The sequence below is a fragment of the Tenrec ecaudatus genome, chromosome 1, assembly GCF_050624435.1.
Source record: "Tenrec ecaudatus isolate mTenEca1 chromosome 1, mTenEca1.hap1, whole genome shotgun sequence".
NCBI classification, from domain to species: domain Eukaryota; kingdom Metazoa; phylum Chordata; class Mammalia; order Afrosoricida; family Tenrecidae; genus Tenrec; species Tenrec ecaudatus.
The window spans coordinates 289,537,069-289,609,157 of record NC_134530.1 but is presented as its reverse complement, the minus strand read 5'-3'; the positions used below and the strand labels follow the sequence as shown (position 1 = coordinate 289,609,157).

Below are 72,089 nucleotides of genomic sequence, written 5' to 3'. Positions count from 1 at the left end.
TGGGCGTCTAACAATATACTGAACTACATCTTAAAGAAACACCTCTTAGTTAAGAGCAGCGGTTCTCAACCTGTGGATCGGGACCTCTTTGGGGGTTGAGCTACCCATTCACAGGGGTCGGTATCTTCTTCATAGTAGCAAAATTACAGTTATGAAGTAGCAACGAAAATAATTTTATGAATGGATGTTCACCACAACATCAGGAACTTCATTATAGTGCCAAGGAATTAGGAAGGTTGAGAACCACTGGTTTAGAGCATAGGAAATCTGATGAAATACTGCATATTTTAACACACATGACGTTGGAAAGTAATGGAAATTGGGAGAGGACAGTAGTATCAAATTCCTATGAGTCAGAATTGCTCTATATCATAGAGTAGCTAAGACAATGAGAAGAAATGACAAAGTCAAAGAGCTGAAGAGAAAATTCCATAGGACATGTGGCAACAGCTTTATGCTCTTGTTAGACCCTTGGGGCCTCCCTACCTTTTGTTGGCTTTCTTAAGCCCATCCCCACCACTGTGAATAGTCTTCATTAAACTCTCTTTAATTAAACCTTCTGCATGGTTTGTTTTCTGCTGGACCCCTAACAGATATCATTTAATTTTCTTGATTGCAATTCATCTCTAGCATACAGAAATCTTTCAAGAGTTTGTTTTATGTTTTGTTTTCATCCACAATAGCATTTCCTTCCAGATTTGTTTGTCCTTGAAACATGATCAATAGTTCTTTCCTCTCCAATGAAACCCAAGTGATATGCTGCCTGACTGCCTATGAAGTTCATGTGTAGCCTACATGGAGATCCCAACCATTCCCTAGACAAGTGTTTCCCAACCTCCCGAATGCCATGGATGAGACACTGGATGAGCCACACTTCTTTGTGGCCCATGAAAGAACTTTCCAAAACCTCATGTCACAAGCAGGTCCACTTGCTTTTAGAGAAGAGGCATAGGCAAAATTGTATGTGTCCACCTTGAGAGGGGCAAGCACCACCATGTACAATTAGTAGGTGACTACCAGTGTGTCACTTTTGTGGTCACTACACATCTCCTTTGGGGACCCATTTGCCCCTCTCCTAGCACCCTGATCCCTCCGCCTCTTCATTCCCTGTTCCCTTCAAACCATCTGCTGCAAAAAATCACAAAACAGCCCGATGGAGGGCAGGTCGGTGCTTCTTTTTCAGACTTCCCTCTCATTCTTTCTCTGGTCGCATCAACATTCCAGGTACAGCAAACCCATTACTGTCCAGTCAATTCCAACTCATGGAGACCCTATGTAAGTTTTCCAACATTGTCCAACATTACTGGAACAGGCAGCCTCATCGTTTTCCTTGAAGCAGCTGATGGTTTGAACTGTCAACTTTGAGCTAGCAGTTCAACATTTACATGACATCCCTTCAGAGTGGTGAGTCATAGTCTGCAGACACCTTGGGCAAGAATCATTGTTGTGACTTATTTTCATAAGGTGGGATTCTAGGTAGGCAGGTGTGATGCAGGTGTAACTGGAAATCGACTTGATGGCAACAAACAACAACACTGATGTCATTGTTTCGGGACATGGGAACTGAGACCTATGAGGCATGGAGCTAAGTAACAGCTACTTCAGGTTTGTTAGGTACTTCATTGCTGAGCTCTGTTCTAGATACTGGGAATACAGCTAGAAGGAAGGTGGCATCTCTGTTCCTGGGGTTGAGAGATGAGAGGGGTTGGGAAACTTCCTGTCCTGTTAGTAGTGGGTGTAGACATTGTTTCTGCTGTTAGATGTCATTGAGTCAGTTCCAACCCCTAGCCACCCTATGGATAATAGAACGAAACACCACCCTGTCCTGCACCATCCTCTCAATTGTTGTTATGTTTGAGCCCCTTGTTGCAGCCACTGTGTCAATCCATTGGCCGAAGTTCTTCCTCATTTTCACTGCCTTTCTGCTTCACCAAGCAGGACGTCCTTCCTCCTCCAGGGACTGGTCTCTCCCTAACAGTATGTCCAAGGTATGTGAGGGGAAGCCTCACCATCCTGGCTTCTAAGGAGTATTCTGGCTGTACTTCTAACCCACATTTGTTTGTTCTTTGGCAGTTCATAGTACTTCCAATATTCTTCACCATCCTCCCAATTCAAATGCATTGATTCTTCTCTGGTCTTCCTTTTCAATGTCCAACTTTCACGTGCATAGAAGGCCATCGAAAATATGACTAAGATGGCTTTAGTCAGGTGCACCTTAATGTAACATTCTTGCTCTTAAACACTTTGAAGAACACTTTTGAAAGAGGTCTCTGGCGGCAGCACCCGGCCCCTTTAAGGGTGAGGAGGATGGGCGCACAGGTGGAAGCCCATGGCCCCTTTAAGGCTTGGCCTACTTGGCAGCAGCTGGAGCCTATTGAGAACATGACAGGAGGCCAGCCAGCAGTTCCTATAGAGGTCAAGGGCTCAGGAGCTGAGCGAGCCAAGCTCTGAAGGCTGTGAGCCTGCTTCGGAGCCGCACTGCCTCCATGGGCCATAATGACCTGATGCGCAAGGCCTAGGACTTCAAAGACCAGCTGTGGTCTGTACAGCCTTCCTGCCCCTTCCCAGACTCCTGCCCACCAGGGAGGGCCTTGCCACCATGACCCCTGATGTGGGTCTGCAGCCAACCAGGCACCTGGCCAGCCAGCAGGATCCCTGCCCTTCCCAGCTGACCCACCCAGGACCACACTCCAGACCCCCTGCCCCCACCCTGAGCCTGCTCACCACCAAGACTCTGCCCTGGGCCCGCTGCCCACCCAGGAACCTGCATCAGGGACCTTGCCAACCCTGGGTCCAGTCCAGGCCAGGCACACACCTGGGATCCCTGTTCCAGGTCCCTGCCCACCTGGGTCTGGGCCTGCCTCAAAGACCCTGCCCGAGGCCCTCTGCCTACCCAGGAAACACCCCCTGCCCAGCTAGCCCCTGGGTCATCTGGGCACTGCCCCAGGCCCCCTGCCTGCCCAAGACCTTGTGTTAGCCTGACTGGCCATGGAGGATGGAGAGGAAGAGGGACCCTGCCCAGGCCTCTGCACCCCATCCCACTTGGGATGCCCTGGGTTGGCCCAGCCCCAAAGGTGGCTCCCTTCCCCCAGGCCCACATACCCAGAACTCCATGGGCCCACTGCTTACCTGAGGCCTCCCCATCAAGGGCTTGGGATATGTAACCCCAGCCTGGGATGGGCTCCTAGCTTGCTAGAGCCCCATGCCAATCTCCTTAAGCCCCAACTACTTAAGATCCCTAGAAAGTGCCTGTGGGGGCCCTTGTTGAGTCACACTCTGGCTGTAAGGGGCTAGGCTGTAGCCCTTGAAACTTGTCTTCTCCATTCTGAACCTTTAGGACATTGGTCCTTCCACAGGGCAGTTGTACAGAAGTGGCAGGGAACTCTATTCCCGAGTGGAGTTGGCCAGGTTTGAGTGGGGGGTGCCCTGGCAGGGACCCAACTTGGGAGAACAGCCCATCTCCCCTTTCTCTTTCCCAACTGCAAAAAAAGAAAGAGATCTCAAAGAGCAGATTTACCCAATACAATACATCCCTTCAGTTCTTGACCGGGGCTCACATGATCATTTATTGTGGACTCCAGAAAGAAGATAGCCCTGATCACTTCAGACTTTTCTCCATTTATCATGATCATGTTGTAGATGACAGGGTCATAATTACATATAAATATGTCCCTGGGACCCAGCTCCTGGGGAGTCCCAAACTTCTTGATGTAAAGAAAATAAGAGAGAGAAAACAAGCACTCTGAGCTCTTGGTTGGAAGGACAGTCCTTTGTGAATAGAGAGCTGCAAGGATATTGGAGTTCCTGAAGGGGGGCAAACAGTTCCACACACTACTATTTAACAAATCATTTGCCGTTGGAACCCACCCAGGGACACCATGGAGGAAAGGCCTGGCAACCTGCTTAAAGCTTATAGTCTTGAAAGTCCTATGCAATGTACACATGGGGGCACCATGAGTCAGAATCAACTCTCTCATGCCTGTTTTTGTTTGGGGCGAGGAGCTATTAGAAGCAGTGGGGTATATTGTTGAATCCCAAAAAAGGAAGGATTTGGTCACCATTAAAGTGACTTCTGACCAAATTACTAACAATCATAGGGACTTTTGTGGGAGAAAGATGAGGATTTCTACTGCTGTAAATATTTCATGTCAAAACCCACAGACAGTTCTCCCCTGTCCTATACAGTCGCTGACTTGCTGTCAACTGGATGGCACTAAGATAGCACCTATCGGCTGAAAGGTTGCCATGCGGCAGGACTTGTGCCAAGTCCATTATGGTAATGCCTATGATCTTTGTGGGAGACAAAGCCTTGCTTATGTTTAATGTCTCTGTTGTCAGATCGCTCCATTGTCCAGTCCTGGCTCTATGTCCTTCTAGCTCCATGACCTGGGACAAATCATTGAACCCCCTTTGCGCTGCTGTGTGTAGAAGGGAAGTGAAAAATAGTGCTTAGGTTGTGTGTTCGAGGTTGAGATTGAATGCATCAATAGATAGAAAGACCTTGTTGTTGTTGTTAGTCTCCAGTAAGTCAAATTTGACTCCTTTTGACCGTAGGTCTGATAAGACAAATCACTGCCAGAACCTATGCCATCTTCCTGGCCATCGGCAGGTTTGAAGTCATTGTTGCGGTTATGGTGCCAGTTCATGTCATGAAGAGTTTCCCCAGATCCACATGATGTCCTCTTCTCACAACTGGTCTTTCCTAACGACATGACCAAAATCAGCATGACAAAAAATTGCCATTCTCTCTTCTAGGAACATTCTGTGAAGAGTGTCCTGGCTCAATTTCCTCCAGGACTGATTTGCTCATTCTCCTGGCCACACACAGTATAATCCACACACAATGCCACACACACATCAATGTCATTCAAATGCCTCAATCCTTCTGAGAATCCTGGTCCTCACTGTTTTCCCCATTAGAAACTCCATTTCTCGCAGCTTGCTTCAGATCTGCTGACGTGGAATCTGAGTTTCTGTTAGGCCCCAAGGGCATTTTATTTGTTTGCCTGCTAGAAGCACGGCTGGGGAACAACGTCTGGCCCATAGTAAGTGCTTTATAATTATTGGTTGTGATCAGTGTCATTATTTATTACTCCATCTAATCTTTCCAGCACACTCACAGGTCAGGAAACCAAGATTCTGAGCCTGTCAGTGCCTTTGCTGAGGCTACCCCTCAGGAGAGGGCAGGGGCTCCATGCAAACCGAATATAGGTTCAGGCCAACATTTGGATCACTCTGAATGGAGACACAGTCAATGCTCATTAACCAGTCACTCCCCATTGCCTTCGTCACCCAACCCTTATTAACCGTGACTCTGCTTGCTGTGTATGGATTTCCCTATGGATTCTGCATATTTTATATCAATCTCATTATGGTCTGACATGTTTCACTCAGCAGAAGGTGTTCAAGGTCCCTGCATAGTGTAGCATGTTCCAAAACATCATTCCTTTTTAAAGGGTGAATAATATTCCATTGTATGACTTAGATATTGTTTGGTTTATCCATTCTTCGGGCCCCGGGCACTTTGGTAATAGTCACCTTTCAGCTATTGTGGGTAGTGCTGCAGTGAACTTGTATACCACTATCTCTTTGAGTCTCTGTTTGTTATTCTTTGAGGTATATGCTTAGATGTAGAATTGTGAGGTGGTCAAGGATTTCCTCTTCCTTGGATCCATGTTCAACGCTCATGCAAGCAGCAGTCAAGAGCTTAAAAAATGCATTGCATTGTATTGGCTAAATATTCACAAGACCTCTTTAGAGTATTGAAAAGCAGGGATGTTATTTTGAGAACTAAGGTGCATCTGACACAAGCCATAGTGTGTTCAAACACTTCCTATGCATGCAAAATTTGGAGATTAAATAAGGCAGGCCAAAGAAGAATCGATGCATTTGAATTATGGTGCTAGGAAAAAAGAACCATAGAAAGTACTATGGACTACCAGAAGCACCAATAAACTTGTCTTGGAAGAAGCACAGGCCAAATGCTCCTTAGAAGTAAGGATGACCAGATTTTGTCACCCTTTGGACATGTACTTTCAACATGTTGTCAGGAGAGACCAGGCCCAGGAATAGGACATCATGCTTGGTAAAGTGGAAGGGCAATGGAAAAGAGGGAGGCTCTCATGAGATGGATGGACATGGGGGCTGCAGTAATGGGCTCAAACATAAGAACAATTGTGATGAGGGTACCGGGTGGCGTTGTGTTCTGTTTGACATAGGGTTGTTATGAGTGGGAAGCAACAGGACCGACCCTAACAACAATAGTAAATCTCTGACTTGTTAAGAAGAAACAAGCATTTTTCATTTCCTCTATGAGCCAGGCACTGCGAAGACCCTGAAGGTCCAGATAGAAACAGCACTTGGCCCCTACCCATGATGGGTTCCCAGGCTAGGGGTGAGGCAGCAGATCTCCACTTTTGGATGAGACCTATGCAGCCCCCTTGGGGTTCCAGTGTGTGCTGGAGAGACTCCAGTTAACTTTGCCTTTCTCTATACCCGCCTTTAGGGAAGTGGAAGAACTTTAGAATAAAGCATCCTCCGAGATTTCTGTTGCACAATTAGACAAAAGGAAACCAATGGTGGCTAAAGAGAGCGAACAGAGAATCCAGAGCTGTGTCTGGGTCCTTGGCCATGCAGCTATCAATCAGCACAGTTGAGTTCAGGAATCAGGAAGCGAAGATCCTCAATATCTGGATCCAGTAGGTATAGAAGGCATAGCTTCAAAGATAAAGAAGGATAAGCCCTCTTTCGCTTTCAGGAGGAACTCACCCAGGGAGAACTCATTCAGGTGGGACTGCACTAAAGCCTTAGAACTGGGAGGGTCCATAGGAGCATGTTTACTGCCAGAATGGTGCCTTCCCATTCAAGAGCTTCTATCATATTCCAGCTCATGAATGGTCTTTGCCAAGTGCCTTGGTTCTTTTGCTGTGACTTCTGTGGCATCACGTGAACTCTCCATCCCCTCCAGCCAGGAGCAGTGGCAGGAAAAATCTATTAGGGAGAAGTGAGAGAGTGAGCTAGGAGATATTCCGTACACAGCTTGCCGTCTCCTTCAGCAAAGGCCCTGTGGGGTGGGGACTTAACTTTTCTGATTCTCTCCTATTAGAAGTCAACACGGAGCTAAAGAAGCATGAATGGAAGAAAGCAGGATAATGAGCTGACAGCTTTTCCATAAGGAAATAATAGCCAGAAGGGCTCCAAGTTGGGATGAGGCATGGTGGGGAGGGGAACACACGTGCTGCTACCAAGAGGAGAGTGAGGAGCAAGAGACCAGCAGAGGCTAGTCTCAAAGCCATCTCCAATAACATTTCCCCAACAGGCTGTTTTCCTCTCTCCACTCTAAACACGTCAGCCTTCACCTCCACCAAGCACCGAAACCCCCCATGCCTCCCACCAATTGGTCCAGGTTGCTATGGGAACTATGGGAGTAGTAAGTGGTTCCCGCTATTACTACCTACCTCCCTGATTTCAGCAGCAAAAGTTTTATGACTGGGGGTCCACCACTACATTGGGAACTGTATGAAAGGGTCATGAAATTAGGAAGGTTGAGAACCACTGTCTGAGAGGAAGACACAAATGTTGGTATAGTAGAGGAGCAGCAAAGGAGAGGCAGCCCCCACAAGTTGGAATAGCACAGTGGCTGCAACACAAAGCACAAGCAAGGAAGCACGGTGAGGATGGCACAGGGCAGTGTTTCATTATATTTGCATAGAGTTACTGTGAGCTGAATCCCACTCTATGGCACCTAAATACAATAACAAAAGACTTGTGCTTCTAACAATGTGTTTAAATATATCTAAAGAAAAATTCTTCATAGTTTAGAGCAGCGGTTCTCAACCTGTGGGCCAGGACCCCATTTAGGTGATGAATGACCCTTTCACAGGGGTGTCCCAGTACATAATGGTAGCAAAATTACAGTTATGAAGTAGTAATGAAAATAAATTTATGATTGGGGCGTATGCACTACATCAGGAATGGTATGAAAGGGTTGTGGAATTAGGGAGGTTGAGAACCACTGGCCTAAAGGAAGACAGAAATCTTGGTAGAGTAGAAAGCCAGCAAATGAGAGGCAGACCCCCAAATGATGGATTAGCAGAGTGGCTATAACAATGAGCGCAAGCAAAGAGCCACTGTGAGGATTGCATAAGTGGCGGCAGCATTTCATTATATTGTGCGTAGAGTTGTTGTGAGCCGAAACTACTGGACAGCACCTAACAACAATAACTACAGGACTTGTGCTTCTCACAATTTGGTGACGTAGATCCTAAGAGAAACTACTGTTAGTTTAGAGCAGCGATTCTCAACCTGTGGGTCGCGACCCCTTTGTGGGGGCGGGGGGGTAAATGACCCTTTCACAGTGGAGGCCCAATTCATAACTACAGCAAAATTAAAGTTGCGAAGTAGCAATGAAAATAATTTTACGATTGGGGGTTCATCACTACATGAGGAAATGTATGCAATGGTCATGGCATTAGCATATTTGAGAACCACTGCCCTAGAGGAAGACACAAATCTTGGTACATTAGAGGGGCAGCAAAAGAGAGGCAGCACTCCAAAAGTTGGATTAGTACAATGGCTGAAACAATGAGCACAAGCAAAATAACCACTGTGAGGATCGCACAAGATGGGGCCGGGTTTCATTATATTGTGCATACAGTTGCTATGAGCCAACACACACTAAAAGGCACCTAACAATAAAAAACAGGACTTGTGGTTCGAAGAATATTCTGAAGTAGACCTTAAGAGAAACTCCTATTAATTTAGAACATTGGTTCTCAAACTGAGTGTCGTGACACCTTTGAGGAGACGAATGAACCTTTCACATGGGTGGCCTGATTCATAACAGTAGTAAAATTATAGTTATGAAATAACAAGGAAAATAATTTGATGATTGGGGGGTGTCACCAGTACAAGAGAAATGGTGTGAAAGAGTCGTGGCATTAGGAAGGTAGAGAACCACTGCCCTAGAGAAAGACATAAATCTGGGTACAGTAGAAGGGCAGCAAAAAAGAGGCAACCCACAGCAAGATGGAACACGACAGTGGCTGTAACAATCCGAGCAAGCAAAAGAACCACTGTGAGGATGGCACAGGACAGGACACCTTTCCACCATATTGTTCTTAGAGTAGCTGTACGTCGAAAGCTATGCGACAGAATCTAACAACAATAACTACGGGATTTGTGCTTCTAACAATAGGGTGAAATAGATATTAAGAGAAACTCCTCTTAGTTTAGACCAGCAGTTTTCAATCTGTGGGTCGCGACCGCTTTTGGCGGTCAAATGACCCTTTCACAAGTATGACCCGATTCATAACTGTAGGACAATTACAGTTACAAAGTAACAATGAAATTAATTTTATGATGTGAGTCACCACTACATGAGGAACTGTATGAAAGAGTCATGGCATTAGGAAATTTGACAACCACTGCCCTAGAGGAAGACACAATTCTTGGTACAGTAGAAAGGCCACAAAAAAGAGGCAGCTACCCAAAAGTTGGTCTAGCTCAGTGGCTGCAACAATGAGCGCAAGTGTAAGAACTACTGTGGCATAGGATGGGAAAGTGTTTCTTTGCATTGTGCATAGAGTTGTTATGAGCCAAAACCCAGTCAATGGTACCTAACACAGAACTTCTGCATCTACAAATATGCTGAATTCTATCTTAAGAGAATCTCCTCTTAGTTTAGAGCAGAGGATTTTCACCTGCGTGTCACAACCCCTTTGTAGTGTGGAATGAAAATTACACAAGGGTGTCATGATTCATAACAGTAACAAAATTACAGTTGTGAATGTGCAATGAAAATAATTTTATGGTTGGGGGTCACCACTAAATGAGAATCAGTATGAAAAGAAAATGGCATTAGGAAAGTTGAGAGCCACTGCTCTTTTGGAAGACCCAAATCTTGGTACAGAAGGGCAGGAAAAGAGAGGCAGTCCCCAACAAGATACATTAGCACAGTGGCTGAACATAATCAAAGAACCACTATGAGGAGGGCACAGGACAGGGAGGCGTTCCTTTATAATGTGCATAGAGTTGCTATGAGACACACCCACTCTACGGCACCTAACAACAACAACAAATGGACTTGAGCTTCTAACAGTATGGTGAAGCAGACCTTAAGAGAAACTCCTCTGAATTTAGAGCAGCAGTTCTCAACATGTGGGTCGTGACCAATTTGGGGCTTAGACGAACCTTTTACAGGGTGGCACTATTCATAACAGTAGCAAAACTAGAGTTATGAAGTAGCAAAGAATATAATTTTATGATTGAAGGTCTACCACTACATTGGAAAGTGTCGTGGAATTAGGAAGGTTGAGATCACTGTCCTAGAGGATGACACAAATATTTGTACAGTAGAAGGGCAGCAAACGAGAGGCAGCCCCTACAATTTGGAATAGCTAAGTGGCTGCAACATAGAGCCCAAGCAAAGAACCACTGTGAGGAATGCACAGGATGGGTCAGCATTTCAGTACATTGTACATAGAGTTGCTGTGAGCCAAAACCCACTCGATTGCACCTAACAACAGCAACAACAGGACTTGGGCGTCTAACAATATACTGAACTACATCTTAAAGAAACACTTCTTAGTTTACAGCAGCGGTTCACAACCTGTGGATCAGGACCTCTTTGGGGCTTGAGCTACCCATTCACAGGGGTTGGCCTCTTCTTATTAGTAGCAAAATTACAGGTATAATGTAGCAACAAAAATAATTTTATGAATGGATGTTCACCACAACATCAGGGACTTCACTATAGTGCCAAGGAATTACGAAGTTTGAGAACCACTGGTTTAGAGCATAGTAAATCTGATTAAATACTACCTATTTTAACACGAATGAAGTTGGAAAGTAATGGAAATTGGGAGAGGACAGTAGTATAAAATTCCTATGAGGTAGAATTGCTCTACATCATAGAGTAGCTAAGACAATGAGAAGATATGAAGTCAAAGAGCTGTAGAGGAAATTCCATAGGACAGGTGGCAACAGCTTTATGCTCTTGTTAACCCCTTGGGGCCTCCCTTTCTTTTGTTGGTTCCCTTAACCCCATCCGCACCACTGTGAACAGTCTTCATTAAACTCTCTTTAATTAAAACTTCTGAATGGTTTGTTTTCTGCTGGACCCCTAACAGATATCATTTAATTTTCTTGATTGCAATTCATCTCTAGCATACAGAAATCTTTCAAGAGTTTGTTTTATGTTTTGTTTTCATCCACAAAAGCATTTACTTCCAGATTAGTTTGTCCTTGAAACAAGATCAATAGTTCTTTCCTCTCCAATGAAACCCAAGTGCTACACTGCCTGAATGCCTATGAAGTTCATGTTTTCCTACATTGAGATCCCAACCATTCCCTACACCAGTGTTTCTCAGCCTTCCTAATGCCGTGACTTTTTCATATATTTCCTCAGTTTGTGGTGACACCTGACCACAAAATTATTTCATTTCTAATTCATCACTGTAATTTTGTTACTGTGATGAATCAGGCCACCCCCGTGAAAGTCTCATTCGACCCCCAAAGAAGTCGTGACCCACCAGTTGAGATCCACTACCCTAGACCGTTTGGCCCGAGGGCTGTATATGGCCCCCCAAATCATCAATACCTGCCAGCATCACACATCTCACCAAAGAGAAGCAAAGAGAAGCATTTGAACTCACCTTAGGGGTGAATTCATTAAATATTTGACCTGTATGGCCCCATGAATGACATTATAAATCACATGATCCTTGGCAGAAAAACAAGGTTCCAGCTCCTGCTCTAGACCAAAAGTTCTGAAACTTATTCTGCCTACTGCCCTCTTTTCAGAAAAAGAAATTACTCAGGGACCCCTGGTAATGAAAGAATTTTGTACTATAGCTCACCATCCAGGATAAAATGTAGATATCTGCTTTGTAGATCCCTGGATTTTTCCATGCCAAGCAGATGGTGGTGTTGCGCACTGTGGGAAACGAGACTCTAGGTAAATCAGGTTTGCTTTCACTCTCTGTGCAAGAATTTCAGTTGAGGAGCAAGATCTGTCTTCAAAGAAGTGTATCCAGAATGCTCCTTAGAGGCAAGAATGGCTAGAATTCGTCTCACATACTTGAACATCAGGAGCTATGAGGAGCAACATCATAGAGAAGGCCATCATGCTTGTTAAAGGGGCACCAAAATGAGGAAGGCCCTCACCAAGATGGATGGACACAGTTTCTGCAGCAATAGTCTAAAACATAACAATTTTTGAGAATGGCACAGGAACAGGAAGTGTTTCTTTCGGTTGTACAAAGAGTCGCTGCGAGTTGAAACCAACTTGACAGCATCCAACACAACTAGATGTGGAGAAAGCATGGCCTGGTCTGTGTACAGTGACCCCAGCGAGGTTCCTCGTCCATTTTTGTATTTAAATGGGCCAGGTGCTCTCACAAACCACGTCTTCAATAGACAACTTAGATTTTTTTCTTTCATCCCAGGAACCATTCTGAAATTTAAAATGACCATTTGACACTGAGTGGATTGTGATTCATGGCAATTCATAGGATTTCCAATGGGCATATCCTTTCAGAAACAGATGGCAGACGTTCTTCCAAGGTATTCTGGGTGCGCTTGAGCCTCCTACGTTTCTGTTAATGGCCAAGTGTTTTCACCATTTGTACTATCCAGGATTGACTTCCAGCTCTATATATCCTTAAAATTGACATCTCTCCTCTCTTGGTAAAGTCATGACCATTGCTGTGTTTCAGTCGATTTACCATATTCAAATATAGAAATGACAAATAATTCTACCACCTCACAGAAAATGTCAGAAACTCGTTGCTCTCATTTAATAGTGGCGTGGGTGATTACATATTGGACTGCTAATCCCAAAGTCAACAGTTCAAAACGACCAGCCACACTCAGGGAAAAAGATGAGGCTTTCCACTCCTACCAAGTTACACTCTCAAATAACCACAGGAGCAGTTGGACCCTGTCCTATAAGGTAGAACTCAGGTCATGGTGAGTCAGAGTGGACTGGATGGCAGTGAGTTGGTTTGGTTTTTGGCATCCCCTCCTACCATAATATCTCACAATTGCTAAGTGCATGTTATGTACTAGTGTTCTAAGCATTGCATGTACATTCACTAATTTCATCCCACAGGTGTGGTGTGGGTGAAGCATTAGAAATGCTAACCAGAATGTCGGTGGTTCAAATCCACCAGCTATTCTTCGGGATCAAGATTGGGCTGTCAGCTCTCATAAAGATGTTCAGGGTTGGACATCTGCCGGGACAGTTATTACTTTATCCTGCCGAGTTGCTATGGGTCTGAATGAACTCAAGAGCAGTGGGGTTTTGGTGGCTTTTGCAACCCTTTTAAGAGGAGCGCTGGTGGGGCAATGGAGAAGCCCTTGACTATTTACCACAAGCTCAGAAAAACCCTCAGCAGCTTCCCCTGAGAATGATGCATCAATTTTCTCCAGGACAAGTCACAGCTTATAGGAACACCTCTAGAATGGTTCCACTCTGTCCTGCAGGCTCACTATGAATTGGAATTGACTGACCCATTGGTAGTGAGTGCATCAGCTCCCGTCTATTGGTGAGAACATGAATTCACAGAAAAGTGAAACAATCTAGCCCAGAGGTGACCAGGTTATCAAAGGGGGAGCTAGAATTCATATCCCAGCAGACCAACCTCAGAGACTACAGGCTTAGCTCCACCCTCTGCTGATGTCTTGACTACAAGTGGTTGGATTTTGCATCCGTTCCCCTACACATCATCTCCACTGTCCAATATCGATCAATGTTAGCATGAGAACTGAAGAGTCACACTCTAGCCCTGCCCAATCCCACACGTACAGGTGAGAAAAAAATGGTGAGACCACTGGGCAGTTTTAGCTGCCACCTCTACTTCCACCGCCTCAATGCACACAAAAAGAAGTCAGAGAAAGCATTTTTGGCCTTGCCACCACTCCTTAGCCCTGACACCTTGGGGCCTGTCCACTCTCTTGGACACCCACAAGATGGCTACCTGGGAACTTCCCCTGGGGCACTTGGGGACAAAGGAAAGGGCACACGCCTGCAATGTAATTCACACTGTAACAACTTGTTTCCCCCTTGGAGAATGACACCATTAGCTGCTTCAATTGTGCATGAAATATAAATTACATGACTCAGAGGTATCATGTCGGAGCAGCCATGATGCTAAGTGATGAGGCTCTCCATCGAGCAGCCCCTCTCCAACCGGCAGGTCCAAAAAAACCCAAGACCCGAGGCTGACAGCTGAGAACGAGGTTCTGTGGTCTTTGAGTGTGCCTGCTTCATAGAGCCCACAAGGGAGAATCATTCCGGGTGACCCAGGATGCCAGGCTGGAATGTGCCAGCCATCTGCTGTCATCACCCTGGACCTCCCATTTTCTTTAAAGGGAGTCGAATGCTGAACAGTACTCTTTCCTTCCCTAACCCCCAGAAAAGTAGGAAAAAGGTGGTGTTGATTGTGGTAATATCCTTCTTGCTAAGGAGATTTGGTGATGCTGTGGGTTAAGCATCTCACTACTAATCACAAGGCCAGCAGTTCAAACCCACTAGCTGTTCTGAGAGGGAGAAAGATGAGGCCGTCTGACATGGACAAATTTATGGTGTCAGAAACCCACACAGGAAGTTCTACTATTTCCTCTGGGATTGCTATGCATCTGAATTGGCTGGATTCACCAGAAGTAGGTTTTGCTTCTTCGGAGTGTATTTGTACATGTGTGTGTACATGTGTGTGTGCGTGCCTGTGAGTGCGTGTGTCTGCATTGTCGCTTGTGTGGTTTGGAAGCCCAGAGCAGGCAGATCGAGGCTGCATTGGAAGCAGTTGAGAAGAGAGAAGGGTGAGATCCTTCAAGAGGTAGATAGATCCAAACTCATTTCCCAGATCCCTTCTATATTCATTCTGCCTCCCATTCATAACTCTTTCTGGCTCAAATTACTCCGTATTCTCTCCCTGGCTAGCGCCCCACAGCTTTCTACCCCATTTCACCACTAGATCTCTGGACACTACTCTAAATCAGCTTGAGATACTCAATGATTGATGAGCTGCTGAAGGGTTGGATCAGCCACCCTTCTTTGTGCCCATGAAAGAACATTCCAAAACCTCATGTCACAAGCAGGTACCCTTGCTTTTAGAGAAGAGCCATAAGCTAATTTGTATGTTTCCACCTTGAGAGGGCCAAGCACCACCATGTACAATTATTAGATAACCATAAGTGTGTCACTTTTGTGGTCACTACACATCTCCTTTGGAGGACCCATTTGCCCCTCTCCTAGCACCGTGATCCCTGGTGCCATAGCTAGACTGGGATGGGACATCCATGTGCTCAACCAGGAACTGCCAGGTGGAATCAGAGCCACTGCCCCCTCTGCAGAGCCTCTGTGAGGACCGGGAGTTTGGAAACACAGCCTAAAGCTGCGGGAGGAGAAATTTAGGAAATTATCACGCATTTATGCTAATGACCACTGTACAAAGCCCACAACCACCCTTCAACTGCCCTGCTACTGAGCAGAGCCAAAAGAAGGAAAAGCCAAAATCCACATATGGGTACAGGAAGACCTCTGGAAGTTGTCCCTGTGGGGGGCCCGGGAAGCGGGAGCGTGTCCTTGAGGAGCCTCAAGGGCTCAGGCTGGGAAAGAGCCAGGATACCTGTCGACAAAACCCTTCAGACCAGACACAACCTGAGGAAGTTCAACTCTCTCTCTTTGTCTCTCTGCCTAACCACCAACCTCTTACCCAGTGCAGGAGATTCTTTGAACAGGGTCCACAGGGCCAGATGTGAGAGCTAGCAGCTCCTGTTACTACCCTGGCTTGGGAAACCTCCCACTTTCTGGAAATGCAAATATTTTCTTGGACTTTGATCAAGACCAAGATCAACCCTACCCTCCCCCTTTTCTCACAGAGGCACTTGGTCAGAATGGCAAATAGCGCTCAACTGCCATGCACTCCGCCTCTTTATTCCTTGTTCCATTCGAACCAACTGCTTCAAAAAATCACAAAACTGCCAGATGGAGGGCAGGGCAGTGCTTTCTGTTTAGGCTTCCCTCTCATTCTTTCTCTGGTCGCATCATCATTCCAGGTACAGCAAACTCATTGCAGTCCAGTCAATTCCTTATATAAGTTTTCCAAGGTTGTACAACATTACTGGAACAGACAGCCCCATCATTTTACCTTGAAGCAGCTGGTGGGTTTCAACTGTCAACCTTTCAGCTAGCCATTCAACATTTACATGACAGTGCCTTCAGAGTGGTGAGTCATAGTCTGCAGACACCGTGGGAAAGAATCATTCTTCTGCCTTATTTTCATAAGGTGGGTTACTAGGTAGGCAGGTGTGAGTCAGGTGTAAGTAGAAATCAACTTGTTGGCAACAAACAACAACACCGATGTTATTGATTTGGGGCTGGGGAACTGAGACCTATGAGGCATGGAGCTAAGTAACAGCTACTTCAGGTTTGTTAGGCACTTCGTCGTTGAGCTCTGTTCTAGATACTGGTTATACAGGTAGAAGGAAGGTGGCATCTCTGTTCCTGGGGTTGAGAGATGCGAGGGGTTGGAAAACTTCCTGTCCTGTTAGTAGTAGGTGTAGATTTTGTTTCTGTTGTTAGATGCCATTGAGTCAATTCCAACTCCTAGCCACCCTATGGACATTAGAACGAAACACCACCCAGTCCTGCACCATCCTCTCAATAGTTGTTATGGTTCAGCCCCTTATTGCAGCCACTGTGTCAATCCATTTATTGAAGGTCTTCCTCATTTTCGCTTATCTCTCTTCACCTAGCAGGATGTCCTTACTCCTCCAGGGACTGATCTCTCACTAACAGTATGTCTAAGGTACGTGAGGGGAAGTCTCACCATTCTTGCTTCTAAGGAGTATTCTAGCTGTACTTCTAACCCACATTTGTTTGTTCTTTTGGCAGTTCATAGTACTTCCAATATTATTCACCAGCATCCCAATATAAATGCATTGATTCTTCTTTGATCTTCCTTTTCAATGTCCAACTTTCACGTGCATACAAGGCCATTGAATATATGACTCAGATGGCTTTAGTCAGCTACACCTTAAGCTTCAAGGTAACATCCTTGCTCTTAAACACTTTGGAGAACACTTTTGAAAGAGGTCTCTGGCTGCAACGCGTGGCCCCTTTAAGGATGAAGAGGCGGGGCGCACAGGTGGAAGCCCATGGCCCCTTTAAGCCTTGGCCTATTTGGCAGCAGCTGGAGCCACTATTGAGGACAAGGCAAGAGGCCAGCCAGCACTTCCTGTGGAGGCCAAGGGCTCAGGACCTGAGCAGGCCAAGCTCTGAGTGCTGAGTGAGCCAGCCTCAGAGCCGCACCACCTCCATGGGCCAAAATGACCTGATGGGCAAGGCCTAGGGCTTCACAGACCAGGTGTGGTTCCTGCGGCCTCCCCGCCCTCTCCCAGACTCCTGCCCATCCGGGCCTTGCCACCATGACCCCTGATGTGGGTCTGCAGCCCACCTGGTGCCTGCCCAGGCCCCAGAACTCCTACCCTGCCTGGCCCACCCACCTGAGACCTCACTCGAGGACCCCTGTCCCAACCCTGGTCCTGCTCCAGGCCCCCTCCCTGCCCAAGATTTTGTTAGTCTGGTTGGTCATGAGGGATGGAAAGGAGGAGGGATCCTTCCCAGGCCCTGCACCCCATCCAACTTGGGATGATCTGGGTTGGTCCAGCCACCAAGGTGGCTTCCCTCCCACAGGCCCATATACCCAGAACTCCATTGGACCCACTGGGTACGTGAGGCCTCCCCATCAAGGGCTCGGGATATGTGCCCACAGCCTGGAATGGGATCCTAGCTTGCTAGAGCCTCACTCCCCTCCCCTTAAGCCCCAACAACTTAAGATCCCTAGAAAGTGTCTGTTTGTGGGGGCCCTTGTGGGGTCACACTCTGGCTGTGAAGGGCTAGGCTATGGCTTTTGCTACTTGTCTTCTCCATTCTGAATCTTTAGACCATTGGTCCTTCCACGGGGCAGTTCTACAGGAGTAGCAGGGAACTCTATTCGGGAGTGAAGTTGGCCAGATTTGAGTAGGGGTGCCCTGGCAGGGATGCCAACTTGGGAGAAGAGCCCATCTCCCCTTTCTCTTTCCCAGCTGCAAAAAAATTTTAAAAAGGAAGAGGTCTCATAGAGCAGATTTACCCAATGCAATACGTCCTTTGGGTTCTTGACTGGGGCTCGCGTGATCATTTATTGTGGATCGCAGCAAGAAGATAGCACTGATCACTTCAGTATTTTCTCCATTTATCATGATCATGTTTAGATGACAGGGACATAATTACATATAAATATGTCCCTGGGACCCAACTCCTGGGGAGTCCCAAACAACTTGATGAAAAGGAAAACGAGAGAGAGAAGACAAGCACTCTGAGCCTAGGTTGGAAGGACAGTCCTTTGTGAATAGAGAGCTTCAAGGGTATTGGAGTTCCTGGAGGAGGGCAAAGAGTTCCACACTCAACTATTCAACAAATCATCGGCAGTTGGAACCCACACAGGGGCACCATGGAGGAAAGGCCTGGAAACCTGCTTAAAGCCTATAGTCTTGAAAGTCCTATGGAATCCACACATAAGGCACCATGAGTCAGAATCAACTCTCTCATGCCTGTTTTGGTTTGGGTAGAGGAGCTATTAGAAGCAGTGGGGTATAATGTTGAATCCAAGAAGAGGAAGGATTTGGTCACCATTAAAGTGACTTCTGACCCAATTAATAACGATCATACAGACTTTTGTGGGAGAAAGATGAGGATTTCTACGGTTGTAAATATTTAGTGTCAGAAACCCACATAGACAGTTCTACCCTGCCCTATACAGTCGCTGATTTGGTGTCAACTGGATGGCACTAAGATAGCAACTATCTGCTGAAAGGTTGCCATGTGGAAGAGCTTGTGCCAAGTCCGTTATGGATATGCCTATGATCTTTGTGGGAGACAAAGGTCCTGCTTAAGATTAATGTCTCTGGTGTCAAATCGCTCCATTGTCCAGTCTTGGCTCTATGTCCTTCTAGCTCTATAACCTCGGAAAAATCATTGAACCCCCTTTGTTCTGCTGTGTGTACAAGGGAAGTGAAAAATAGTTCTTAGGTTGTGTGTTCGAGGTTGAGATTGAATGATAGAAAGACCTTGTTGTTGTTAGTCGCCAGCAAAGCAAATTTGATTCCTTGTGACCTTATGCCGGATAGGACAAATTACTGCTAGATCCTATGCAATCTTCCTGCCCATTGGCAGGTGTGAGGTCATTGTTGCGGTTATTGTGCCAGTCCGTGTCATGAAGAGTTTCCCCAGATCCACTATTTTACCAAACATGATGTTCTCGTCTCGCAATTGGTCTTTCCTAACGACATGTCCAAAATCAGCATGACAAAATTTTGCCATTCTATCTTCTAGGAACATTCTTCGAAGAATGTCCTGGTTCGATTTCCTCCAGGACTGATTTGCTCATTCTTTTGGCCACCCACAGTATACTCAATACATGGTCTTTGCCATCACGGTCATTTGAATGCCTCAATCCTTCTTAGAATCCTGGTCCTCACTGTTGTAGAAACTCCATTTCTCACAGCTTGCTTCAGATCTGCTGAAGTGGAATCTGAGTTCTTGTAGGCCCCAAGGACATGGCATTTGTGTGCCTGCTAGAAGCACTGAGGAACAACGTCTGGCCCATAGTAAGTGCTTATAATTGTTCATTGCGATCCGTGTTATTATTTATCATCCCATGTAAACTTTCCAGCACACGCACAGGTCAGGAAACCAAGATTCTGAGTCTGTCAGTGCCTTCACTGAGGCTACCCCTCAGGAGAGGGGAGGGGCTGCATGCAAATCGAATACATGATTAAACCAGTTGGCCTGGGTGGAGGGACTTTCAATGCTAAAATAGGGGAACGGGTTGTTGGGTATGTGGGAGGAAAGGCATCTAAAGAAAATCAGCAGAGTGCTCCGAGGCTCTGGAGTTCTGACTACAAAGACACATAACCCAGGCCTATATATCTTTGGGGGATGTGCAAGACCAGTAATTACAGGTAAAGACATACATCACAGGAAGGGGTTGCACTATAGGGTATACAGCAATGAGAGGGGGACAATATAGGGATATACACAATAGGAAGAGGAGGGATTGGGGGCACACATGTGACAAGGGCAGATCCTAGATTCAGGATGGCAGCCTAACTTTGAATGTCACTGAGCTGGTTTGACCTGTTTTCTGGGTCTCCATAGAAACCATTATCAGTAGGGTGTAAACTCTTCCTATGGGAACCAAGCTAATGGTCACAAGCATTTAGGGAGAACTAGCCCATTGTCCTTAACAGCAGGGAGGGGGGGACCTCTACCTGCCCTGGGAGCAGACAGTTGTCTGGCCAATGACTGCCTTCAGGGAGGATGTCTCCAAGCATCTGGCCTCCCATGATATGCTGGCAAATAGGCTCTAGTGTTTGACATGTCTTTGGGGAGACAAATCTGGGGAGAAGTCTCTTTATAATTCCACATACATGATGTAAGGTATCGGTCCATTTGCCTTCATTCCTTTGCATGTGGCGACTCAGTGGTCATAGCACTGTGTATTGAATAAGTGGGTCTTCCACCATTCACATAATTGTCAAATCACAAGTTACCATAGGTGTACGGGTGTATTTCTTGATTCTCATTTCTACTCCTTGGACTGCCCTCTTAGGAATACCACACTCTTTTGATGATTGTGGCTTTGTTAGATCTCTCGGGAGATCGAGTTGTACCTCGTTAGAAAGAATTCACGCCGGAGCCTGGTTCGTGATCCAAGTGAGTTTGATGAGAGGTAGAAGAAGTTTCAGGTTTTACACAGCACCCATAGGACTCCTCCCGACCATGCAGCCTGGCTGAAGCTGCTCAGCGTCACGCAAAGATCTCTCCTTCCCTGCGACTCTCTGCTCTCTGTTAGATCTCTCTCTCTCTCTCTCTCTCTCTCTCTCTCTCTCTCTCTCTCTCTCTCTCTCTCTCTCTCTCTCCCTCCCTTCTCCCTCTCCCCCTCCCCCACCCCTCCCTTTTCATGGATTCCAGGGGGAGGCATGGTGGACGACCCCAGATGGACCCCATTGGCTGAACTGAATTCACCTGGCTCAGGTGGGCCGATCCAGGTTTAGCACCCACCCAATCCCACTGGTGGGAAACCTGAGCCTCTGAGCATGTGCAGTGTGCCGCTCTTTGTTCCCTTGCCTGGCTCTCTGGGCATGGCTTAAGGGACATCCCATCCCTGCGCTAGTCTGCCTAACAACGTTACAGTACATTTTTAAATTGGAAAGGATGAAACTTCCTATTTTTAAAAATTTATTTTTTATTTTATTTTGAAACCTCCTATTTTGTTCTTCTTTTTTTCAAGATAATTTTTACTATTTGAGGCCCTTTGCAATCATGTGAATTTGAGAATTGACTTTCCATTCCCCTAAAAGGAACATAAAAGCTGTTGGAATTTTTATAGGGATTGCAGATCACTTTGGTCATATTGTCATCTTAACAATATTAAGCCTTCTAATTTATTTATGTCTTCTTTAAATTCCCTCAGAAGTATTTTTAGTATTTGTCTCCCTCATTAAATTATTCCTCAGTCCCATCTACATGTAACCTCCTTTCTGGGAAATGGGCAATGCGACGGTGGGTGAGGGGAGATGCGGGGCAGTGTAAGATAAGATAAAATAATAATTTATAAACTATTAAGGGTTCATGGGGGAGGGAGAGGGGGAGCGGAGAGGGAGGGGAGGGGAAAAAAAGGAAAAAGCTGATTCCAGGAACCCAAGTGGAAGACGAATTTTGAGAATGATGAGGACAACGAATGTATAAGGGTGCTTTACTCAATTGATGTATGTATGGATTCTGATAAGAGTTGTATGAGCCCCAATAAAACGATTTATTAAAAAATATATTCCTCAGTCCTTTAGTTGTTTAGATGGTATTAGAAATGGAATTGTTCTCTTTCTTTCCTTTTCCGATTGTTTGCTGCTGGTGTATGGAAGCACAACATATTTTTAAAGAATCTTTTTATTAGGGACTCATACAACTCCCATCACAATCCATATACACATCAATTATGTAAAGCCCATCCGTACATTCATTGCCCTCATCGTTTTCAAAACATTTGCTCTCCACCTAAGCCCCTAGCATCAGGTCCTCATTTTTTCCCTCCCTCCCTGTTTCCCCCTCCCTCATGAACCCTTGATAATTTATAAATTATTATCTTGCCATATCTTTCCCTGTCCGATATCTCCCTTCACCCACCCCTCTGTTGTCCGTCCCCCAGAGAGGAGGTCACATGTAGATCCTTGTAATTGGTTCCCCATTTCCAACCCATCCTCCCTCTACCCTCCCAGCATCACCACTCACACCACTGGTCCTGAAGGGATCATCTGCCCTTGATTCCCTGTGTTTCCAGTTCCCATCTGTACCAGTGTACATCCTCTGGTCTAGGCAGACTTGCAAGGTAGAATTGGGATCATGAGAGTGGGGGAGGAGGAAGCATTTAGGAACTTAAGGAAAGTTGTATTTTTCATCATTGCTACATCGCACCCTGACTGGCTTGTCTCCTCCCCGAGACCCTTCTGTAAGGGGGTGTTGTCCAGTGGCCCACAAATGGACTTTGGGTCTCCACTCTGCACTCCACCCCTCATTCACTATGATATAATTTTTTGTTCTGATGATGCCTGATACCTGATCCCTTCAACACCTCGTGATCGTACAGGCTCGTGTGCTTTGTCCATGTGGGCTTTTTTTTGCTTCTGAGCTAGATGGCTGCTTGTTTACCTTCAAACCTTTAAGACCCCGACTCTATAGCCGGGCACCATCAGCTTTCTTCACCACATTTGCTTATGCACCCATTTGTCTTCAGCGATCAAATCAGGGAGGTGAGCACACAATGATATGAATTTTTGTTCTTTGATGCCTGATAAGTGATGGCTTCGGCACCTCTTGATCACACAGGCTGGTGTGCTTCTTCCATGTGGGCTTTGTTGCTTCTGAGTTAGATGGCCGCTCATTTACCTTCAAGCCTTTAAGACCTCAGATGCTATTATCTTTTGATAGCCGGGCACCATCAGCTTTCTTCACCACATTTGCTTATTCACCCGCTTTGTCTTCAGCAGTTGTATCAGGAAGGTGAACCTCATAGAGTGTCAATTTAAAAGAAGAAAGTATTCTTGCATTGAGGGAGTACTTGAGTGGAGGCCCAAAGTCCTTCTGCTACCTTAATACTAAACCTATAAATATATGCACATAGATCTGTAAGGTCTCTCTCTCCGGGACTAGATTTCAGCCTTGGTCCTTGGCTCCGCGCGAGAAAGATTTTATGCTGAAGCCGGGCTCATGATCCAAGTGAATTTAATGAAAGTTCAAAGAAGCATCAGGTTTTACGCGGCACCCATAGGATTCCTTTGACCATGCGGCCTGGCAGAGAATTCTCCGGGACATGCAAGGATCTCTCAACTCCCACGGAGATGACCAGACCCTCTCCCTCTCGGTTCCTGCCTTCTTAAGGGTTCCTGGGGGAGGCGTGGTGAACGACCCCAGGTCGATCCCATTGGCTGAATTGTAGTAACCTGGCCCAGGTGGGCTGCTCCAGGTGTAACGCCCATCTCCACTCACTGGCGGGAAAATCCAGCTTTGTCCTTTGCTGGTTCTCCTGGGCATGCGTAAATGGACTTCCCAATTACCTAGGCTAAGCTACCTAACAGATCTATTTCCCCATCCTCATATATAAACATATTTGCCTATGTACATGTCTTTGTCTAGAACTCTATAAATGCCCTTTGCCTCCCAGCTCTTTCCTCTATTTCCTTTTTTGACTTTCCTCCTTTCCCACTATCATGCTCAGTCCCCACCAGAGTTTCAGCAATTCCTCTTGGTTACATTACCCTTGATCATGCCCTACCAAGCCTCCCACACCCTCCTCACCACCGATTTGGGTCACTTGTTCCTTTGTCCCTGGGTTTGTTAACACCACTACCTTTCCCCCCACTTCCCCCTCTCCCATGTCCCCTTGGAACTGTTGGTTCCATTGTTTTCTCCTCCAGATTGTTCATCCAGCCTATCTTATTTAGACAGACCTGAGGAGGTAATAACATGCACAAAAACAAGACAGACAAAACCAAGAAACAATATACAGCAAAACAACAACAAACCAATGACAAAAACCAAAACAAAACACAATAAGAAAAAAAAGCTTGTAGTTAGTTCAAGGATTGTTTGTTGGCCTTTAGGAGTGTTTTCCAGTCCATTCTGTTGGGGCACCATGCTGGCTCCAAAGTCCACCTTCAGCATTCCCTGGGGACCTCGCCACTCCAATCCCTTGCTGTTGCACCCCTTTAGTGTTTTGCCTCAGTGTGGCAGGATCATATTGGGTGCAATTCCCACACTGTGTCTCCATTGTTGTCCCCTGTAGGGCTATGAGTCAGTGAGGGGCGCCATGTCTCCTAGTTTGGCTGGCCATGTGGTCCTCTCTGTGAACTGGCTGTTCTAATTGGAAATATCGTCCCATTGGCCTGGTGGTCCAGGATGTGCTCCACTCTCCTCGTTCCCCTTCCTCTGCTCCCGTGTGCTCTGATCAGATATGTCCCTCTCCCGGAGCTTCAGATTCAATGCCGCCCTTTGAAATAAATTCTTCTGGGGGGAGGGGCAGGTGTCCATTTAGTAGTTGGGATTGGGACCGGCCCCTCAAACCTCTCCACTGGTTCCCTACTGCATGCTGGCATGCTGCATTCACATCTTGGAGCATTGGGTTGAAGTCTGGTCCCTCTTTCCCTGTGGAGATAAAAACAATACCCGCTCCCCTTGGGTGGGTTAGTGAGGCTGAAATTCTTTAAGTGAGCAGACAGCGTCTATTTTCTCCTGAGGAGTGGCCGATGGGTTTGAACCACTGACCTTGCTGTTAGCAGCTACCGGGGTTCCTTACAGTTAGCCGTAGGCACACTAAATGAAGAGACAGTAGGTTAGAAGATAAATGTGGGGAAATCAGTTAAGTGGAATGAGGGGCTCCAGGATGGAGGTTCAATAGGTTGAGTAGAGCGGGCCTCAATGAGGAGGTGGCTCTTGGGCACAGACTCAAGGGTGGGGATGGAGGGAGTGTGCAGACACATGCGGGGGCAGTTCACGGAAGGCAAACACCCTGAGTCGGAGAGAGGTTGGTGCGCTCGGGAGAGGGAAGCGTTTTTCCCATGTGTATTTTGGTTGGTTAAATTCCTAGCAGTGGAATTATGGGGTCAAAGGAATTGTCTAGATCTCCTTTGAAATTCTCTCGTTTCAAAGCCCTGGGATAGAAGAGTGACCGTACCCCAAAAGAAATCTATTCAAATGCAAGAAAATCAAAATGGAAGAAGAGTAGAAAACATAAAGGGGCTAAAAATAGCAGTTGGCACCTCTGTTAAGAATTTCTGTGAGAATCTCAGGGGTTTACTGAGTCATCTTCCGTGGTGCCTGTTACAGTGGGCTGGCACAGCTTGGCCACGTGTCACCCCTCCGCGTTCCTGTATCTACTAGGCAGGATCCTTCTTGCCTCTTTGCCAATGACTTTCAAGTACCAATCAGCTCTTCCCTTTCCACCTTCCCAGGTCCCCTGGGACCTTCCTATTCAGCTCCAATTTCTGATCTAGCTAAAGACATCCCCACTTTCCCACTGACCGTGAGACTAATCGGATGACTTCACCGGAGGCGCGCGACCTTGTGGTTCAGGGGGAGGGCAGTGGCCTTGAAGCACAGGGGGGACCTTCTGCTCTACCCAAGGGAAAGAATGGAGGGAGCTGCAGGGCCAGGGAGCAGGGAGGGTGTGTGGTAAGGGGCCGGCTCCAGGCAGAGGCTCATCAGAGGAGAAGAATGGGTTGGGCCCCGTTACCAAGGCCAGGCAGACTTTATTCTCCAAGTGGTAAGTCATCAAAGGAGGTTTGCTCAGAGTGACAACATGAGATTGCCTTTCAAGAAGATGTCTGGAGCTGGGGTGATAAATGCTTTTGGAAGGAGGGGAGTTAAGCCAGGGGAACCAGTTAGTTCACTGTGGCAGGAGATATTGTAAGCCTTTCATCCAGTCATTAAGCCAGTGTGTACTGGGGATCATGGGCGTGCTGGGCACTGTGCTCCATCCTGGGAAGGTGTAACCCACACCCCCACCCTCATGGAGATCACATTCTAGCCGGGGACAGAGACAGCTATCCAGTGGAAATCAATTGAGTAGATAGTATATTAACCTGTTTGCAAACCTGTCACTGGAGTCGTAGGACTGCCCCGTATTGTGTCTGAGGAAACAGATTGGCCACCATGTCTCTCCCCAGAGGGGCACCTGGTGGACTGAGATCAACCCCCTCCTGGTTAGCAGCCACGTGCTTAAGCACCGACCACCACCAGGGCCCGTAGATAGTGTGCTTGACGGTGCAGGTGGTCAAGTGGACATGCACGCAGGAAGGGAACGAGGAGTTTTTCAGAGCCCCGGGGTGGTGTCCATGGTTAAGCATTTGTCTTACTAATGGGAAGGTCGGTGCACTTTGCCTACTCCTAAAGGACCCCCAACGAAATGCAATCCTTTTCAGAAAAGTCAGGGTCACAAACTGTGGAGCAAAGGTCCACTCTGACATCCCGGGTCACCAGGAACCAGAATCGACTCGAGGGCAACTGTTGTTTGTTTACTAGAAATGGTTGTGGGCTGGGGCCGGGAGGGGGTGGGCGGTGGGTGGTGTGGTTCACAAGTTCCTAAGGAAGAAGGATAGCCAGCTGGGGGAAGGAAGGCTTTTGGGGTGACTTGTGAGTGGAGGGGCCCCAAAGGAGGTGGCATGGGAGAGGGAGAAGGTGAGGGCGAGGGAGGTTGGGAGTGTTTGTAGGTAGACTCGGTGAGATGAGGAGCCAGCCAGGAGCACAACAGGGAGTCAGTGATGTTTATGAAGGGCAGCAAGAGAAAGCCACCCAGGCAGCACACAGCACGGTACCATCATGGAAGACCCAGGGCATTCAGGTTATAGGCATGTCTCCCCAATGAGGCTGTCAGCATCTTGAAAGGACCCATTCACACTGGCCAAGCCAAGTGCTGAGCACATTCCAAAATATTCGGTGAATATTCGCAGTTGGAAGGCATTCTTCCTTCATCTTGCTGCCCCCAGCCACGGGGAGCTCCCTGCGTGGTGCCTGAGGCTGCTTTTCTATACTTCGCTAGAGGTCCGCCACCGCAGCTAGGGAAGCTAACCAAGGGTCTGGCCCCAGGGAGGACTGGGGTTTGGGCCAAGCAGGAGTCCCGCTGTGTTAGCCCCAGTTGACCAGAGAAACAAATTCATAGACACTTATATGTGTTTTAAAAGAGAACTTTATATCAAAGAAAAATTGTACATTATGAAAACATCCCAGCCCAGTCCAGATCAAGTCCTTAAGTCTGATATTAGCCCATATGTCCGATACCAGTCTATAAATCCCTCTTCCTACTCATGAAACACAAGCAATGATGCTGATGCAGGAAGATCACAGGCCAGTGGGTGGAAAGCCTTGTGGACCCAGTGGTGGTGGAGGCATCCCAGCGCTAGCAGGGGTCTCCAAGTGAGCCCTGCGGCTCCAGGGCTCTAGTGTAGCTCTGTGTGTCTTGTCAGCAGGAATGTCTCACAGGAAGGGAGCTATTGATTTTTGTGGGCACCTCCAAATGAGGTCATCAAGCTGCAACCTGAATGACAGCTTAGACTCCACCCCTCCACAAGTTGACACCAGAGTATGTTGCTCACGTGCTCTTGGGCTGTGTGGCCCCTCCTGGAGTAGGCGTGCGGCAGCCTCCTCCTTGAAAATCCCCTTCTATTTCTGGTGGTCCAGAGTCTCTTGGTCCCTCCCCAGTGAGCACTGCCCAGTGATACCCTGTGGCCTGCCCAGAGAGGGCATCTCATCCGTAAGTGGCTGGGTGCTGTTTATGTCAACATCTACCTCCCACCCCACTTAAGAGCTTGGCGTGCCTCCAACCGTGCCCTACCTGGATGAGGCCCCGATGCCACTGCACTTCTACCTGGACTGGGTCTGCCCCAGCAGGCCTTGCATTGTGCGCAATGCCCTGCAGAAGTGGTCACTCCCCTATCTGAGGTGGGTGCAGCCCTGGGCTGGGCTAGGGTGATGGGCGAGCTGTCTTGTGGCATGTGGGCATGCTCTTAGAGTCCCTTCCCCTAGGGCCACGGTGGGCGCCACGGAGGTGAGCGTAGCAGTGACCCCAGATGGCTATGCTGATTCCATGCGCGGAGACCACTTCGTGATGCCAGCCGAGTGCCTGCTGCCCCTGTGAGGTGTGTTGGACGTCCTGGAGGGCAGGGCCCGGCACCCTGGCGTGCTCTACGTGCAGAAGCAGTGTTCTAACCTGCTTACCGAGCTGCCCCAGCTGCTGCTCGACTTGGAGCCCCACGTGCCCTGGGCCTCCGAGGCTCTGGGTGAGAGGGGGCGACTGGGGCAGAGGGCAGTCGTTGAGAATACACAGCAGAAGCACACACCAAGCTTCTACACTGACAGCTCAGTGACATTGATTGTCTTGGCCCACACCCACCACCCCATGGCCAGGGTCAGGCCCTGCCGCCCTGGAAGCCTTGACTGTTGACCGACTGCAAAGGATTAGTGCTCTAACTTTTGCCTGTGGGGGGTTGGGCCCACTCCCCAAGCCCTCCAAACCATGCCCTCTTCGCCACTTTTCCCTGGGATGGCCCTCGCTGGCACGCAGCACCCCTGCCCATATCCTGTTGGGTGTTATCCCAGACCCAACCTGCAGGGGACAACCGCTCCTAACTCTCCTCCTCTGTCCTGCAGGGAAGATGCCAGAGGCGGTGAACTTCTGGCTGGGGGAGGCGGCCGCAGTGATGTCCTGTAGGTGTCTCTGGGATGCAGGGACAGGGAGGAGCCAGGATGGGGCCAAGGATGGGAGGCTGGCCTGGAGGGTCGGTCTACAATTCTGCGAACAGAGGAGGAGCGGCGTTGCAGCGTGGTGGGTGGGATGACTTTGGTGTGGGGGCGCACTAGACATCTCTCAGAGGGCACGTTGGCCCCGGAGGTGAACTTGGGAGAACCCTATGCGTGGATATTTACCTCTTTGGAGAGATGACCCGCATGGGGCGTGTGGTGAGTGCCAAGTCCCTGGTGGCTGGGATCTGGAATGCCCTCCACCCCAGACCCCCCCTGGGCATCTCCTGGAGTCTGGTTTGACTATGTCGTTGAGAATACACAGAGCAAAAGCACACACCAAGCTTCTACGCTGACAGCTCAGTGACATTGATTCAGTCCCTCTAGTTGGTTCAAACGTTCTCACCCTCCCTTCCCGAGTTCTTCTCCCTGAGGGAAATGAGGGGGCTTCAGAAACTGTGTAGAAAATAATGGGATTCCCCCTCCCCCTTATAAATTCATTGTCCTCCAGGATCCTGGCTGTTCTTTGAAGAGGCTGTTTTCAGTCTGAGCCCGGATGGAGTTTAAAAGAACACCATGCTCATGGCAGAGGGATGGAGATCCTTTACTGGCTAAGTTGAACTAGTACTGGGCGTAAAGGAGACATCAGGGGACACTTTGGATGGAAGGTTGAAATCTTTATTCGCAGGACTTTCTCGTTTTTACACCCCTGGCTGTCTTGAGGCGCAAGGCTCTGGGTGGGCAGGTTCTGCCTCTCATGTGCCCTGCTCCGCCCAATCTGCCCAGGACCTTCTTTGTGTTGGCAGTGCACAAGGACCACTACGAAAACCTCTACTGTGTCCTCTCTGGAGAGAAACATTTCCTGTTACACCCGCCCAGCGACCGACCCTTCATCCCCTATGGTAGGGCTGGGACCTGCCTTACGCATGGGCCACAAACCAGAGGAAGGGTAGCGAGGATTCCCTGCCTGTGTCCCTGGGGCCAGGCAGCCAACAGGAGAGGCTGGGAGGAGGTGTGAAGGGCTGGTAGCACTCTTTGCTGAGCTCCCCCTTTTTCTCTGGCATCAGAGCTGTACACCCCAGCAACCTACCGACTCACTGAGGCAGGCACCTTTGAGGTGGTGGATGAAGAGGCCATGGAGAAGGTGTCCATCTTGGCCCTGGGCCTCAGGGAAAGGCGAGCTCATCCATCTCCGAGGAGCAAGTGGGCCCCAAAAGTCCTGGGAAGGTGGCCCCTTCCTCCGTAAGGTCCCACCTTCTGGGGCTGGTTTCCCAGGGCGGATGGAGGGGGACCTTTGGCCCTTACCGTTGGCAAGGCCAAAGGCCGAGTTCCCCGGTCCTGCTCCGTCCCCAGGTGCCCTGGCTTCCACTGGATCCCTTGACACCAGATCTGTCCCGGTACCCACAGTACCGTGGGGCCCAGGCCCTCCGCTGCACCATGCAGGCCGGCGAGATGCTCTACCTGCCGGCCTTGTGGGTCCACCACGTGCAGCAGTCCCAGGGCTGCCTTGCTGGTGAGGAGCTGCTGGCCTCGGCCAGCGGGTGGGCTGGGGAGGCTCTGGGTCAGAGCTGGGCCACCCACTCCTGTGCTTGCTCTCCCCACAGTGAACTTCTGGTACGACATGGAGTATGACCTCAAGTATAGTTACTTCCAACTGCTCGACACCCTCACCAAGGCCTCAGGCCTGGACTAGTGGAGCCCCCAGGGAACGTGCCCCCCCACAGCTTAGGGGGCACTCTGGCTCCTCCCCAGATGGGCCCCCACAGAGACACCCTGCAATCTGTCTGACCCAGAACCCCGTTTGGGTTGGGACCGACCCTGGAGACTATCGTGGGTGATAGGAGGAGGACCAGGAAGTGCCAGGCAGGTGTCTAGGTCAGGGTTCCCAGAAAGCTGCCATGCAGGTGAAGCAGCCCCGTGGGTGGAGGCCAGCTGCGGCGTCCTCCCTCCTCTGTAAAGCTGTGAAGTGGATATAATGATGGTCCCTACCTTTCTGGCTGCCCTGGGGCCTGGAGAGGGTTTCTGTAAGGGCCCGCTCGCTCCCTCGAAGGACATGCTCAATAAAGCCGGGGAGGCTCCATGTGGTACCTGCCCCTTGTGGCTTTCTGTGTCTCCAGGAGGGCGGGGAGGGTTCAGATGGAAACGTCAGAGAGAGGAGCTAGCTCCCTGTCTGTCCAGGGACCACAGCTTGTAATCCGGTCTGGCCGGCAGGCCAACCCTGTTTTAACTCTCTGCCAGGGCTCGTTGACTGGGACTCTGGTTTGCTTCGCGATGGGGTTGGTGGCCTGGGGACGAGCCTGTGTCTCCTAACCAGCACAGGGACCAGGGGACAGAACCTGCCCCACCCCCACCCCTGAGCTGCTCCTCTGCAGAAGGAACTGGCTTTCTCATGCTGCCCCCACAAAAGGGGAGATGAGCCCCCTTCCCCTGGGTGCCCACCTGGAGCTCCAGTCCTGGCCATCTCTGGGGACCCAGGTGGCCCAGGCCCTGGCTTTGAAGAGCTGTTTTTAGTAACAGCCACTCCCCTGCTGTGATGATAGGCTCCGGATACACCCCTCCTCCGGGTCTGCTTCAATGGAGACTGGGCATTCCTGTCCTACTGGTACCTGGATGTTGCTACAAGCCTTGTTGGTGGGGACTCTGCCCTTGCCCTACCTCTGGCGGCTGCCCAGACCTGTGGCCCCTCCAAGCCATGCCTTCCTGTCCTGCTCACACGGGTGATTGGTGAGCTGTCCTGGAAGCAGGACCCGGCTGGGCAGGCCCAGGTGGTGTCTGCTGGGGGCAGTGGGTTTTCCAGGAACCCAGCAGGGGTGGGGGACCTTGAGCCCATGGGAGGGTGTCAGTAGCCCCAGTATAGGCTGAGGTGCCTCATTTCTTGGGCAGGGTGTGGGGCTTGGGCAGAGCGGAAGATGCAGGTGGGAGGGGCTAGGGAGGCCAGTTGGGACATACTTGGATTTTGGCTTAAAACCCCACAGTCCTCGGCCCAGTGGCTACTGCTGCCTTTGCTCGCCCCGCCTGGGACCCCCAGCGTCATGGCTCTGGTAAGACTGGCGTGGCACTGGAGCCCACTCTGACCCTTGCTCCCCACCTGAGTCCTGGCTAAGGCTTTCTCTGGAGGGCTGTGGCCGCGGTGGTCTTCAGGTGTAGGGGGTGTGTTTGCCAGCTTTGGGTAGGGGCATGGCAGGGCTGGGGATCCACAGAGCTTCTAGGCAGGGAGAGGCTCCTGGCTGCTCCCCTGCTCCCTCTGAGTCAGTTGCCTGGGCTGTCGGGGCCTGAGACTGATGAGATGGGTGACTTTCCCGGGTTCTTCCTCTGCCAGGAACCCCTGGGCGCATGCAGCTGGGACTTCCAATGGCAGCTGGGAGGCCAGTGAAAGGGTGTGCTGACACACGCTCCCTGGCCCCAGCGCACCTGGCAGGGCTTCAGCCCAGAGCCCGGGGTGGTTTGGGATGGAGTCCTGGGGTCCTTTGTTCCTCTGCCCTCGGAGAACCTGGAGGGCGCAGGGCTTGGCGCCCATGGGCTGCCTGGCCTGGTAACCTCCCACCTGCCCCAGCACAGAGGTGGCTTCCAGAACTTCCACCTGACCAGGGGTGGGATGCACAGGGAGGAGCGAGTGAGCAAGCAGGAGCTTAGTCCTAGCAGGCCGCTCCCTCCATGCCCTTCTGTATGCCCACCCAGAGCTTTGTAAGCGAGGGCATGGGCTGGGGCAGACAGGTGGCAAGATGGGAGCCTGCTGGTTCCAGGAGAGGGAAGCGGAGAGCACAGCGATCCTGCCTCTGGGTCTCCGGCCAGTTGCTGGGTCACCTCTCCATGCCTCCGCCTCCTCGTGAGGCAGCATAGTAGTCGGCTGAGTTAATGTATGGATAGCCCTTGGGACAGACCTGTCATGGGCATTGTGTAAGTTCCTATGGACGTGCCCTGTCTCTTCTAGACTCGGGGTTCTGGGTGGCCTTGGCCCTGTTGGTGCAGGGTGAGCCCTCACAGGTGCCCCAACCTCCCTTCCATCGCCTGCGGCCTTTGGTCATGTCATCCCACAGCAAGCTTGTCCCCTCCCCGCTGCTCTGCAGGCCAAGTTGCCCGGGACCTGCCTGCACACCATTCATGTGCTGCAGGCCCACAGCCTGCCTGCCAGGGATGTGGGTGAGTTGACCGAGAGAGGAGAAGGGAACTGAGGTTGCAATTGAAGCAGGGCAGGGACGGTGGGAGGTGGCAGGAGGGCTGGGGCCTGCGAGGTCCTGGGAGGAGGGCCTGCAAAGAGTGACGGGCAAGGGCTGGTGATGGAGGGTGGGGCTTGGTGCGTCCCCAGGGATCCCTCTGGTGGTGAACTCTGCATGGCTTGGGGGAGAATTGGCCCTCATTTCTTCTCCTCCAAGTGACCCACCCTGACTTCTGTGTGACCCTGTGGCTGCCCACAGCCTGCAACCACCGGCTCCATACGCTCACTGTCAACAACTACAGAAACCCTGTCTGGAACCAGAGCTTCCACTTCCGGGTGCACAGCCAGATCAAGGTGGGCCTGCCTCAGCCCAGCCCTGCGTACCCCCAGTGCCACCCCCACCCCACCCCCCACCCCATGGCCCTGTCCCGCTGCTCCCCTTCCAGAACATGGTTGAGCTGAAAGTCTTTGACCAGGACCTGCTGACCAGCGACGACCCCGTGCTGTCAGTGCTGTTTGACGTGGGCACTCTGCTGCCTGGGGAGTTCCGGCGCCAGAGCTTCTTGCTGAGCCTGCAGGCAAGACTCCACATGGGCGGCCACCCTCGGTACCACCAACGGGATGCTGCTTAAATGCCCCTCTTCAAAGAACTTGTTTACAGACCATGAGGTCAGGTTTCCCTGGTGCCCGAGGCCCTTGTCAACCAGGACCTGCTTCCCGAGGAGCGGCCCCCTCCTGGGGCCACATTATGGACAGCAGCCCTCCCCGCATTGGCACCCCTGGCTGGCATCTGGGTTGGAATCTGCACATACCCACACTGACACACACACTCACACTCACATTCACACCCACACGCAGCCTCCCACACATACATAGGTACACTCACACGCAAGCACACGCACTCAACCACTGTCACACTCACACATGCACAGCCATGTGGATACACATGCACACACACTCACATGTGCACACAACCACTCACATGCATGCCCACATACATGCACACGTCTTACCTTTATAACTTGCTTTTTCAGGGTGGGGAGCGGTTTGACGTTGAATTCCGCCTGCGGAGTGTGTGAATTGGGGGTTGCGGGGGTCAGGGGAGTTGGGGGTTGCAAGGTAGGGAGAGGGGCTCTGGGTCAAATCTGTCCCTTCTGGAAGGAGAGAGCCTCGTGCGCTCAGGGCTGGTGTCCTTCCCCGGGGACCCTCTGTGGTTGGAAGGACTGCCTAGGCTTCCTTGGGGGCAAGAACCTGACCCCCGCTCATGGCTTTTCCCAGGACAGACTGTGCGGAGCAGCTCACCAGCAACGGTGTCCTAGTGGTGAGTCAGATCATTGTAGTGATTGATTCAGGATCATAGTAGTGATTCGGGATCATAGTGGTGATTTGGGATGGTAATGGTGACTTAGGATCATGGTAGTAATTCGGGATCATAGTAGTGCTTTGTGATCATAGTAGTGCTTTGGGATCACAGTAGTGCTTTGTGATCATAGTAGTGCTTTGTGATCATAGTAGTGCTTTATGATCATAGTAGTGCTTTGTGATCATAGTAGTGCTTTGGGATCATAGTAGTGCTTTGTGATCATAGTAGTGATTTGGGATCACAGTAGTGATTTGGGACCATAGTAGTGCTTTGGGATTGTAGTGGTGAGTGACACACCCTCCCTCAGGCCATCTGCTCACCTGCCCTCCTGGCTGCAAGTCTGTCTGGACCAGGAAAGAGCAAAGTGGGAGGGGCTATGATTTCCAGAGGACATGGGTCTGAGGAGCAGGAACCGCGGGTTGCAGGGGAAAGGGTAGTGGTGAGGTATCCTTGCGTGGGAGGGGCGGCATATGAATCTTCTCTTCCCAACACAGGCCCGTGAGCTTTCCCGCTTGCATGTGCGGCTGAAGGAGGCCGGGGACCAGAAGGGTGAGTCTCCCAGGTCACCAGGACAGCCCTGGCCCTCAGCCTATGTCTTCCCCCTTCCTCAGCTGCCCATCCTGGAAGAAGCTGCCAGCCACCTTTAGCCTCTGAAGGCTAGGGGCTGGGGGTGAAACTGCCCGGGCTTACCAAGACCTGGTCTTTTCCCATGACCCTGCTCCGAGGGGGCTGGGCTGGGGGTAACTCCTCCCAGCCTCTGCCAGCCACAGGGGCGGGAGACACCTCACGGTCAGGGAACCCCCTCCCACCCCTACCTCGGTTATTTTCTCCAGAGTCAAAGGGAAAAGTTCAGCTTGTGGTCCCTGGGTCCTACGAGGGATCTCAGGAGGCCACCGTAGGCAGCGACTCCTTCCGTTTCCACTTCCCCACCTGCTGGGAGCAGGAGCTGAGTATCCACCTGCAGGTAGGGTGCCCCCCCACTGACCCCCTGGAATTCAGGCCCACAGGGCCGGGTGGTACCCCTGCTCTGAGACTCGGGTAAGTGTACAGTTTTGGTCCCCTTGCAGAACGCCCCCCAGGAGCAACTGAAGGTGTCACTCAGGGCCCTGCCATCAGACCAGCTCGTGAGGCTGGTCTTCCCTACGTCCCAGGTACTCTTCACTCAGAGGAAGAGACCTTGATGTGGGGGTGGGACAGGGCCTCAGGCCAGTGCGGGGGTGGGGGCAGGGGGTGACTCCTTCTCTCCCTTTTCTTTTGGGCCAAGCCCCTGGGCTGGGCTGTGGGGGTGCATCCCTGTGGAGATGACTGGGGCATCCCAGGGCCGAAGTTGGGGTGGAGGTGCCAGCCTTTCTGAGTGGTATTTTGCTGGTTTGCAGGAGCCCCATCACTGAGGCGGGCAGCAGGGAAGGGTCAGGCTGTGACAGGAATGGTGGCTCTCGTCCCATTGTGTCTGCGCTCCCAGGCATCTGGACCAACCTATATGCAGCCAGCCTCCAAGACAGCTTATACTGGTCCTTGGAGCCCAGTCCGTTCTGGGATCGCTAGGCTCAGACCCTGACCAGCTTGGGTAGGTGCCCAGGCTCCGGGGCTGGTGCTGGGGGTGGGCATGTGACTCCCAGCTCTGTGTGTGTGTGGTGGCGGGGGCACTGGTCTCAGCTCTTTCCCTCTCCGGGGTCACTGCCCTCAGACTGGGCTAGCACCCACGCCCCACTCCCTGGCTGTGCAGACAAGGAGCAGGTCCCAGTGCTGAAGATGGAAGTGCCACCCAGCCTGGCTGGGAGGATCGGGGAGTTGTTCTCTGGCCTCCTGACGTGGCGCCCGCTTGCCCAGGCCACCCACAACTTTCTGCGTGGTCTCCATTTCCACAAAGACTATTTCCAGCACCCTCACTTCTCCTCCTGGAAAGGTAGCTTCTCCCACCGGGGCCCAGCCCCCTGATGTCTTCCCAGAGCTGTGGGCCTTGGCTCCAGGCCCCTCACCTCACCCCTTGGCTCCAGGCCTTCCATGTGTGGCCCCACGGGATGTGGGGAGTAGAGTTTCCTGCCTTCTCCTTCAGCTGGGGCTGGAGGTTGCACCTGGGCTGGGGCCAGGTGGGTGGGGCCTGAGGGCGGAGTCTTTTTCCAGGAGCAGCCAGTGACTGCCACTGACCAGGGGAGCAAGCGTGGTGTCCTCAGCACCTGTGCTCAAGGCTGCCCTCCCACCCTGCTCACCTCTCCAGACACTAAACTGGATGAACTCCCTAACCAGCTGACCCCTGGGGAGCCCCGCCTGTGCCTGCTGGACGTGGGCTACTTTGTCAACACCAGCTGCCCGCCCCTCCTGCAGCCCACCCGGGACGTGGACCTCATCCTGTCGCTGGACTACAACTTCAATGCCGCCTTTCAGGTGGGGGAGCTGATGAGTGGCACCCGAGGATGCTAGGGCGGCTTCACAGTGTGTGCCTTGCTGGCTTCCTCCCAACCCTATGAGACAGGGACCCACATGCTATGGGCTGAGCTGTCCAGAGAAACAAAAGCAGCAACACTCCTCTGTGTAGAAAGAAAGAGCTTTAGATCAAGAAGTCATTTTAGATCAGCAAGGCATCCCAGCCCAGTGTGATTCAAGACCATGCTAGTCAGAACCTTCCTCAGCCTCTGTGTAGCTGCAGGCAGATAATGCCCAGGCTGGCGTGAACACGGCCGAGTCGGCGGCTCTCCAGGCTGGTGGCCCCATGGGGCCGTCCCTGGAGACAGAATCCCAGCGAGGAGGAAGAGGCTCATAGCATCTCCCCTTCCTTCCAAGGAGGGATCACCAGGCTTCCACCTGAGTGACAGGTGGGACTCCACCCCTGCACTTTCACGCAGGTCCAAGTGGACATAATATCTAACCACCACACCATGTCAAAAGAACCAAACCAGGATCCCCACCATGGAGTCCATGCTGACTCACCGGGTCCCCCTTGGTGTGTTTCCGAGATCGAACTGCTTACGGGAGTAAAAATGCCCATGGAGCAGTTTGTCACAGGAAATCAGCCTCTAACAACCAATGGGTCAGTAGGCACAATTGTATGGCGATAAAATAGTAAAGGTCTAGTAAAGTCATAGAGGCTAGGAGAGATAGGGGAGCGAGAGTACAATAAAGGAGTCAGGCACGTTTTATGATAGCATGCTCACCTCAGCTCCTCTTGATGGACCACGTGGAAGTGGGGGAAGAGAGAGCATCTGTATTAACTTGGGGTAGTTACAGGTAGCCTTAAGACATGCATATTCAGTAGTTACATACGCCACAAGGTGGGTGGGATCGACAGTAACGCTGAGTTCACAAGTGAGGAAGCCTAACAGCTGCATTGGGGGAAGCTGAGAGGGGGGCTGGGCGACAGCAGGAAGAGAGAGCCAGAGGATGTCTGCCTCTGTAGGGAGATCAGACCAGCCATGTGCTCACTTGAAGGCAGCATGGCTGTCAAGGGAGAGTCTGTGGCTACCAACGTGGAGGCACAAGTTCAGGAACGTGGTGCTCGGCCCTCTCTCCATGGAGCAGCAAGTGCTTTCCCAGTGCTGACCCTGCAGAACCTCGCCCAGCACATAACTGCTTCACCACCAGCACTCCCTGTGAAAAGAACTGGGATTTCATTCACGCTCCATTAGGGGGCTTTCTCCGCAATGCGGAGAGGATGTGATGGTGAATCTGGTTGGCTGCACCTGCACCCCGGCTGGTTGCAGGCCGTCGACACCCCAGCGTTTAGTTTCTGTGTTATTTTAGTGAGAGGTGTGTGCCCTTCATGGCTGGCCTCAGCGATGGCTACAGTCCGTTTGGTGGAGCTCTGAGGGGCTGTGGAACGGCTGTCCACTCCGACTGATGCTTCGTCCTATGTGACGTCAGTGTCCAGGACCAAGGGAGCCCAAGGCTAGCCCTCTCCTGCCCTCTGTGCCCCTGCAGGAGCTGCAGCTGGTGGGCCGCATGTGCCAAGAGCAGGGCATCCCGTTCCCGCCCATCTCTCCCAGCCTTGATGAGGAGCGCCAGGCTCGGGAGTGCCACAAGTTCTCTGATCCCGGCCGGCCTGAGGCCCCAGTCATTCTGCACTTCCCCCTGGTCAACGACTCCTTCCTGGACCACTCAGCCCCTGGTGAGCCAGCTTGCCGCCACCCCCTTCCTGGTGTCCCAGCCTCCCCGACCCAGAAGACCCGCCCTCCACCCCAGCACCCTGCCCCTCCATGCCCACGATGTGCTCTCTGCACAGGGGTCCCTAGGACACCCGAGGAGCAGGAGGCCGGCCGGGTGAACCTGTCTCCGTCTGACTCCCCCTACCACTACTCGAAAGTGACCTATAGCCAAGAGGACTTGGACAAGCTTCTGGGCCTGGCCCACTACAACATCTGCAACAACCAGGAGCGGCTGCTGGCTGCCCTGCACGAGGCCGTGTGGAAGAGGAGGCAGCGCTGACAGCCCGCACCGAGTGATGCCATGCCTCAGCCTCAGAGAGCCATCTCCCAGTGTTCTGGGGCCTCGGAGGGCCTGGTTGGCCCCAGCAGCACCCTTCCTAGCCTTGGCTGTATGCCCTGGTACCCCAGACGGGGCAGGAGCTGCCAGCACCTCACAGAGGGCCATCTGCACTGTGAACTGAAGCTGTGACTACGGGCTTGCCACAGCTCAGCAGCTGCTCTGGTCCTGGGCCCTGGGCCCCTGGAGCAGGCCACAGTGGGCCTCTTCTCCAAGCACCGGGAGAGGTGGGGTGCAGAGGTGCTGTGGCAGCCGGGGTGCAAATGGGGTGGGGTTGGGGATCGGGGTGGCTGGGCCCGGTGTAGAGTGCTGGCACTGGGGGGAGGGTCCCAGGCTCCCCCGCCCTGCTGCTCTGAATGCTGTAAGCAAGGACTCGGGGTCTGCACACATTACAGGACTCATCCCACCAACGGTCTGAGGATGTCATTGCTGCTACGAATGGGGAGACCTTTGGTACCACCATCAAAGACCAGTTTAGGAAACAAGACAAGGACACATCTCCCTGGCCCCACAAAGAGTTGCCAGCCTCTTGGTGCTGTGCCACCCTTTCCCAGCAGGAAGTCCCGTAGGAGGTGTCTGCTTCGGGCACCCCTGCCCCACCCTCCCAGCCAGTAGCTGCCCTCTTTGCCGGGTGGGGGTCAGAGCACCTTGAGGAAGAGCCTAGGAAGGTGTGACCTCGGAAGGGCTGCCTCTTACCAGGAGCTGCCCGTTCCCAGGGTGCTGCGTGGTGGCCTGGCTAGACTGTGGCGAGCCTGCATGGGCAGTCTGTGGCTGGTTCCATGTGGTGACCTGGATGGAGCACGTCCTCACCTACAGCCCCAGGGTCACTTCTGGCCCCACCCACCCCTGTGGAGGAGCATCGAGGCCCAGTGAATTAATGTTGGGTCCCTGGGTCACACCTGCCCCACCACCACCTCCCTGACAATACCCCACGTTCCTCTAGCATTGGTAACCACGTGGATTCCCATGACACTCCCCTTCCCCCTTCCCCCCAATGCATGGCTGAGTGACTCCCAGGTTGGGCACAGAGTGAGAGTCAGGGCAGGAGTGACTGCTCAGTACCCCTGTGTCCAGGATGAGGCTTCACCCCAGCCATTCATCCCATTCATGAACTGGACCCCATGGGAGAGTGCGTGGAGGTGGGCAATTACAGCGGAGATGGTGCCCCAGGATGTCTCCACTGGTGGAGGGTGGTGGGCTCAGGGGTGCTGCACATTCTGGGGGGTGGGAGTAGGGGGGAACAGGGGCTCCTGCTTGCACATGTGAGAGAGAGAGAGAGAGAGAGAGAGAGAGAGAGAGAGAGAGAGAGAGAGAGAGCCTTGCCCTGCCCTGCCTTCTCTGCCTCCACCTTCTGACCCCTGACTAGATTCTCTTCTCCCCTTGGAGGGCGACGGGGCCTGTGCCTTGGGAGAGCTGCAGGGGACTGTGACAGCAAGGGACGGGGAGGCAGCAGGCTGCCCATGAGCCGAGGTTGGTTTGGAGAGGGAAGAGGAGAAGGCAGGCTAAAGGGCACGGTTGCAGGAGGCCAAGTCCAGGCAAGCTTGCTGGGACTATGCCAAGAGAGGCTGCCCTAACCCCGTGCTGCTCCAGTAGGCAAGGCGTTCCGAGAGGGCCTGCTCTTCTCCGCAGACCAGCCAGCAGCAGGAAGCTGAAGGATCGCACGGGTCTGCAGATGTGTGTGTGTGCCCATGGACGCACACCACACAGACACACACACATGGATGGACATACCACAGGCATGTATACCATAAACACACCTGGATGAACACACACCACACCGATGGACACGCATCTACCAAAAACACGTGAACATCTATCACAGGTGCGCCCACACACACACATGCACACATGGACAGGCATGAGTACAGAGGGCTGAGCCCGTGTGTGGGACAGCCGTCAAGTCTGGGGAAGGGAGTGACATGGTCCAGAAGCTGCCCGGGGACCATGGGTTGCCCTGGCGGGTGGGGGTGAGGCTTCTCTTAGTCCCAGGGCAGTGGGCGTCTGGTGCGGGAGGTGCAGAGCAGATGGGGACCCTGCTCCAGGAGCCCCGAGTGGGCGATGCGGGCGTGTCCACATCCAGTCACACCACCACTGTCCTGAGAGGTGAACTGGCTTTCTGTGTGCCCACATTGGGGGCCCGGGCCACGTGTTCCAGGGAGCAACTTGTGCAGCCTGGAGCTTGGGACCGCTTACTTAAGCTGAGAGGCCCTGTCGGACGACCTTCAGCAAAGCTCAGCCTTTGAGTTCTGGGCTTCTGGCTTCAGGGCACGATGAGGGCAGCTGCTGGTTCTGGCCCAGCTGCAAGCAGCCTCGCTGTACCTGGCCCTTCTGGGGACTCCAGATAGCACTGGGGAAACTGGGTGCACCGAGAGGCTGGGTTACTTGCTAGAGACCACAGCTAATTAGCAGTGGAGTTGAGACCTGATATGGCCCTCACCGTAAAAAGGAAGTGTTTTCTGCCCTGGTGACCCTTGGCCTTCCCTGAGGTCAAGGGTGACCATAGCAGCCACATGAAGAGTGTCAGAAGCAGGGCACAGTGACTGCCTCAACCTCCCCACTCTCCCCCTGCCGGGGCTCTTCCAGTCTTGGCCTAGTGCCTCTATTGCTGGGGAGCAGGCTGGAGAGTCCCCCACCCCTGCAGGGCCCACAACCTTCCTAGCAGTGCCAGCGGATCTGAGAAGGCACAGCCTGGCAGTGTGTGGCCAGGCTCCCTGGAAATGGTCCCATTGAAGATCTGGAGAGCAGACCGATTGTTTTCCTTTGATTGTGTTACAGGCACCTTACAGGAGAGAAGGACGTTTATAGATCACTGTCTACAGTTTCTGAACTTCAAAGCACTCAAATCATTGCCATCGAGTCGATTTCTATCATCGAGGCCCTGTAGGACAGCACATGACGGCCCCTGCAGCTCTCTGAGGCTGTCACTACGGGAGCAGACAACCAAGCCGCGTCTTTCTGATGGGTTTCACACCACTGACCTTGCCACGAGCAGCAGCCCGGGGCATGCGTTTTTCTGACCTTGGGTTTGACTAATATATATATATATATACATATATACATATAATGCACATATATATATGAATTTTAATATAGAGGGTTTTTGTTTTAAGTGGAAACATGCAGAGCAGTTTAACAATTTCTACACATTTTGTTTGCAGCCCTCATAATATAACACAGCACTCTTCTTGCCTCCTCCCTGGCCCCTCCCTCCCTCCTGACCTTTGAGGGCAAATGCTCCCCTTTGCTCTGGGAAGCAAGTGCCTCACAGGTGCCATGCGTTCACTTTATCAGCTCGACTGTTGCTTGGGCAGGGGTGATTCCCGGAGCTGGGCTCTGTTTTGGATTTGAAGGGCCCTGGTTTGGGGCTCCAGCAGTCCCTGTCAAACTTGTAATGCCCTCTCTTCATGAAGTCGACTTCCATTGGCTTTCAAGCTGTGCACAAGTTGCCAGTTTGAGCTCAACCACAGCAGTTTGAGGCGGTGGCTGGGCACCATCTAACTCTCCTGGTCTCCAGGACAAGGATGGAGGGCTGTGGTATTGGTGGTCGGTTAGTCCTGTGGACTGCTTTGCTTCAGTTTTTGATTTTCTTCACTCGTCTGCTCCAGATGGGGAGAGAGGGGATCCTAGTTGCTAGAGGTGGCTTTGCAATGGAGACAAACATTTTATACTAAAGTGAGATTCTTAGGTGACATTTGTGTGACTGCAGAGCCCCTGCTCATCTTCCTCCATGCTCACCCTAGCTGACCACCTTCCTGCTTCAGAGGATGGGGCACTCCCTCTGCCCATCCACCCTCAGGTCCTCACTTTCAGTCCCACAGGATCCTGTGGTATCAACCCCCCCTATCAGCCCCGCCCCCAGCCTACACAAGGATTACAAACCCTCGCTCCACTCAGATTCTCTGTAGCTAGTGCCACCTCCCCTGTGTTCCTCAGAGTGTGCTCTGCACCCATGAGATTATTGATTGGTTTCCACCCATAGTGACCCTCTGTGTCCCACAGGGCTTGCTCTGGGGGCAGCTCTCAGAGGGGGAAACCAGGAGGAGGAGGGGAGGGAGCAGTTGGGCAGAAGAAGCTGTGATGGACCCCACAGAGCCAGACTGCCCACGGAGGACAGGACCCTGCGGCTGTTTCCTCGAAGGGGTGCCCCTCAGGGCGGATCAATGCTCTGGGGACTCCACCGCAGGTTGAGGCCCCTCGACCCCTCCTCAGTCCCGCCCTCCACACCCTCACCTACATCTGGAGCTGGGTGAGCTTCTCCTCCTGGGCCGCCAGCTGCCTTTCCAAGTCCTGGTGCCAGGCATGTGGCCCTTTAAGGGGTGGATCCCTGCTCACCCCACAGTCAGGGTCTAGCAGGAGGTCCTCTCAGGAGGCCAGCCAGACCTCAGCCTGACCCAGCATTCCCCGAAGCTCTTCCTGGTCCTGGCTCACCAGGCAGTGCTCCTGGTGAAGGGCCCAGGTCGTCCGGAGCTCCTGCAGCTGCCTGTTCAGCTCCCGAAGACGCTGTGACCTGGGGGGCAGAGGGCTGTTGGGAGGGGCGCAGGGTGTGGTCTGGGTGGGGCAGGACTGGGTTACCGTGGAGCAGGGAGAAGCAGGAAAGGGGGCTCTGGCCACGCACCACCCTGGCCCTAGCCCTCAGCGCGCACATCTCTGGGGCTATGACGTGGCTGGTGTCCAGCAGCTGCTACCCCGCCGGCCGCACTGCCTGGGCTCTCAGGCAGAGCTCCTGCCCCAGTGTCTCCTTGGCCCCAGCTGGCCCTTCTGAGGATATAGACTAGCGCCTGCTTCTCTTGAGCCCGAGTGCTGGGTGGGGGACAGGGCATGGGAACAGGTCTTAGGGCCAGGAGGGCAGAACAGGGAGGAAGCAGGGAAGAGCTGGGTGCCCCCACCCGCATGGAACAGAGCGAGCCCCCATCCAGGTGGGGTGGCACATACAGCAGTTCCTGGCAGTGCCTGAGGAAGGCATGGCCATGGGCTGCCCACTCCAGCTGCTGGCCCTGCTCCCAGGCCTTCATGTCCAGGTGGCCCAGGCCTCCTGCACCTCAGCCAGCTGCCCAGCCAGGCCCTCCTGGACCGCAGGGTGTACCTGAATGGCCTCCATCCCCATCTGAACCACCACCTCGTCCACAGCCACCAGCTCCCTCTGCAGCTGGCAAAGAGCAGGCTGAATGCTTCTCCACCCAGGACTCTGCAGGCCATCCTCGCTGTACCCCAGCCTAGGTCAAGCCCAGGCTCGTCACCCCCCATCGCAGAGGGGGCAGGGGCAGGCTGCAGTCCTGCCTGAGGTCAGCTGGGGGCGAGGACTCCTCATCCATCCATTGCCTACAAAGAGGGGTTCACGCGGGGTGGGGGGAGGGACTGGGGCCCTCCCTACAAGAGGCGGTGCTGGCGCTGCAGGACCTCCACAGACGCCAGGTCGTGGCCAAGGACAGCACCCTCCACCAGGACCACCTTCTGCATGTGGCCCTACTGCTCGAGCGCCGCCTTGTGGAAGTTGAGGGCACAGCGGGAAGGAGGACCAGCAACTTTCTCCCTGAGAACAGGGCCACCTCCTTTTGAGCAAAGACTGTGGCTTGGGGATTTGTGGGGCATTAACACGGAGGGAAATAGGACGAAGACTCTATTCCCTAACTTATAACAGTGAGAATCTGGAAAGCTGGTGTTCCACGGTAGGAAAGCCTCTACTTTGGTAAGTTAGAGTTAAAGTCCAAGTACATTGTCCTACTTTAAAAATCATTCCCACGGATTCTCCGTTAACAGCTAGGCTGCCTTAACGTGAGCACATGGCTGATTGTATCTCTGTGTAGAAGCAGATATGATCCTTTTGCCCTCTCTTCTCACCGTGACACCCAGCCCCCTTTGTAGCTTCCCCCAATGCAGGTATTAGCTTTCCTCACCTTGGTGAGCTCAAGTACAGGGGCCTTACGATAGATACCACCCACCTTGTGACCCATGTCACTACTGAAGAGGTGTGTCTACAGGCTCCCTATACACGTCCCAAGATAGCAAAGTTTCCACTTCTCCCAGTTCCACGTGGTCCATCAAGAGGAGCTGAAGTGAGAATGCCTAATAAAACATGTCTGACTCTGTATTGTATTCTCTCGCCCCTGTCTTTCCTGTCCTCTGTGACTTTACCGTGACCTTTACCTATTATCATCGCTGTACATTCGCGCCTTCTGGCCCTTTGGTGGTTAGAAGATGGTTTCCTCTGATCACAGCAGGTTCCTGATGAGGCCCGGGGGCCACAGGCAGGGCCCGAGGGAGGAAAGGGTCTTGACACACATGTTGGGTGGAAGGCAAAAATATGGGGAGCCCTGAGCACATGAGGACGGCGGCTCAGGGAGCGAGTGGGCTGCCTGTCAGGGGGTCTGCCTGTAGCACCTCCAACAGTCAATGAGGAGAGGGCTGGCCCCGGGGCCACCCGGCCCCAGGATTTCGGTTGCAGGACCTGTCAGGTGCTCAGTGCACTGAGACACCAGATCCCGAGAAAGGAGGGTGTGGTGAGGGGAGGCAGGGAGCTCTAAGAGTGGCGGTCAGCAAGAAGACCAGCAGGGCCTGTGCCCCCAACGAAACTGCGGCCCGTGCTCAGGGAGCATTGGGAGAGTCCACTTCGTGCTCCTGCCACAAGGGGTGACCTGCGCTGAAGGACTCCAAACTGGGGGCAGGAAGGAGCGTGGTTGGACGGGGAAGGCTGATTGATGCTGGGAGCTGGAGTCAGCCATGCCCCTTCATACACACATGCACACACGAGAATACACACAGAAGTACGCATGCACACACCCACATGCCCACCACTACACATGAGCACACACACACACGCACACACACGCACACACATCTGGGGTAGGCCCCTGTGTCCCGAGCCCCTTGGCTGTCGCTGGCCTGTCCCTCTAGGCACCCACCTCTGTGCGGGCTTTCATTGCCTTGTCCAGCCTCACCCATGTGGCCTCAACCCAGCTCCTGTGGACTTGACTCTGGGCCATGGAGCTGGGGGAGGCGAGTTCCAGGGCACCTGCCAGCTCCCTCAGAGACTGCACCCTGGCAGCCCCACACTCTGCCCTTTCTCCCGGAAGACCTTGAACTTCTGTTCCAGCATCTGCAAAGGTGGGGCTGGAGAGGGTCAATGTGGATAGGGTTCAGGCAGCTCCTAAACTCACGAAAGGGCCAGCTGGCCCCAACAGCTCCCACATCCCTCAGCTCTGGTTCTAGAACTCCGCAGGGCATCTCCTGCCCCCTCAGCCCACCCAGCATCTACCCTACCCTCCGTTCCTCCATCCACTTTCCCGGCACAACTCACTTCCACACCCTCCCAGGTCCTGCCCACAGTCCTGGGAGTCGGCAGTGGCCACCTTGCTGTACAGCCAGGCGTGGAGGAGCAGGGCTTCTCCCTCCAGTTGGCACTACCCCTGGGCCTCTGCTGCCCATAGTCGTACTGCGTGGACCTCCCTCACCGCCCACAGCTGGACAGCACTGTGGGGCTGCATCAGGAAAGTCACAGGGGATTGCTGCCCTCTCCTATCTGGCTGCCCACCCCCTGCTCCCTAGGTTTCCCACCCCCTGCCAACCTGTCTGAGTTCTGCAAATCCTCCAGGTGCCCCCAGAACCCTTTCAGCTCGCTCTGGGTGGCCTCCAACCATGGCATCAGGGTGCACGAGGCCCGTGTTCATGCCGTCCAGGGCACAACCCTGCTCTGCCAGCCAGGATTCTGCCTCCAGGAGCTGGGGTGACAGCCGGGCGGGCCATGGCCTCCAGCCTGGGTTTGCAGCCTTGAGAAGGAGTGCACCGGCCCACCTGGCTGCTCTTTAGAAGCCCGCCCCCTGTTTCTTTTTTATTTCCCACAGTTTACTCTGAAGGCAGTCTTGGTTCTCAGGAAGCAAGACAGCTCCTTCCCCAAGGTCCCCTGCAGCCCTGTGGCCTTTTCTTTTCCCTTTCCCACGAAGTTCTCCCGTGTCACAAGAACACGGTGGTTCCGGCCAGACGGTTGTCCAGAGTGGCTTATCTGTTTCCCCACTGGACCTGGGTGTGCTGCCTCCTCCCCGCGGGGTTGGCAGGAGAGCTTTAAAAGGTGCTTCTGCCTAGGCCCCACCCCTGTAGATCCAGATTTTGTCTGGATTGGAGGCTGCATGTCCATATCTTTTCAAAGTTCCAGGACATTCGAATGCAATAACCGACTGAGAAGAGCAACCGGCTTAGAAGACACCCCCACACCCACTGCCATTGGGTCCATTCTGCCTCAGTAGGAAAGCAAAGCTAAAGGACCCAGTGGGTCTCATCTCTGGACACGTGTGGAAGAGAGGCCTTGGAACAAGAGAGTGCTTAGAGGAGTTGCTAGGCACATCGAGAGTCTGGGTCCCCCATAGGAGTCCCCTTGAGCCCTGGACACCGGGCAGAACCCCACTTTTCGTGCCCCTCACCTCTATCTATCTGCAGCTGCTGGGCCTCCTTAGCCTGCTGTAGCTTCAGCCTCCTTTGCTCTGCCTCTGCGCACAGGCAGCACATAGCGCTCTCCAGCTGCTGCACCTCAGCTGCCACCTCTTGGGTGGCAAAGTGCCAGCCTGCAGCTTGTGCCCTGTGTCCTCCACCATCCTGGCCAGGACCGGCTGTGCAGCTCTTGCTCCAAGTTCTGTGGAGTACGCAAGGTCTCCAGGGCTGCTATGTGAACAGGCCATTCCTTGGGAGACTCCCTTGAAGCCTTATGGGGCCCCATAGACATGGACCCTGTCTCCATGGTCAGCAAAGAGCCCAGGATGTCCCAAAGCCTGCTGAGGCAGAAGCTCCTCCTTGGGCCCCACATTGTGTCTTCTCGTAGTCTCCAGTGGTCACTCAGGGCCCTGTGCTTGCTCCCTGCTGGGGCAGACACCCTCCCCTCTGATCCTGGGGTGGGCTGGCACCTGGTGCTGCTGCAGGTGCTGCACCTCGCTCAGACTCTGGCCGTTGTACTGGGCTGTGGCCAGGGCCAGTTTTTCCTGCACCCAGGCCAGTTCCTCATCAGTGTCCCTAAAGAACTGGGAAAGGAGGCTCCGGGCCTCAGGGCTCCCGCAGGCTCTCTAGCTTGCTGTCAGTGCGGGGGGTGGGGGTGAGTGGTGGGGGTGGGAGGGGTCAGGGGGTGGTGATGGTGCAGGGTAGACAGTCTTAAGGTGAGCTCCTCATGCAGGTCACAGGAGCGCTGGGAGTGGGTGTGCTGGGGACAGGGGTGGGATTCCTGCAGGGAAGGAGGAGGGGGCACAGGCAGATCTACTTCTGAAGCAGCAGCAGGGCAGGATCCTCCACGTTGAAGCTGAGCCCTTCAGGAATGAAGGCCCAGGCCCGGGCCAGCAGGCTCCGTGCCCTTTGAGCATGCTCAGCCACTACTGCCTCCAAGTCTGCCTGTGCCCCCAGGAGCTCATCCACCCCAGGACGGTCCTATCCACTGCCAGGGACTCGCAGCTCCCGCTCCACAGGATGCAGCCTGCTCTCCATTTCCCAGATGCTCCCCCGTACGCAGGGCCTGGGGCAGGACATGGGGTGAGCAGTGGGCACTGGGCAACCTGGGGTACCATCCAACCTGGCCCAGGGCGTGCACAATCCCACCTTGCAGGCCTCCTGGAGCGTGGTCTCTTTCCTCCTACAGTTGGCCCTCAGCTCGCCCCAGAGCTGCTGCAGTTCCTGTAGCCTCGCCTGGAAGGTCTCTGAGGCCCAGTGGCCCCCCTGCAGGCCCCTCTGTCCCTCCTGCAGCCACAGTGGGCACACAGACCTCCTCCAGCCACCAGCCTTGTGGCTGTAGGTTCTGGGCACTAGCTTGTAAGCTTCGTGCCCCCCTCTATGTAATGGGCACAACAATGGATTATTTTGTTTCAAGGAGAGAAACCATATACAGTCCTGAGTGGGGCCCATCTTTTGTAGATGGGAATAGAGACACTTAAAAAAGAAGGAAAAAAAAAAGGATTGACCTCAAGTCCCTTCACCAGCAGGGACAAATGCTCTGTGTCCCCTAAAAACATCATGTCAAAACGCTTTCTTTTAAATTATGGACATCACTGCATTATAGTTACGACAGCCAAAGGTGGAAGTCGCCTTTGAGTCTGTGGACAGATGGATGGACCAAGTCAGTGAGTTCGAGTTCTAGAATGGAGTGGTGTCCTTTCATTAAAATAGGGGGATAAATGTCAGGTCACAAATGAACCTTGGAAAGACATGCTGGGAATGAAATAAATAAAATTCCCAACTCACTGCCATCCAGTCAACTCTGTCTCATGGTGACCCTAAAGGGCAGAGTGGAAATGCCCCCATGGGTTCCGGGGATGGTAACACTTTTACAGACATAGAAAGCTTCATCTTTCTCACAAGGCGCAGCTGGTGGACTTGAACTGCCGGTCTTGCAGATCACAGTCCAATTTGTAACCACTACGCCAGCAGGGCTGCTGGTAATGACATAAGCCAGACACAAAAGAACAGGTGTAGGACCGAGTCAAGTAGAGAAAGGGTGAGCACAAGGAAAGGCACAGAGGCAGGCAGATCGGAGATATACGGGTTCACGGTGGCAACTTGGGCGGGTTAGTGCCCTGTGACCCCGCTACCCATTTATTTATTATTATTATTACTTTTCCTTTCCCCGCCTCTTTTTATCTGTCTACCATGTGTATCCCTGAATTTGGTCTGGTCCCTGTCATATTACCTGGTCCTCACCCCAGGAATGTTCATACAGTAGCTTTTCCCCTATGTCCCTTTTGCATTGTTTTTAAAGCTTACCTCCGTGGACTCAATGTGTACTTGTCCTTTTGTGCTTGGTTTACTTTGCTTAGCATGCTTTCCTCCAGTTCTTCCCATGCAGTGATGTGCTTCATACGTTCATCACTACTTTTTAGCAATGCGTAGTACTCCATTGTATGTATGTACCACAGTTTTTTTTTCCCCCACTGAAAAAGAAGTCTTTATTCTGATCCCACCAGCTCTACCATCTGTTATGCACCTTCCTCCTTGGCAATCCGGTCTTTCTTGAGTGGTCCCATGAAAGCTTTTTTCTCTTCCACGGTCTGGAAACGGCCATGGCCCAACTTGGAGGTGGTGTCTATGAACTTGAGGTCGATCTTCTCCAGGGCACGGCGTTTGGTCTGCACCAGAAGGAACTTGTGCAGAGTGAGCACTCGCTTCTTGGTGCCCACCATGCAGCCCTTAGCATGACAAAGTCATTGATCACTTCCCCGTAGTGGACAAAGTCGCCCAGGGGGTTGATGCTCTTGTCAGAGAGATCTTAGTTGGTGGAGGCATTGTTTGATAAGCTTGCCGTCCTTGACGAGGTAGCCCTGGCCAATCTTATAGATCTTCTTTTTGATCTCTGTGCAGTGGTGGTAGCCTTTCTGCACAGCGCGGGCCATCGAGGAGGCCACGCGGGCGGGATGCCAGGCCCCGATACAAGCTACCTTGTGCAACCCTCGGTGGGTATTTCGGGGCATCTTCTTGGTGTGCCAACGCATTGTGACCCCTTTGTAGCCTTTGCCCTTGGTCACCCCCATGATGTCGATCATTTCATCCTGCCCGAACACCTGGTTTACTGGCACCAGCTTCTCTCGGGCCCAGTCCAGCTTCTCAGCCACGGAACGAGCCCCCGTTCACCTTCATCTCCGTCAGGAGGAGCAGGCGCGTCTGGGTGTGGGCGATGGCGCGCATGACCGGGCAGGACTTCTTCATGCTGCTAAAGTCTTTCTCGAGCTGCTTCTTACCCTCGTCATCCTGCCACTTCTTGCAGTACTTGGTGAAAGCCTTCTTCTTCGACTTGTGCCAGTTCTTGTAGAACCGCGCTTGCACTCGTCGTCACTGATGTGTTCCGCAAAGACTGTCTTGAAGGTCCGGAGGCCGCGAGGTGTCTCCACATAGCCCACGATGCCCACCACCACCATGGGAAGGGTCTCCATGATGGTCACGGCCTCCACCACTTCCTTCTTGTTCACCTTGGAGCCTGGCCTGTCGACCTCGCGCACAATGTGGGTCATGCCGGCCTTGTAGCCCAGGAAGGCCGTCAGGTGGACCGGCTTGGAGCCATCATCCTTGGGGAAGCTCTTCACCTTCCTGCCGTGCCAGCTGCTGCGCTTCCCAGGCAGGAAGCCCAGAGATCCATGCTGGGGCACCAAGAACTTCCGGTGTGACATTACATCGTTGATCCCCGCTGGTAGAGGTACCCCAGCTTTTTAATCCAATTGTCAGGTGTTGGAAATTTGGGTTGTTTCCAATTCCTTGCAATTGTGAACTGTGCCAATGAACTTTGGAGCACAGATGTCTGACCTTGGTTTGTTTCTTGCCCAGTAAGGGGGGGGGTTGCTGGGTCATATGGTAACTCTATTTCCATCTGTTTTAGATATCGCCAGTAGACCTCTTTCTTACACACATATGAGTCTCCCTGGATTTGTTTCACGTATGATGTGTCTGGGTCATTGTGTTGTCATGCTCTCTTTTAAGACTTGATCGATGTTTTCTTTACATTGTTTGTCCTGAAGGTCTCTTTTGTACCCTAAAACAAGGAGTCAAGGAGATGCATGGGACTTGATTGCTGAAGGGGGCAGGAGTGAAGATATGGACCCAAAGGGTTTCCATACCACTTCTGGGCTCTGCTCTGGAGCTGTTGCCAGCTCTCCTTAAACTGTTGGCACCTGTGGCCGAGGCTGCGGGCTGACCCCAGGCTTCTCTGGCAGAGGAGGGCTGCCTTCTGCTCTGGGATATGGGGTATGTCTGGAGGCTGAGGAAGGGGATCAGGTTGTGCTCAAGAGGCCCCTGGCATGGGAGTGTACTGGCTCAGCTATTCCTCTGCAGGGTCCCACAGAAGAGGTCCCTTGGCCTGGCCCCGATGCTAGACCCAGTGGCATACCTGCCCCTGAACTTGGAGGAGGCCCATCTCCTGCTCCAAGGCCTCGTGTCTGTGCAGCAGCCTCTCCATGCTCTCCAGATCCTTCCCAAGGTCCAGGACTCTAGCAAGGGCACCCTGTGGAGGACGGGCACATTACAGGCTTGGACTCTGCCCTTCTGCCCAGGGTTCTCTTCGATCCTTTCTTCCTGGCTGGTCTTGGCCTTGGCCTCGGGAGGTGACAGAGTCTGATTAATGTCTGCACAGTGACACTGCGGGTGTTGGGGACAAGGCTGCTGGATGGAAAACCAGTACCTAGAACGGGTCCCAGGCCTTCCTCTTAATTCCCTTCCTGCCTCCCTTCCATGGGGTCTCTGTCTCATAGGCCAGGTGTTTCTGAAACCGCATCAGCTTCTCTTTTTGGTCCCCAAGAGGGACAGGCTATTCCAGCTGCTGGCCCCACCCCTGGATCCAGTCGCCGTCCTGTGTGATGATGGGGACATGAGTGCCCTAATGTTCATACTGCCTTGGCCCCAAACGGTGACCCTGTCTCCCCCTCGGGCTGTGCCAAGGAGTGAAATGCTGACCAGGCTCAGGGACAGCACAATAATTTTTCTTTCACCCAAGATGACAGGGCCCAGGCCCATTAGTCTTCAGATCTAGGAAGTGGCTGGGCAGGGTCCATGGGTGGGTTCTCATGTGGAGGGTGCCCCTCACCCACCCCTGGGGCCCTCTCTACTCTGCCCATCAGGATGACAGGTGTCCACACTGGTCTGAGAATCAAGGGCCCTGGGCTCCAGTCCTAGCTTTGCCCCTGGAAAAGCCATTAAACTCTCCACATCCCGTTCCACCGCAGGCTGCCCCTTGGCCCCTAGTGGGGCTGAAGGTCACTTGTAAAGGTAAAATGGGGTTCAGGTGGGGTGCCCTCTGACCTGGCTAGCAGCCCTGAGAAAGGGGGCCGTAATCAGCGAGGTGTGAAGCTTGTGTCGCTGACCTTCTCCCAGGGCTTCCACTCATGCCGGCCGCTCTCATATCGTGCCCAGCAGGCCCTGAACCCAGGGGCCTAGCAGCACCCTGGCCTGCTCTCTCAGCGCAGCCTCCTGCGTAGTGGGAGGTGGGAGGTGTGTGGGGGACCCAGCCCTGAGTACCGAGTGTACCCCTGCTGGGGCTGGCTCACAGCCCATAGCCTTCACTATAAGTCTCTAACCCTCACTAACAGCTCTGCAGTTGAGGGTTGGCCCGTCTCCTGGGCAGAAGGAAGCAGGGGCCATGTGAAATGGGCAGATCCAAATGCCCTCTGTGGTCCCCAGAGTGTGGCCTAACCTATCCCCATGTCGTTCTGGGTGCTTGGGAACCTCGGCTTGGTCACCAGCCCTGGATTGGAGCCCCTGGCTCCTTGGTAATCCCTCACCCACCAGCACAGGTTCGGTGTGCATACACACCTCACCCGTGTGCCCCCAACAGTCTGGATACCCCGGCCTTATCAGGGTCACGTCCATGACTGTCCCGGCCATCACCTCCCTTTCCTGTGTGCTCAGCACCTCTGGAAGGTGCCATGCTTCTGGATCAGCCGCTCCACCTCTTCCACAGAGCCCTCCAGGGCACTGGCTTCCTGGAAGACCTGGGGCAGCCATTGAGGTGACATAAAGGTTGGGGGGGGGTTGGGGTCACAGATGGTGGTTCAAAGGGAACCCTAGACAGCAACATCTGCCAGAACCTTGGTTTACAGCCTGGGCTCTCTGGGGGTGCATCAAGGGGCCTGCGGCTGGGGGTGGGGAGGTGGGTGCTGAGCAGGAGGGGAAGGAACCTGAGGAACAACAGCACTCCAACCTGGGGGCCGTTAGGAACATCCCAACTTCTGACGAGGTGGGGAGGAGCCCCATCAATTTCCAACCAAACCGCGTAGGGCTTGGCTGGCTGGGGCCAGGTGCGGGGAGGAGATGGCCCTGAGTGACCTGAGGCTCAGGAGTCCCCTTGGCCACTTGGGAAGACACACTATCTAGCTCCGTATCAGAATAGCAGCCAGTGATCCAGGAAGCAAGGGGGATTGGGGTGGTACTACAGGAGGACGGGAGGTCCTGGGGTCAGTGTGTCTGTGTGTGGTGAGGGGAGCTGTCTCCTGGGCCTGCAGGATCTTGTCCAGATGCCACACTGTCTGAGGAAGAGCTTCTTGTGGTGCATGGCCTGCCGTCTCCCTTGATTCCGTTCCCAGGCCTGAAAGACCTGCTCCCAAGCATCCTGCAGGGCGCATAGCCTTTCCTGGACCTGGGCCTGGGCATGGACACAACCGAAGGTGGTGCTGAGGGAAGCTCCAGAGAAAAGGTGCCTGACTGTCCCACCCAAGGGGAGGGTATTGTTTGTGTTTCCACAGGGAAAGAGGGACCAGATATAAAGCCAGTGCCAGATGAATGCAGTGTGCCCGCACGGAGTGGGGAGCCAGTGTAGAGGCCTGAGGGCTGGGCTCACATACCAGCTATGTGGACAACTGCCCCTACCCCCAGAAGAATTTACTTCAGAGGACAGCACTGAAGCTGCATCTAGGAGAAAGGGGCATGTTTGATCAGAGCAAATGGGAGCAAAGAAGGGGGAGGAAGAGAGAGTGGAGCACATCCTGGCCCATCAGGCCTTTGGGGACGATATCCCGGCTCTGAACAGCCAATGGACAGAGTGGACAATGTGGCTGATCCCACTATGAGACACACCGTCCATTGATGGCCCAGGGCCCTAAGGGGGACAACACTGGAGAATGCTTTCAAGGTGATTACAACTTATAGCAACCCCATATAGGGCTTCCAAGACTGTAAATCTTTACAGAAGCAGAGAGCTTCACTTCTTGCCTCCCCCTGAGTGACTGGTGCATTTGAACTACTGACCTTGTGGTTAGCAGCCCATTGCTAAATGATTAGTTCCATAATCATTACGCTTACTTAACTCTACATTCTTTTAATTATTTCTCTATCAGCCCAAATTGCATCTGGCTACATGGGAAAAAACAAACCGACTCTAGTGGTCTAATCACAAAAGCTTCATTTTTCTTATATTAACACCAAAAATACCAAACCAGTTGCCACTGAATTGATTCTGATTTACAGTTACCCCATATGATTCAGGGTAGAACTGTACTCCATGAGGTTTTCAAGGGCTGAATTTTTAAATGTAGATTGCCAGGTTTTTCTTCCAAGGCATCTTTGGCTTAGCAGTGAATTGTGTTAACCCTTTGCACCACACAGGGGTTTGTCTTATACAATAGTAAGTCTTGAAATCGGTAGCCTAGGTCTGGCGTATTTGCTCAGGGACTCATCTTGCATATAGGAGAATGCATGCTTTCTGGTCTGCCAAACTCATGTAACCTATGTGACTCTCCCATCTTTCAATATTCTGACTAGGGAGCATGACAGCAGAAGAGCCAAGGACAAAAATGAAATGGGTTATGCAAGACAAGTGTTTTGCCTTAAACAACAACAAAAACTTTCTTGGGAGTCCTACTCAGTATCTTTCACCTACACATATTTGGCCCAAACTGGGTCAAATGCTCATGCATAGCTGCAAGGGAGCCTAGGAGTGAGCGATTTAAGTAGGTCCATTATCACCCTAAACAAAATTGAGCTTCTATTAGTAGTAAGAATGAGAAAAATGGATACTGTTGAGGCATATAGCAGGGTTGGGTAGAATTCTATTTTGTGTCTTAATTTACATTTTGAATGAACTCAGAAAAAGTCATAAAGAGTAGAACAAAGGGATGGATGTGCATCCAACCACCTCAACTACTCATTTCTTTTCATGCTCTCCCTCTAGCTTCCCTGAATAGTTCTTGGTTACACATTGGGCTGCTAATTGCATGGTTGGTATTTTGAAATCACCGGCTGCTCTTCGGGAGAAAGATGGAACTCTACTCTGTAAAGAGGTACAGTCTCAGAACCTCACAGGTACAATTGTACCCATGCCCTATAGGGTCGATATGAGTTAGCATTGAATCAATGGCAGTGAGCTTGGTTTGGATAGATCTGTGGAATCTTAGGATGGAATAGTTTGAATACACAGAAAAAAATTCAGTGGAATCATAACCCTCTAAATAATTACCCTCTAAAGCCACAAAGATCAACTGTGTCCAGCATGGTGACAGTTTAGCATATGCCATGGGGACATTGCTCATATCCCAGTGTTGTTAATCAACAAAATCTCACGCACTGCCACTTATAGTGACCCTATGCACAATAGAATAAAAGCCTTTCTAGTCCTGTGACATCCTCACAATGGCCATATTTTAGCCTATTGTTACAGCCACTGTGTTGATCCATCTCATTCTGGGTTTACCTGTTTTTGGATGATGCTCTACCAAGTATTTTGTCCTTTTCTAGGGACTAATTTCTCCTGATACCATGTTCAAAGTATATGAAATGGAGTTTTACCATCCTCACTTCTAAAATACATTCTGGCTGTACTTCTTCCGGGACAGACCTCTTTGTTCTGCTGGGCATTCATGGTATATTCAATATTATTTGCAACATCATATTTGAAAGGCATCATATTTTCTTCAGTCTTTCTTGTTTATGGTCCATCTTTCACATGCATATGTCAAACATTACCATCAAGTCTATTCTTATTCATAGTGACCAAATAGGATTTCCAAGGCTGTAAATCTTTACAGGGTCAAATAGCTTCCTCTTTCTTCTGTGGAGCAGCAAGTGGGTTGAACCACCAACCTTGCTGTTAGTCATTCAACCCATACCAGACACTGAAATTAAGACTCCTTTCACATGCATCTAAGGTGATTAAAAATATCAAGGCTAAAAGCAGGCATAACTTGCTAATCCCCAGAGTAAAGCATTTGCTCTTTCACATTTTAAAGAGGTCTTTTACAACAGATTTTTCCAATGAAATACGTTGATTTATTGACTGCTGCTTCTGTGAGTATTGATTGTGGGTCCAAGTAAAATAGAGTTTAGCTACATTTCTCTATTTGTAATGATGTTCTGTGTTTATATTTGTCAACTTGGGAAGACATTTGTATTCTTAGTGTTGAAGACTAATTTATACTGAAGGTGTACTATATGAGCTTTATCAGTAAGTACTTCAAGGCCTATTGACTTTCAGCCAGCAAGACTGGGTCATCTGCATAACACAGGTTGTTAATGATTCTTCCTCCAATCCAGATGCCTCAACTTCTTCATACAGAGCAGCTTCTCAGATTATTTGAATAAGTATAGTGTGATAGATAGGTAGGTTTATAGTGCCAACATGGCCAATAAGAACATGTGGGATTAATAAGTTTGCAGTTTGATTAGTGGGCAAAGAGATAAATGGCTCAGCAAGCCACTCCTATCTCTCAGTTGCTCTCTGGTGACCAGACCAGTGTGTGGCTGCCTTACCTAGTTCTGCAGTTTGCTGCCTGGCTGTACTGCCATATTTACTGTTGCATGGAAGTGAGTTAAACTGAGTCCTCTGTACTGCTATGTGGACTAATTAGCTGTTATATTCCTTCGTATTCTATCTATCTATTAAATCATAAATGTCCTGGTTTTGTTTCTCTAGAGAACCCTGTCTAACACATATGGTGAAAGGATATAACCACAACACACACTCTCCTGATTTTAAACCACGCAGTATCCCCTTGTTCTATTCGAACCACTTCCTGTTGGTTTATGTACAGGTACCACAGGAGCACAATTAAATGTACGGGGATTCCCATTGTTCTCATATGTATTCATATGCTACCCAAAGTTTGTTATGATACACAGTAAAATCCTCTGCATAGTCAATAGTACATAAGTAAGCATTTTCCTTGTATCCTCTGTTTTCAGCCAAGGTCCATCTGAAACCAGCATTGATATACCTTGCCTCATGCCCTCTTTTAATACAGCCTGGATTTCTGGCAGCTTCCTGTTGACATATTGCTATAACTACTTTTAAAGTTATCGTCAATAAAATTGTACTTGCATGTCATATTAATGTTATTTTAAATTAATTTGCAGATTTTGTTGCGTCATATTTCTTTAGAATGGACACAGATATTAATCACTTCCAGTTGGTTGGCCAGATAGCTATCTTCCAAATTTCTTGACATGGACTATCACTGCAGGAGCATGTTGAAATATTTTCATTCCTATCCCTTCCTTGCTTTTCACTAATGCTTACATTGCAGCTTCAACTTCCTCTTGGCATTTTGAACTAATAGAACCTCAACTAATTCTTGGGTACAGAGACTCTGTATACTCCTTCCATATTCTTTGGATTCTCCCTGCATCATTCAATAGTTTGATAAATAATCCTTGAACATTTTAATCCAAGGCTTGGATTTTTTCTTCTGTTCTTTCAATTTATGATATGCTGACTGTACTCCTTCCTCTTGCTTTCCTAATTCCAGGTCTTTACACGTTACAATATAATTCTTTATCTTCTCAAGCTGGCATTTCAAATTTTTCTGTTCAACTCTTTTATTTCATCATTTCTTCCATTTGCTTTAACTGCTTTAGGTTCAAGAGCAAGTTTCACAGTCTCCTCTGATATCCACTGTAGTATTTTCTTTCTTTACTGTATTATAATGATCTTTTTGAGGAGCCCCCAATAAAATGATTTATGATAAATAAATAAATAGCCACAGATGACATGACAAAAAAAAAGATTGATGACCTTGATGCTATTTCACAAGTCTTCTGGTAGCTGATCATTAATGTTCAATATGTCCAAACCATTCTTGAGATAGGCTCTAAATTCAGGTGAGATATTGTGATAGTAAGGTTTGGTGTCAATATAGCTTGACCAGGATCTTCAGAAGGCGCAGGTCACAGTCTCCTTGGGGGTGTGACCTATTTCATAGCTATAAGTAGACTGTGGAGTATGGGCTCACTCTTTTTCTTCCTGATGAAAAGACCCTGGACCTTACGTCTGGCTTCTTGGGATGGCAATCACCATGAAGCATGCTGACCCTAAGAGCTGTCTGTGGCCTGCCAACTGCCTGTTGACTTTGGATTCTCCCAACTCTGCCTCCACCAACCTGTGGTTTTCCTGTTTCTTAGGCTATTCCTCCAACAGCTTCATGAGTCTGGAATGGCCTCTAGTTTGCATCTGATTTATGGGCTGGAGTTGGTCTGGCGTTTCTTGTTGTGTGGACTTCTTAATGTAAAATTCTTTATTGATATGAATTTCCTTCTTCTACATGTATCAGTATCACTGGTTTGTTTCTCTAGAAACCCCAGCCGACCACAGATATAATATAGGCTGTATTTGGGCTCTTTTGCGTTCTTATTTTAATTTTCTTCAGGTTTGACTTGAACTTGCATATTAGTAATTGATAGTCTGTTACATAGTTGGCCCCTGGTCTTATTTTGTCTCAATGATATTGAGCTTCTCTATCATGTCTTCCCACAGATTTAATCAATTCCATCCCTGTGTATTCCACATGTATATATGCCGCTCCTGTTGTTGAATAAAGGTGTTTGCAATGAGGAAATTATTGCTCTTGCAGAATTCTTTCATGTAGTCTTCAGCTTCTTTTCGATCCCCAAAGCCATAGTTTCTAATTACTCTTCCTTCCTTTTTGTTTCCATGTGTGCATTCCAATTGTCAACAATTATTAATGCATTTTCAGTACATGTGTGATCAATTTCAGACTAAAGAAGTTGGTACAATTCTTCATTGGCTTTAGTGGTTTGTAAGAAAATTTGAATAATGGTTCTATTAACCGGCCTTCCTTGTGTATGAAGATAGATATTATTCTGTCACAGGCAGCATTGCACTTCAAGATAGATCTGGAAATGCTCTTTTTGAGGATGAAAGAGACATTCTTTTGAATTTGTCATTGTCAGCGTAGTCATTCTTATCATTTTAAGATTCAAAGGGACTATTTCAACTCACCAATGCCTAGGATATTGATCTTTATAGGTCAGATTCCGTTTTTTATGATTTCCAGTTTTCCTAGATTCTTATTTTGCACGTTTCATGTTCTGATTATTAATGAATGGTTGCAATGATTTTTCTCATTTTGAATTATAATCCATCAGCAAATGAAGGTGCCAGAAGCTTTAGTACACTTTGTTGCTAGATGCCTTCAAGTCAGTTCTGTCTCATAATAATGCCTACACAACAGAATAAAACATTGCCTGGTCCTGCCCCATACTCAACATTTTTGTTATGTTTGAGCCCATTGTTGTAGGAATTGTCTCGATCCATTTGATCGGGTGTCTTCCTCTTTTTGCAACCCCTCCACTGTAATGTGTATGATGTTCTCCAGGGACTGGTCTGTCCTGATAACATCTGCAAAGTACTTGAGATGAAGTCTCGCCATCCTATCTGCCAAGGAACATTTAGCTTCACTTCTTCTCAGACAGATTTGTTTGTTCTTCTCCCCACCCATGGTACTTTCAGTATTTTTTGTCAGTACCTTAATTCAAATGCACCAGTTCTCCTTCAGTCGTTCTCATTCAATGTTCAAATTTCACATGCATAAGATGTGGCGGAAAATACCATGCCTTGGGCCAGGCGCAACTTAATCCTAAGTGAAATTCTTGATCTTCAGTACTTTAAAGTGGTTATGTGCAGTAGATTTGCCTAATGCAATATGTTATTTGGTTTCTTGATTGTTGTTTCCATGAGCATTAGTTGTGAATCTAAGCAAGACGAAATCCTTGATAACTTCAATATTTTCTCCATTTATTATGATGTTATCTACAGCTCCTGTTGTGAGGTTTTGAGTTATCATTAAGGTGGACTCTACTTTGAGGAAGCTCTCTTTCTCGGTGATATTTTGATTGTTTTGCAATCTGAGGGGCTCATTTTCTGGCATTATATCAGACAATATTTTACTGCTATGCAGAAAGTATTCAATGGTGAATCCCTCAGAAGTGGACTGATTGTTTTGTCGTCCTGTCAGTTCGTAGTCTGGAAGCTGTGTTGAAATCTGTTCACCGTGGGTGATCCTGCCTGGTATTTGAAGTACTAGTGGACTAACTCCCAGCATCACAGCAAAGCACAAGCTACCACAGTGCAGCAAATTGACAGATGGGGCACGGGAGGGGAGTTGTCATTGTTAGACACTGTTAATTTGGCTCTAACTCATAGCACCCACAGCCTGTTTCCTCACAGTTAATGTTGGAGACCGTTTTTGCAGCCAGTATGCCAATTCATCCCATTGAGGACCTTCTTCTTTTTTTCAACACTCCACTTTACCAAGTATGATATCCTTCTCTAGGGACTATGCTCAGCTGTTAACATGTCCAAAGTATGTGATATGAAGTCTTGCCATTCTCACGTCTAGGAAGCATTCTGGCTCTACTTCCACCAAGAAAGATTTGTTCCTTCTTCTGAAAGTCCATAGAATATTCAATATTCTTCACCAGCATCATAATTCAAAGACATCAACTTTTGTTTTATCTTTCATAATTATTGTCCATTTTCAAGTACATATGAGGTGATTGAAAATGCCATAGTATGATAGTTATATAATTTTATGTCAGTTTGAAGATATGTAAAAGTGTAAGGTTGGTATCCAATCTGTCAATCACACCATAGCCTGATGGTGCCTCTTTGTGGCCATGGCCTTCTCATAAGGAGGGCCCTGGGAAGCTCCCCTTCTTTTTGCATTCACCTGACTGCTTCCTGCCACGTTGAGAGCTGCCAGAGTCTTACCATGCTTCCATCGACCTTGGGTCCACACGACATTGCAATCACTGGCCTTTGACATCCCTGCATTCTGCATCATTGCATGTAACTGCGTAAGTTGGAAAGGAACTTATGGGCTAGTGTTGGACTTATGGACTTGAGTTGGACTGGCCTGGGATATTTCCTTGAAATAGAAATACTATAGTGACTTCTTGATAGAAAACTATTTATTGCACATATATGAGTGTCACTTGATTTGTGTCTTCAGTCAGCCTGGCTTACATCCAGTTCACTGCCATCAAGTTGATTCCAACCCTTAGCAACTCTATAGGACAGGGGAGAGATATCCCTGTGGGTTTCCAGTACTGGAATTTTGTATGGGAGCAGAACTGTTGATCTTGTGTTGAGCAACCCAACTGGGTTGGTTCTGACGCATTATGTTTGTAACCACTATACCACTAGGGCTCAGCTGTGCCTTATTCCTCAAAGTGACATCTTTTAACACTGGAAATTGGTCTTCAGCAAGATCTACCAGTGTACTCGGTCATATGACTTATTTTCTTTTTACACTGTTTTGATTGTCATGTGAGGGAAAATCTACAGAGCAAATTGATTTTCCTTACAATTCATGCAATGTTTTATGATATTGATTGCAATACCTACAATGCAATACTACTTTTCCTATTCCCTCCCTTTGTTTGCCGTTTCCATTGGTCTTTCCTTCCCATTCCTTCCTGCCTTCTGGGTAACTCCCTGACAAATGCTGGGCTCTGAATTGTACATCGTTGACAGGATAGGTCTCCTATTTGGGGGATGAAAGTTGAGCCATGGAGGTGAGGTCAGGTGTCAAATGGGAATTCCACTAGTGCCTATCATATCCTAAGGTTAGTCTTCTTATTTTGAGTTCTACATTTTCCCCAGTTGATCCAGGGCCTACTACTGTGAGCACTTTCAGAGCAATCTGCAGTGAGAACCCTATGCTATCTTGGTCTTCTGGACTCAGCGCTGTGGAGCCTGGGCTTCATGTGGTTAGTGAATCCCTTTCATGTTCTTTTGATGCTATCTGTGTAATTCTGTATTGTGAATTTCTCTTCAATTTTTTTCAGCTAGTGAAATGCACTTGCTTTTCATTTTTTGCTGTCCTAATTCTAGGTCTTTGCACCTTTTAATATAATTCTTTATTCCATCTTTTTGAATTCCCCTTTGAAATTTTATGTTCAGCTTCTTTATTCAGCGTCTTTACTTCATCAATTATTTCTATATTTCTCTCTCTATCTTTTTCGTACTTCATCATTTCTTTCATTGGCTTCAGCTAGTCCACATTCAAGGTGACATCCATTTTGTCTTTTCTTTAGTTTCGATCTTTTTAATTATCTTTGAATTTCTTTATTTATGATGTTCTTGATATTATTGCAGAACTCGTATCATCTCAGGTGATTTGTGTTCAATGTGTCAACTTTCTTCTTGAAGTATCCTCTAATTTAGATGAGCTATACTCAAATTCATACTTTGACTCTTGGGGACTTGTTTTAATTTTATTTGAATTCGAGTTGAATTTGCCATTGATGGTTTGTTCCACAGTTGGTCTCCAGTCTCGTGACTGATGATATTAAACTTCTTTATACCGTAAATACTTGAGTATAAGCCGAGTTTTTTTCAGCACATTTTTTATGCTGAAAAAGCACTCAAGCTTTGGGGGGTAAAATTAGTTGCCTTGGGTTATACTCGAGTATATATAGTAGTTTATTTCAACAGATGTCGTTGATTTAATTCCTGTGTATTTCTATCCAATATACATGATCCATGTCTATGGTTACTCTTTACATAACTGAAAAATAAATGTTCAATCAATAAGCCATCCTTATTGGAAAATTCTATCATAAGATCTCCCATGTGGCTTCCATCCCCATGGCCATATTTTCTAACTAGTGATCCTCCTCCTTAGTTTCCAATTTTTGCATTCAAGTCATCAGTAATCTTGATTGCATGTTTCATCAATTTCAGACTGAAAAGGTTGGTAAAAATCCTCAATGGCTTTATTGTTAGCATTAGTGGTTGGTGTGTAAATTTGAAAAATAACTTTATTAATTATTCATCCTTGTAGGTGTAATATATCCTACACCTAACAATGGTGAACATTGGAATCGATGTTGAAACATTCTCTTTTTTAACATGAAAGTCATCCATTCCTTTCAAATTTGTTACCCTGGTATGTAAATCATATTATTATGACATTCAAAATGGCCAATACCAGTCTATTTCAGTTCAATAACACCTAGAGTGTTTGATCTTTATGTGTTCCATTTTTTCATGGCTTCCAATTTTTCTAGATCCATATTTCATGCATCCCATCTTCTTGTTAGTGGTTATTGCAGTACTGCTGTATCTTCTCATTTTGAGTCATTGCCACATAAACAAATATAGGTCCTGAAAACTTTATATCACTAAGGGCAACTCTACTTTGAGGAGTGTCTTCCAACTTGAGGGGTTCATCATCCTGCACTATATGAAACAATATTCCACTGCTATCAATGTGCTCCACAAACACCACTATTTTTTTCAGATGTAGATTGGCAGGTTATTCTTTCTAGTCTATTTAGCTTGTAAGCTTTTCTGAAAATTTTCCACCACGGGTAACTATGCTTGTGTTTGAAATACCAGTGATATATCTCATAAGTTATGATAGTGCAAGAACCTGACATGTCTGACAACTTGGCATGCTAGCCTAATTCCGAATGGCCATCACATCTCTCTTCTTGCTTTCTCTAGTTTCTGCAGACCACGGTACCTGAGCATGCATGGCTTAGGAGGTTGTGGAGTTAATTCTTGCTTCCTGGAGTAACCCTTAACCAATGACCCATAGGAGTTGTTGGACAAATAGCCACAGTCCCTCACATTCTGGGCAGAATAACTAGTGGATTTTCTACAGTGTCTCCAATAAGATTAACCTCCAGTTGCTCACAATTTTAAATTGTTTGATAATGTACTTTTCATTGGCTGCCTTCTTTCCCTTTTCTATTTCCCATTTCCTTATTGATATCTCCCCCAAAATGGCTTAATTAAAACCTTTGTCTCAGGATCTAATCCTATGGGGAACCCAAACTCAATCACACAAGACATTTGTCAAATCATGGACTTAGTGGTTATATCTATTATATGTGTAGGTCATGGAAGAGGAGAATTCATACCATCACTTTGAATAGTCATTCGGAGTGCCAACTGGGTCCCTAGCATAATTCCTGGATATCAAAACTCACTGTTTCCTGTATCATAACACTTCCTTTTAGACTTCTGTCATTCAAAAAACTCAACAAATAGCTCGCTGTCTCACTTCAAATTTTGTAGTGTGCAAATATGGCTATGTTTTCATTGTGTGTTTAGCCCTGGACAAATCAGCTTTGACCAGGAAGGTGAAGTCATGTGGAAAAACAAACCAAAAACACTAGCAGCTGTGTGTTGTGGAAGAAAACCCTGTGGATGAAGTGCAATTTTGAGGGAACAGAGACCAGCAAGATAAACCAATAAGTGCCCACTGTTCTAATGTTAAGGAGAACCCTGGTGAGGCAGTAATTAAGCACTTAAGGGCTAATCAATCAGCAGTTCAAACCCACCATCTTCCCCAAGGAAGAGTTACGATGTGGCAGTCTGACCCCCTTAAGATTTACATTCATTACCACTACCAACTGATCTGAGAGGGATAGCATTAGGGAATCCTGGATAGCATTCTAAACGAGCTCTAATGGCAGAGGGGACTCCTCATTGAGCTCCTAACCACAAAGTAAGTGGTTCTAACCTATCAGTTGCTCCATGTGAGAAATATGAGTTTGTCTGCTCTGGTAAAGATTTAAGCCTTGGAAAATCAAAGGGTGAAGTTCTATTCTATCTTGTAGGGTCTCTATGAGTCAGCTTCAACACAATGATAATGAGTTTGCTTTGGAATTTTGGGATAGAATAGGAGAAATATGTGCAACAAAGTTTAAACTTATTTTAAAAGTTCAGGGGTATTACTCAGAGAGAGATTCTTGGAACCCACAAGACTGTTGTCCTTAGGCACCTTCAGATCTGGAACTGAACTCACTCCCTTGGCTCAATCTTCAGCCAAACAATAAAGATAAAGTTCAGAAGGGTCAGGAAAGAAGGGGGAATGGAAACAGGAAATACAAGGAGGAAGTGCGATAAGTGATATTACGTTGAGCAGATTGCAGTCAATATCATGAAGCAAAATATGTGTGAACTGTTGAATGGAAAACGGATGTATTATGTAAACCTTCTCCCAACTCACAATAAAGAGATTTTTTTTCAGCCTTGGAAACCCATGAGGCAATACTATGCTGTCCTATAGGGTACCCATGAGTTGACATCAACTCAGTGGCAATGGGATATTGAAGCTGATGCTTTCTGCCGATTCTAAAAAATAGGGTTATTAGCAATTATTGTGGAAATAGCATGAATGATACTATGTAAATGGGGTTGGTTACAGATAAATTCTTGTAAATGTTAAAGGATAAATGATTGAGGATGGACTTACCCAAAAAGAGAAAATTATTGCAAAATTTTGTTCAAGGGATACAATAAAAATAGGCTTCCTGTGGATAAGATTTAAGCCTATAGATATGGAATTTAAGGAACTGGTATTCCATGATGGTCACCTTCCCGACACAATCACTCAAGACAAAAGGTGGGTGTATAAACAAATGAGGTGAAGAAAGCTTATGGAGCCTAGCTATCAAAAGATAAAGAGTCTAGGGTTGTAAAGACTAGAAGGTTAACAAGTGGCCATCTAACTCAGAACCAATAAAGTGCACGTGAAAGAAGCACACCAGCCTGTGTGATCACAAGGTGTAGAAGGGATCAGCTATCAGGCATCAAAGAACAAAAAAATCATATCATTGTGAATGAGGGGGGGGGTACAGTTAGGGGATCCAAAATCTATCTGTAGGCAACTGGACAACCCCTTACAGAAGGGTCGCTGGGAGGAGATGAGCCATTCAGGATGCAGTGTAGCAACGATGAAACATATAATTTTCCTCTCGTTCCTAAATTCTACCGCGCCCACTATCATGATCCCAATTCTACCTTACAAACCTGGCTAGACCAGAGAATATACACTGGTCCATATAGGAACTGGAAACACAGGGAAACCAGGACAGATGACCCCTTCAGGACCAGTGCTGAGAGTAGCAATAACAGGAGGGTGGAGGAAAGGTGGGGTAGAAAGAGGGATCTGATTACAAGGATCTACATATAACCTCCTCCATGAGGGAGGGACAACAAAAAAGTGGGTGAAGGTAGATGTCAAACAGTGTAAGATAGGACAGAATAATAATTTATAAATTATCAAGGGTCCATGAGGGAGGGGGAGGGGGAAGGAGTGGAAATGAGGAGCTACTACCAAGGGCTCAAGTAGAAAGCAAATGTTTTGAGAATGATGATGGCAACAAATGTACACAGTGGATGTATGTACAGATTGTGATAAGAGTTGTAGGAGCCCCCAATAAAACAATTCTTTTTAAAAACCTCAAAGAGCAAAACACACTATGGTTTATTGTACATCAATGATACTTCAATAAAATTACATAAAAGAGGGGAAAAAGAAAAGGAATTTAAGGTAAAGAAAGTATTCCCTTTGAAGACCATATTGCAAATATATATTTAGGCAGGCAATTAGATAAAGACATTTTAAGTCTGGGCTTCTATACCTGCCATCTGTCTGTTATGAAAAGTATAATTAGCAACTAGAATCTCTCATACAAAATCAACTCAATATGGTCTTTCTGGTCTCACCTCCGTGGTGTTCTACTCTGCTTTGATGGAGCTCATCATATCATGACTCTATAACAAGATTGAGGAGTTATTTGCATTCTTATGTGGAAGGTAAATCTGTTTGGCCATTCTGTTAGACTAGTTCATTTTCTTTCCTACCATCCCATCTGCCATTTTAATTCAAAACAAGGAGAAAAGCATGTATGTGCCTTTTGAGGAAGGAGAAGATTTTGTTGTGGAAGAAATTCTCTTCTAGACTGCAAGGTAAGTATTTACCCCCTCTAGCCCTGTTGGAGGAGGGGAAAAGGAAGAGAGACAAGGCAAAGAGAACAACATAGTTAGTTTCATGCCTCCTTATTGACCTGGGGATTGAGGGGAATATCAGTGACTATGGACCTGTTGTGCTCCCCATTTGGAAGCATGAAGAATAGAGACTGCCAGGCAGAGCAGCCCTATGAGAAGTCACTGAAGACAAACATATAGAGAGTGCCATCAAGTCTACTGTGATCCATGGAGACCTTATATGAAATGGAATGGAGTGCTGTCTGATCTGGCACCATTGTCACACATTCCTGAATGTTGAAGTCCATTGTTGCAGCGATTAGGTCAATCTGCCTCAATAAGGATCTTCCATGTCCCTCTATTTCATCAAACATGATGTCTTCCTCTAGCAACTGTCCACTGATAATGTGTCCAAAACACATTAGTCAGTCAGTGTTCTCTTGTGATCCATAAGGTTTTCTTTCAGTAATTTTTGGAAGTGGACTGGCAGGCCCCTCTTCCTTGTCTGTCTTAGTCTAGAAGCTTCACTGAAACCGGTCCACCATGGGCAATCCTGCTGGTATTTGAAATTGTGGGAACAGAGCTTCCAGCATCATAACAATACACAAACCATTATAGTACAACCAACTGACAGATGAGTGGAGGATATCTATATATCTATATCTATATCTATATCTATATCTATATCTATATCTATATCTATATCTATATCTATATCTATACCTATACCTATACCTATACCTATACCTATACCTATACCTATACCTATACCTATACCTATACCTATACCTATACCTATATCTATATCTATATCTATATCTATATCTATATCTATATCTATATCTATATCTATATCTATATCTATATCTATATCTATATCTATATCTATATCTATATCTATATCTATATCTATACCTATACCTATACCTATACCTATACCTATACCTATACCTATACCTATACCTATATCTATATACATATACATATACATATATATATATATGGAGAGAGAGAGTAAAACTGGCAATGCAGTCTGATTAGTCAGTATTCTGATGATTTGATGCTAACAGAAAGTATCCCCACAAATAACATCTTAAAGTAATGATAATATCAAGTTTGCTCACAAATCTGCAATCTGGGCAGAGTTCATTGAGGACACTAGTTTTGGCTTCATCAAGCATTAGCTGGGGTAGCTCAAAGGACCGAGGCTGCAGCTCTCTTAAGACTCACTCCCTCACACGACTGATACTTCTATTGGTTGGAGCTCAAGAAGAACCCTATATGTGACATTTTCATTTGGCCTGGTCTTCCTTGCAACATCCTGACAGGGTCCCAATGGTGAACAACCCAATACGACCAGGTGGAAGTCACAGAGCAACACTTCTGCCATAGTCAAAGGCCTGTCAAGATGCAAGGAAGAGGGAAAGAAGGCCCTGTTTCTGGAAAAGTGAACACAAACTCATCTTGTCACAAGAGAATGTGCGATGTGAAACATTAGGACAGTCATCTTTGAAGGACACAACCTGCCACGAGCCAAGATACAGAGACAGATTTCTACGAAAGCGAAAGGGCAGGACTTAGACTTATAGATAAAGCCACAGACTTCATAGGAGAAGAGCAATAGGGAGACAAGCAAAGGAAAGCTCTAGGACGCAAGCCTAACATGGCTAAAGATAGGGACAATGTCAGGACTGAACTGGAAGCAAGCAGTCACCTGTTCAAGGCAGAACCCGTGAAATTGTGAGTGCCTTCAAAGCTAAGTCAAAGTACCTTGGGGTGTGAGAAGGGAAGGAGCAGGAGAAGAAATTAATGGGTAGGTTTATGGAATTTGTAAGTCTGGGGACAGAGCATCAGGAATAGCTGGGTTCTGGCACTCAGTTGATACCATCAGAATTTGAACCTTTTCCTTTCAGTGCTGTTTCCTTTTGAGTTTCACGCAGGCTTCCTGATGACAGCTGTAGTTTTATCTAGAAGCTCAGGAATTCTATTAGAGAGAGGCTCTTTTCCTTTCTAATCATTGGTGGTACTATCAGGTAAGCATTGGATTGCTAACTGCAAGGTTGGCAGTGCTACCCTACCAGCTACCTCATAGGGAAAAAGATGGAACTTTCTGCTCACATAAATATTTACAGTCTGAGAAACCCCACAGGGACCTTCTATGATTCAAAATGGACTCATTGGCAATGGGGCAATTGTTTCTGGGGCATTTTTTAGGGTTAGATATCATTAACCTAGCATGAGTCACATACTGAGTCTGACCCAGTCCCTTTGGACAGAGGAAAGTCATGCCCTGACTAGCCAGGCCTGGAGCTGGCAGGTTGGGTCAATGCCAGCAGAAGCATGGAGATCGAGCATGGTGGAAGAGTGCTCCCAAAGATACAAGCCATGTGCTGTGCGTGGAAGAAGAGCAGATGAATGGTCCATTAATTAGCCAGTCATTGACAAAATGAGGTTGCATAACAAATGGCTCCAAAACCCAGCAGTTCAACAAACAGCCCAACCCCTTCCCTCCCACACACACAGTTCTTAAAATTCAGGATCAGGGAGATTAACTGGAACTTTGAACTTGGCACTTCTGGGCTTGGAAGAGGTGACAGTGCATGTAAAGGCCTTGGGGCAGGAGAGATCTTGGTGTGACTGAAAGCCCAGAAGAAGACTAATTTGGGGGAGGTGAGATAATAGGAATGGAGTTTTCAGTGAGCATTTCCTTGAGAGCCTTCAAGCGAAAGCGATTTTTCCATATTCATGTTTTAGAAGTAGATCTCCACCCATTGGGTAAAGCTTTGGGTATTGGATTGGTGTCGGTATGCAGGGAAAAAATAAATGGGCTTGTTATGGATTAGGAGCCTGTGGTAGTCACCTAATCTTGTGTCAAGTTAAGGATTAGGAGTGTAGGCGTGGAGTCTAGGCTGCCAATCTGGAGATAGTCAGTGAGAATTTTATGTGGGCATAGCCTTCTCCTGAGAACTCTGAGAAATCTGGTACTTCCTCCTTGGAGGTGGAAGACACCTCTCTCTCTCTCTTTCTCTCTCTGTTACTCCTTGGGAGACATTGCAGAAGGCAAGCCAAATGGATGCGACCAGACCTCTGAAGCCAAAGAAGGCTCAGAGAGATCGCTGCCAGCACCTAGATGCTTACAATGCCACTGGATCCACAAGACTTTCCACCCATTGGCCTGTGATTATCCTGCATTCTGCATCACTGCACATGTTTTATGGGTCTGAAAAGGAATTTATAGATTGGTATCAGACATATGGGCTAATATCAGACTTATGGATTTGATCTGCACTGGGCTGGGATGTTTGTTTAATGTACAATTACTGTTTGATATAAAACTCTCTCTCTGGATTTATAAGGTAGAATTAGACCAGAACATGTACTCTGGTACAGACAGGAGCTGGAAACACAGGGAATCCACGACAGATGATCCCTTCAGGACCAGTGGTGAGAGTGGCAATACCAGGAGGGTGGAGGGAAGGTGGGGTAGAAAGGGTGAACCGATTACAAGGATCTACATAAAACCTCTGCCCTGGGGGACGGACAACAGAAAAGTGGGGGAAGTGAGATGTTTGACGTGTAAGAGATGACAAAATAATTTATATATTATCAAGGATTTATGAGGGAGGAAGGAGAGGATGGAAGTGGGGAAATGAGGAGCTGATACCAAGGGCTCAAGTAGAAAGCAAATGTTTTGAGAATGATGAGGGCAACACATGTACAAATGTACTTGACACACAATGGGTGGATGGATGGATGGATGGATGGATGGATGGATGGATGGATGGATGGATGGATGAATGGATGGATGGATGGAATGACTGTGATAAGATTTGTATGAGCCCCCAATAAAATTATCAAGGGTTCATAAGGAGGGGGGAGTGGGGAGGGAGGAGAAAAGCGAGGAGCAGGTGCCAGGGGCTTATGTGGAGAGCAAATGTTTTGACAATGATGAGGGTAATGAATGTATAAATGTGCTTTATAATGGATGGATGGATGGGTTGTGATAAGAGTTGTATGAATCCCTAATATAATGATTAAATAATAGGGAAATGATTTTTAAAAATCACCAACTCTCTGTCATACACATGAGTCTCCCTCGAGTTTTCTCTAGCACACCCAGACTAATACACAGTTCGCCCCTGTCCTATAGGGCCGCTATGAGTTGGCATGGACTTGAGGGCTGTGGGTTTGTTAGGGCTTTGGAGTTCAGCAGGCCTTTGTTGGTGTGTTTGAGTCTATTTTTGTAGCTGTTGTGTGCAGGTCAGTGGCTCATCTTCCAGCACTCTATAGGACCATATTTTGTTGTGACCCATAAGGCTTTCATTTGTTAATATTTGGAAGTAGATCACCAGGTCTTTCTTCCTAGTCTGCCTTAGGCTAGAGCAGTGGTTCTCAATCTGTGGGTTGTGACCCCTTTTGGGGTCCAGCGACCTTTTAACACGAGTCACCCGATTCATGGCAGTAGCAAAACTACAGTTATGAAGTAGCAAGGAAAATGATTTTATGGTTGGGGGTCACCACAACATGAGGAATTGTATTAAAGGAAGGTTGAGCACCACAGGGCTCAAGGTTCCACTGAAGCCTGACCATCATTGCTGACCCTTCTGGGGTTTGTCATATCGGTGGCACGGCTTCCAATTTCACAGCAACACTCTAGCTACCACTGCACCACAAACTGATAGACAGGTGGTGGACTGTTCTTAAAAGCCACCTGATTTATGATGCTTTGTTTTGACAGCCCTGGAAAATGGATACAGAATCTAGTTTCATAGTCAATGCAAGACACACCTTGGGGCAGTAGGGATGG

General features: G+C 49.4%; 1 pseudogene; it reads left to right on the top strand.

Moving 5' to 3' along the window:
- The first annotated feature begins 26,760 nt into the window (after window positions 1-26,760).
- On the top strand, window positions 26,761-30,527 carry LOC142440633 (bifunctional peptidase and (3S)-lysyl hydroxylase JMJD7-like; annotated as a pseudogene).
- Window positions 30,528-72,089: the final 41,562 nt, after the last annotated feature.